General features: G+C 43.5%; 1 protein-coding gene across 7 annotated transcripts; it reads left to right on the top strand.

Annotated features, from left to right (window-relative positions):
* The first annotated feature begins 25,299 nt into the window (after positions 1-25,299).
* On the top strand, positions 25,300-69,130 carry ERCC4 (ERCC excision repair 4, endonuclease catalytic subunit). 7 transcript variants are annotated; one of them, XR_006816703.1, is made up of 13 exons: positions 25,300-25,506; positions 27,141-27,321; positions 32,989-33,184; positions 34,110-34,317; positions 37,285-37,465; positions 38,432-38,560; positions 39,504-39,614; positions 40,385-40,982; positions 43,265-43,357; positions 47,817-47,929; positions 50,379-51,316; positions 67,113-67,199; positions 69,060-69,130. XR_006816703.1 is itself a non-coding variant. In XM_045993535.1 (11 exons), exons 1-11 carry the CDS (start codon positions 25,300-25,302, stop codon positions 51,110-51,112), a joined length of 2,751 nt encoding a protein of 916 aa, XP_045849491.1. In that variant the 3' UTR covers positions 51,113-55,866. The 7 variants fall into 7 exon arrangements, 1 of the variants encoding a protein (XP_045849491.1); XR_006816700.1 differs by lacking the exons at positions 67,113-67,199; positions 69,060-69,130 and adding exons at positions 56,396-56,578; positions 57,539-60,114 and having other exon boundaries at positions 50,379-52,460; XR_006816699.1 differs by lacking the exons at positions 67,113-67,199; positions 69,060-69,130 and adding exons at positions 56,396-56,578; positions 57,417-60,114 and having other exon boundaries at positions 50,379-52,460.
* The last annotated feature ends 2,804 nt before the right edge of the window (positions 69,131-71,934 follow it).

The following is a 71,934-nucleotide window of genomic DNA, read 5'->3' as shown; positions in this document are numbered from 1 at the left end:
AGTGGCTTACCAAAAAAAAAAAAAAAAAAAAGGCATATCTTCGTGCACTCGTGGGTCTACAGATGGAATGTGGAATGTGTTTTGGAATGTGTTTTGGCCATCGCAGGTGCAATGCAGATGGCTCCATAGGTCCAAACCGAAGGGCTAGTGGTTTTGTGGCTGCTAAAATGCAAGAGAGGGGCCGCTGGGTGGCTCAGTCGGTTGGGCGTCTGCCTTCAGTTCAGGTCATGATCCTGGGGTCCTGGAACTGAGTCCCACATTGGGGGAGGGGAAGTCTCTGCTCGGTGGGGAGCCTGGTCTCCCTCTCCTGCTCCCCCTGCTTGTGCATCTGCTCCCTCTCTCTCTCTGCCAAATAAGTATAATCTTAAAAATAAAAATAAAATAAAATGCAAGAGAACAGGTCCGACTCTACAATCCCATTGCAAGCCTCAGCTCACACCACAAGCCCCAACATTCCCATTGGTCAAAGCAAATGATATGGCTGAACCCAAAGTCCAAAACTGGGGTCAGAGTGAAAAATGGGGACCAATAATGTAATCTACCACACTAGATACATCAGTGTTCCTCAATCTTATACTCATTGTCACCACGGCCTGCCCCGAGCAGCCCTTAAACTTAGCCACCCTGTAGAGAATGCAGGAGAAACACCTTACAAGAAGTTCTAGAAGCTTCTACAAGAAGTTCTAGAAGCTGAGTCCACTTATCCCTCTCCATCTAATGTTGTCCTCTGTGCTCACTTCCACGGCTTAGGGAAGAAGAAACCTGGCTGGGATACCTACAGTGTGAGTCTTCCCATCACATTTCATTCCCAGTTTCTCGTACATCTGTCTCTACTCAAGTGCCCTGTGGCCTCGTTCCCACATTGACACGCACCACTTCTGCGTAAAGAAATCATCTTATTTTATGCATGGAAACCTCTCCAATGCAGCGCGAGTGTTATTACCAGTTTCACCCACTTTGCACAGCCTCTCAAACAGCTAGCAAATCAGAGAGCCCTAATCTTGCAGCTGCCACCAAGTTCCTGGCGGCAACCGCACATGTCACTTCCCATTAAGGTAACAACAGTCTACAGCTATCCTCAGAGCATACCGTAATGCCTTATTGTTGATATTTCTAGCATAATGTTACAGTCTCACTCCCCCTCTAAATAAAAGACCGAAGTTTTTCACATTAATTACAGCAGTGATTAATATGCCTATAAGCACATCACACTCCTAAATGGCAAAAGATGTCTCTTACCAGTTAGGAATTGCATTCAGCAGCTTGTGACAAATCCCTAAAAGACGCGAGTGGCTTAAACAAATTCAGGATTGTTGTTGTTGTTTTCATACAAAGGGGAAGTCCAGAGATGCACAGACAAGGCTAGAAGTAAATATAGCTCCCGAAATTGAGCTTTTCCTTTCTTTCTACATGGTTATCCTTCACAGATGGCTTCCATCCTAGTGTTGCCTCATGGTCAAAAATGGCTGCCAGAGCTCCACATATCACACCCATAAACGAGGCAGAAAAAAATGAAAGAAAGGTGGAAGGGCAACGAGTGTGGCTGTCCATGATTCAACCGAGTTCATTTTTTTAAGTTACTTTTTTTAAGTTATTGATGTTATTTTATAATGCATAATGGTCACTCTTGAGTCAGCCTGCTTTGAAACTGCATAATGCATAATGGTCACTCTTGAGTCAGCCTTCTCTTCTCTTTGTTGCCATGTCCTTCATTCTCACCGAGACTGCCACCATGAGGCGTGCACGTGCTGGATTGTGACAGTCTTTACCGAAAACCTGGGTCAGTTGCAGAAAGAAACTTCAATATGAGAAGGGGAAGTTTCAAGTCCTCACTGCTAGGGCTTTCCTTTGAGTAGCAAAAGGAAGCCGTTTCTAAACACAGTGGCAAAATCCTTTAGGTGCCATCTTCCCTGCTCTTGATCTGGTTTGGCCAACCTCAGGTCTGGAATTCTCCCTGAAAACTTCTCCAAATATCTCTGTTCAACTCTTTATTACCTTTCTGGGACAGTGGGCAGAAGGAGAGCCACTATCTTCTTCCCTGGACACACCTCCCACTCCTGCTTACAAATGCCCTATGGCTGAGTCAGTCACAACTATAAAAAAGACTGCTGGTTGCCTTCCCATTTTTATTTCTTCTCTTCTCTGGCAAAAGAATCCTAATTTTATTTCATGTGGCAGAAGGAATGTTTCCTGACCTTTCTCACCACTGGAGTTAGTTAATATTATATAAGAATAACTTGTTGGTTGGAGTTTCCAGGGAGACTTCTTGAAGAAGGCTGATTCATCTAGGAGATTACTGTTTTTCTTTCTCCCTTGCTTCCTGCCTCTTGCGTGCAAAAGCTGGTGTGATGGCAGGAGTTCCAGCAGCTATTTTGAACCATGAGGCACTTTGCCTCTGAGGGCCTACATTTTAGTGAAGCAAAAAACAAACAAAACAAAACAAAACAAAAAACCAACAACAAAAAACAAAAAAAAAATACCAACTTTATCTGTAGATACAGATACAGATATAAATATAAGAAGTGTAGGTCCTTGATGGCTAAGAAGCCACACTATCAGTTCTAAACTCTTACCTCTGGATCTCTATATTAAAAAAAAAAAAGCATCTATCATATTTAAGCCACTGTTATTTTGGTTCTCTTATATGGGGCTGCTAAACATTATCTGAACTAATACAGCAATTCCTCACTTTAAAGATTTCATTCTGAGTGTGAGTGAGTTCACTAGTTCAGTGATTCAAACTTTGGCATGTACCTGACTCACTGGAGGGTTTGTTAAAACAGATGGCTGGGCCCCATCCCCAGAGTTCCTGATTTGGTCATTCTGAGGGAAAGTCTAAGAATCTGCATTGCTAACAAGTCCCAGGTGATGCTGATCCTGGTGCTCTGGGGATCACACTTTGAGAACACCTACACTAGCTCATTCTTAATTTATTTGGATGATTTTCTTTGTAGAGACTGTAAAGGAAACAAGCCACTGGGAACTGAGTCATTCTTGTTTTTCCCTTTCTGGCTTTTGGCTCATGAATTCCTTTCCCAGACATAGCAGACTGTACCTTTTGCCTGATTTTTTTTTTCTTTCTTGGCAGCAAGCCCTTCCATGTCTACCATTATAAGAACCGCTGTTAGCTTGCTAACACGGACTTCGGGTGCTGGCAGAGATCCACGTAATTAATGTAAATCCTCAATTTGTGAGTGCTTTATCTGGTACATGTTCCACATTCCCTTGATCTTTAATGCCAGAATTTTCATAAACTATAGTTCAAGATTGTGTGGCAAAAAAAAAAAAGTTTTTGTGTTTATGGCTTTCGGTTTTGCTGTTTTACTTTGCATCTGAAGCTTGTTGTATATATTTTGTCCTCTAAGATATTATATTGATTCATTATCTCTACGGCAGGTCAGTTCATGCCATAGCCAAATATGAATTTTTTCTTCAGATTTCTTTCCAGTGGACCCATACATTTTCCTCTTCTAGAAGACTCAAAGCAATGGCAATATATAACTGCACAATTTTTTTTTTTTTTTTTTTTTTACCAGCTAGCATCCATTCCCCTATAGTTTAGTGACAGCATCCTGGTTTCCATTTGAAAATTACCTCTCCCCTTTCTCAGTGCCCCCTCCACACAATGGAGCATATGACCCAGCCATAGGCAGTCAGAGCCCATATTCTCCTTGTTTTGGGCTGAATTATGTCTCCCCACCCACGAGCCTTCCCCCTCCCCAAATTCATACATTGGACTCCCAACCCCTAGGACTTCAGAATGTGACTGTATTTGGAGATAAGGTCTTTAAAGAGGTAATTAATTTAAAATGAGGTCATTAGGGTGGGCCCTAATCTAATATGATTGGCATCCTTGTAAGAAGAGGAGAACAGAGCTATCTACAAGCCCAGGAGAGAGGCCTCAAAAGAAACCAAGCTGACCTTGACCTCAGACTTCCAGCTTCCAGAATTACACGACTATAATTTTCTGTCGTTTGTTCTACTTGGTCTATGATTCTGTTATGACAGCCAGAGCAAACTAATACATCCCTGGCCTTGAGGTTGGCAAACTTTTCTGTAAATAGCCAGATAATAAACATTTTAGACTTCCTGGGCCCTATGGTCTCTGTGACAATCACGCAACTCTGCCACTGCAGCATCAAAGCAGCCATAGGCAACGCTCTAAATGAATGGACCTGGCTGTGTTCCAATAAAACTTTATTAACAAAAGTGGGCAGGCTGTCCTTCAACTGTGATTTACTGACTCCTGCCCCAGATGATTGGTTCAGGAGTTAGCACCTGACTGAGGCCTGGCCAGTCAACACTATTCTAGTCCTCCAACCAGAATGTTTCAATGTCCAATTAGGATGAGGTCCCAGAACTTGCTCCAAACTAGTAGGAAAAATGCTCTCTTTCCACTAGACTATATTTATGAGGATGTGAGAATGCAGCCACTGTGTTCAGAATCAAATCCAAAGTCCTTTCCATGACTTCAAGGAATCCTGAACTTCAGGCACACATCTGCCATCTTCTCTCTGTTTTTACAAGGCCCAGAATACAATAGATGCATAAAGAACAAATAAGCAGTAATTGACAACTTAATTATATATATATATATATATAATATATATATATTTTTATATATTTTATATTTTTATTTATATATATTTTATATACATATATAAAATATAAATAATACATATATCCAAACGGTCTTGGCTGCTTGCTTGAATCAAGTTAACAAGAAGAGTGTCGACTGCACTGTTTGAAAACAACCTTAAGTAATATATCATGCTACATTTACTTGGCACCTTATATAACAAGAATGTTAAAAGACTAACAAGACCCAGGAGAAAATGCAAGGGAGAAGATGTCCAGAGTCTCTGAGAATGTCCAGAGAAAAGCAGCTTTAAAAACAAATTTGGTCAGGGGCGCCTGGGTGGCTCAGTGGTTTAAGCTGCTGCCTTCGGCTCAGGTCATGATCTCAGGGTCCTGGGATCGAGTCCCACATCGGGCTCTCAGCTCAGCGGTGAGCCTGCTTCCCTCTCACTCTCTCTGTCTGCCTCTCTGCCTACTTATGATCTCTCTCTGTCAAATAAATAAATAAAATCTTTAAAAAAAAAAAAAAAAAAAAAAAAAAAAACAAATTTGGTCAGTAATAAAGGAGATAGATTCAAGGATGGCTGAATTTTTTTCCGCCAACTTATGTGATTTTAATTTAGATCATTAACAGAAGAATTCAACATGGCTTCCCAGTATGGCTCAGAGAAGAAAATATTGCAGTAAAAAAAAATTGGAGAATCATGTATTATTCTCTTTCCAGACTGATAGTTACTCTGTGTAGTAATTAAGAAAATTGGGTGCGAGTTTGCTTGCATCCAATGGCTCTTGGTGCTGGTGTCGGTTAGTTAGCAGACCAAGTTATGCTGCAGTAAGTAACAAGCAACACCAAAATCTCAGGGGCTTTACATGAGTTTATTTCTTGTTCCTGCAAAGCTCGAAGTCTGGGCAGCTTTCTGGGGAAACCGCCCTCCATGTGGTAGCTACTTCCACAGCATTTCCATTTCAGTAGATGCCTGACTCCAAGCACATGGAGAATCACACACTGACTCTTAAATGCTTTCAGCCAGGAGTGTCAGATGACCCTTCTACCTTCAACCCATTGGCCAGAACTGGTCACATGGCTTTGTTAGCCACAGAAGGCTGGGAAATGTAGTCTTTTCTGTATCTAGGAAGAGGGGAAGGATGGGAAATAGGAATTATCACAGTAAGATGCTTACAAGATGGGGGAGTGGGAGAGGCAACAGAATTCTTGCAAACCAATGGGGAGGAAGCAGAGAGGAATAGGGATGCAGATGAATGGAAGGGAGACACACTCAGGTGCAACACCGTGAAGTTGTTCTCAAAATACACCCTTGTACCAATGCCTGCTCACGACATTGTTCACTGAGCTGTGTAAAAGAGAAAAAAGAAAGAACATGTCATAAAACTGAATTGACAATATGGTCCTTTATTATTGCTAAGATTGACAATCATAAATAGCCGTTCTCCATATTTTTTCTTTTAAAATGACATTTCTTTGACGACTTGATAGTGATAATAGTTAGTAGTTGCTTATCTAATGCCCTAACGTGGCAAAATAAAAGGTGAGCAGCTGCCCATAACTTTCCCTATTTTTTAAAGTTACTGTGTCAATCTGTAAAATGAAATTCTGCGAGTCATTGACCTAGTTAATGGCTTTGCCTAGAGCCTGCTTTAGCTGTGTAAGGAAATTTACTTTTTTGAGCACCCGCTCTGCCCTGTTTAACACATTTCAAAGGAAGGTATCATTATCCCAAATTCATAAATAAGGCAACAGAGACTCAGAATAAGTGGTTCCTGGTTATAATTTCTCAGTTCTTCCAGTTTTCAGCCCTATAATAAGTCCCTGATTCCATCTTACTCCTTGTGGTTCTTCTTCTCTGACTGAACCCTTGCTGATACACACGGGGATCCACAGCTCAGGGTCTACTCCTGGAGAATCTGATTTAAGACAAATTGCTGAATAAATGATGCGCTATGTGACTTCCCAAGGCCACACTGTTAATGAAAGCAAGGGGCTGGACCTCAGTCCAGATGGACATGACTGAAGTCCACGTTCCGTCCCCAGAGCCTACCACCACTTTAGGTACCGAGCTACTCCAAAGCAGCAAATTAAGAGGAGCTTCTGGGTCACATTCACCAAGTGCACGTTGGCAGAAATTCCTCCAGATACAGAATAATAATATTTAATGCTAAGCCCATTAAGGAAGCATGCCTCGCCTGCACACTGGTAACAAGAAGGAGTTACCATTGTGGAGAGTCACACAGTAGGGTATCTGAGAGCAAAAACTGACTAATTCTCAGCACAGGTGCTCTTGTGGAATATTGATAGCTCTTCTGAAGACAAAGTAGAGTATCTTTGGCTCTTTTTACACCAGCCGGTGTTTCTCACTCCCAGAGCCCAAAATGTATGTGCCTCCTAAGGCTATAAAAATAGGCACCTCTCACATTTCTCTATAGGAACACTTAGAAACAAACAACATTTGGAAAACCGCATACATCTTATATGAATTTGTTCCACTTTTCCAAGGGGCTTGCTAAGTCTGAAAGATGAGCATAGATATTGGTATAGTCATAAATTTCTGGTGCTAAGGCACTTAAAATTCACTGTTCCTGAGAAAGGCATGATGAGGCAGAACGACTGTGAATAAGCATTGCTTTTTTGGAGATTTCTTCACTAAACAAATCTGTAAATATCCAAAGTGCTTTTATTATTATTAAAACCCTAAATCTTATAAATTCATATTAAATATATCAAACATTAATTTGGGTATTGGGAAAGCCTCCAATAAAACTTAATTTTTCTGACTTAATAGCTATTACCAACAAAACAAGACCATTTTTATACCAAATATTTTCCATCTATATAAATTTCTAATAATCCCTCTTATGTCTACACTTTCTTTTCAGTAGATGAAAATAAGTAGTTCTATAGATCATGAATTGTTTTAAAGCTACTTTTGTACCGGGACCTTAAAAAACACAGAGAATGTATTTTCTTTTAAGTGCTCTGCAACCTCGGACCTGTAATACATTGTCATAAAATATCACAGATCTTACTATCCATCAGAAATATTTAGGTGGAATAGTTAAAAAAATGAGGCAAAGATTTGCTTTCTTAAAATTATGGTTCCCATTTGAGGCTATAAAAAGATACTAAAGCATAAGGAAAACATTACCCTAAAGACTCAGAGGAAATACAGAACTTAACAATGATCTAAAAGAAATGGACAAATTAAAAAAAAAATACTTACTGGTAAATAGCAACTAATTTTATATCTATCAATTGATAGGTAGACAAATAGGAAGAAAATGAAGAGTTCTCTATGAAATACAAATATGTAGCTATAAGAATTGAAAGCAAAAATGTATTTTTGAAAAGCCAAATAAAATTTTAAAAGAATTCAAGGAAATATAAACCCTAACAGGATGATTAAAGTCAACATTAAAGATAGTTTAAAACAGAAAGAACATTGTAGAAAATTGTGGCACAGAGAACTTGGAAAACCCTCAAGAATACAGAGAAGGGGGGAGGGAGAAGCAATGAAAATCCATTTTTTAAAAGATGGAAGTACAAAAGGAGTAATCATAAAACAGAATATCAGATATAAGACTAAATGTGATGATATACACAATAGAATATTAGTCAGCCATTAAAAAGGATTAACTATCGCCATCTGTGACAACAGGGATGAACCTTGAGGGTATTATGCTAAGTGAAATAGTCATACAAAGACAAATATCATACGATTTCACTTACATGTGAAGATCTAAAATCTAAAGACAAATGGAAAAAAAAGACCAAGGAGCAGAATCAGATCTGTAAATATAGAAAACAAACTGATGGTTGCCAGAGGGAAGGCGGGGGTTGGAGGATAAGCAAAATGGTTGAAGGGGAGTTGGAGGCTTCCAATTATGTCATGACTAAGTCATGGTAATAAAAGGTATAGCATAGGAAATATAGCCAACAGTATTGTAATAGTATTGCATGGTAATAGGTGGTAACTACACTTGTGGTGAGAATAGCATACTGTATAAACTTGTTGAATCACTATGTTGTACACTGTACTCACAGTACTCAAATTAAAAAAAAAAAAAGACCAGACATGCTGATTATGCCAATAAATATAAATGGATTACATTTCCCTGTCAAATCGTTAGGAATTTCAAATAAGATTTTAAAAAATAAATCTCTATTTTGATTAAAACATATATACCAAAAATGAAGCTTAAAATAATAGAGGAAGATCAGACAAATGCAAATCAAAAAACGAGGCATGAATGAGAAGTAAAGTAAGTGAAAATTCAGTGTTTATGCACGTATGCATGGACAGTGTGTGCTGGAGGCATCTTGTACGGCTCACACAGATGACTGTACACATCTCTTTCCACCTTGACATTCGGCAACATCACAGTGCTTGTTTTGCAGAGAGCTGGTTGGTACCAGCATACCGCTGTATGTATTTCTTTCCTGAACTCCACTTCTCAGTGTTTCCCAGCATAATGGATATGATTTATCATCTTAGATCTTGGTTATCATTACTAAAGTACTTTTATTTACTGTGATGGCTAACTTTATGTGTCAAGTACACAGGACCATGGGGTACCCAGATATTTGGTGAAATATTATTATTATTGTGGGTGAAATATTATAATATTATTGTGGGTGTTTCTGCAAGGGTGACTTTGAACAAGATTAACATTTTAATCAATAGAGTAAAACAGATTGTCTTCCATAATGTCAGGGGGGCTAATCCAATCAATTGAAGCCTTAAATAGAACAAAAAGAATGACCTTCCCATGAGTAAGAGAAGAGTCTCCACGAGACTGCCTTTGGACCTCATCTACATTATCGACTCTACAGGATCCCGAGGCTGCCAGCCTTTGGACTGAAACTGTACCATAGGCTTTCCTGGATCTCTCTTGGATCTATAAACACACACAATAAACACATGCACACACCTTATTGGTTTCATTTATCTAGAGATGCCTGATATATATATATATATATATATATATATATATATATATATATATATATATATCATGCTTCTCTTTAAGGATTTTTAAAATATTTGCATTGCTTTATAGCTATACGAACAAGATTAATTTAGATTTAGTGCAAGCAGTTATTTTATACCATGAATTCTGTATTCTTAATTTCCGTAATTTGATTCATTTGTTAGTTGTCTGGAGTCTGATGGAAAAATACTTTCAGGAAGAGTATGTTAAAAGTATACATCTTGATCATGTCTGAGATTGTCTGTTGCATTCTCAATCTTAGCCTTATTTTTTTTCTTTGTAAGTTGTCTTTTTTTCCTGTCTGAATGCCCAGCATGTTCTTTTTCTTCTTAAAATTCAAACATTTCATGCAAATAGTCTGTTTGATTTGAAGATGAACGTTTTAGCACATGGTTCTGCCCTCTTGAGTTGGGGTCCACCTTACAGTCGCTGACCATATGGCGGTACTGTTGTAATTCTACAAACCCTTTCTACTGACACCTCTGAAAAAATCAAGCATAAAACCCTCTTAGCCTTGATGCTATGTGGGTTATACTCTTTGCTATTCTATTTTCATGAGTTTGTTGTGGCCTGTGCTCAGGAAACCATAAATTTAACATAGAAGTCCTTATTCAGCTAAAAGAAAAAGGGGGGGCATCTCTATTATTCCTTTGAATTATTTCTTCTCTATAAGCTGTTTGTTCTTTCTGAAATTTTTCTCATTCTTCTCTCTCTATTCTATGTTTCTTTTATCTTTCCTTAAGTCCTTAAGTCTGTGTTCATGACTTTGTCCTCTTCCTTTGAGTTTTGGGAGAAATTATTAAACATGCCTCCCATGGCGCTGGTTCCATTTTCTGCAGTAGACAACCCATAAATAGACAATTGGGTTCATTGTGGATTTTAGCTCATCCATTGTGTATTTTCTCTCTGCACAATCCTTCTGGTCTCCACCTCTTGCCTCTGTAAGACCACTCACAAATGTAATATTTCCAAATGTTGCTCCAAAGAATTGTGTTTAGATACAATTTAGAAAAATTCTAAAATTTGAGTATTTTCCCATCTCCTCCAACACCTCTAGTTTGCAAGGTGATTTTTGTTCAGATTGCTGAGTTTGATCCCACTCTTTTGAAATTGGCTATACTTTCATACGTCAGTTGGTTTCTTGTGTATTTGCTCATCTGTGGTGATAAGCAGTGATGCCAAAACCATTGTGTCTGGTCCTAGTGGTGTGTCTGTCAGAGCTTGAGCCAAAACATGATTCACTCCCCTCCTCAGTCAATTTTGGGCGGGCTTTCTCCCACTTCTTTCCTCTCTTCACCCTGTAAGGGAAATTCCTACCAAAGAATTAAACTGTCCAATCTTACTCTATTACAGGGGAAACCAGTTCCATTACGGACTTTGTCTACTCTATCCCTAACATGTATCATCTCTCTTCCTCCTACAATGCAAGTTTCCCCCTTCTTCTCCAACAAGCTACTTTGCCAGAGTGCAATCAACCAATCTGACTCAGTTGCATTTCTTTTTGAAGAATCTGTTACACAAATACATGCCTAGTCAGACCTTCATCAGTCATTCGTCCCACCAAGACAGAGAATATCCCAGGGGGATGTTTTGTTTTTCCTGAAATGATGTGAGATAATTAAGATGCTATTAACTAGTCTTGAATCATTTTGGAGTCTCTTAAATTCATTATCTAATGAGATTAGGGACTCGCTCTGATGTTATGGGAAGGTAATTTATTTCCTTCATCAAAATGAACAAGCAATTGCTCACATCCCAAAAAGATGGTAAACACCATCTATATTTGTGGAGTTATGTTCGAGAATAGGACATGAAAAGATGAAAAAGCCTATCTGACCTATTACTGATGCCATCAAGTGGAAATCTGCACTTACGCAAGTCAATTAGAATAAAAATAATAAAGCATGCTAAGTGTTACATGCACACAAATCAGATTAAGGTTTTGTAGTTACATTCATACATACTCTATGTGCTATGTATTGGCAAAGCACAAACTCACTGACCTATATATTGCTATAAATCAATACAATGCACATACATACATAAAATCTAGAATGCATCTATATTTTAACTGAATGGAATCTATACATTTATTCTTCAGTTCCTTCCCTTGGATTTATTGCTAACTCAGTATAAATTCACCCAAAAAGTTAATATTCAATTTCTACTTATCCATTACAGTCTTCTTTCTTTGGAACCATAGTAATTTTGCTGGGGAAAGACATGAGAAAAAAGTTTCATCTAAATATATTTTCTTTATTTAATTTTAATAATATAATTTAACGTAACGGGTGTCTGAAATAAAATGTGTGGTGAATAAAAAGTTAGGGACAGAAATGTGTCTTTTCTCAGGGTGCTGACAATTTGATATAAAGTACAGCTCTTTTTTTTTTTTTTAAGATTTCATTTGTTTATTTGACAGGCAGAGATCACAAGTAGGCAGAGAGGCAGGCAGAGAGAGAGGAGGAAGCAGGCTCCCTGCTGAGCAGAGAGCCCGATGCAGGGCTTGATCCCAGGACCCTGGGCTTTAACCCACTGAGCCACCCAGGCACCCCTAAAGTACAGTTCTTTAAAGCTGCAGCTCACCCTCAAAAAATTACCTCCACACTGTCTTTTGACATCTGTGGTTGCCAAATTTCTCTGTACTTTCAGGCATCCATCTCATTCAGAAATAGCTTTCCCCTAATATTTGCTGAGCTCTGACTGCGTCGTGTTAACTCAGCTCATCTTCAAAACATTCCCATGATTTACCTTTCATTTCTCTGCACTCATTTTACAAGCGATAAGTCTGAGGCTCCAAAACTTGCCTACAGCCATGAAATTCCTAAGATGCAGAAGCAGGGCTCCAAGACATGGCTCTCTGGTTGCAGAGCCCAGGCTTTTGCCGGTGTCACTGGGCTGAAACTCCTTGGAATGGAGCCTCTTTTGGCTACGGTGGTTACGCCCCATGGACTTTCCAAAGTGTTGTTAGCTACTTAACTAAAACACCTGTGGACATCAAGGATGGATTAATACTAGGAGATCTAAAATTCAACGTATTTCTTCAATAGATCAAAGAAAAAAATTGTGATTATATCAATAGATGCTGAAAAATATTTGATAAAAGCCAACGTCTGTTCCAGATTTGAAATGAACCCCTCAAAAGGAGAAATGATGTGTACGAAAACTACCCTAGACCAGCAGAAGCATATTAAAGTGGATATGATCAGGGGCGCCTGGGTGGCTCAGTGGGTTAAAGCCTCTGCCTTCAGCTCAGGTCATGGTCTCTGGGTCCTGGAATCCAGCCCCGCATCCGGCTCTGTGCTCAGCAGGGAGTCTGCTTCCTCCTCTCTCTCTGCCTGCCTCTCTGCCTACTTGTGATCTCTGTCTGTCAAATAAATAAATAAATAATAAAGTGGAATGATCACTTCCACTAGAACCAGAGGCAAGGCATGACCACTTTCTTCTGCAGCAACGTCCCAGCTGAGTCCCAGAGCTCTGGAAGGCAGACTTTGTGACCCCCCCCCCCCCCGCCACTGGTGGATTCTTCTCCCAAGAAACAAACGTGACCAAGAGGAAATATATAGAGAATGTGAAGCATGGAGATCCCTCAGTGAAGCCAAGTAGTCTGCAAGCCTCACCAACGCACACCGATAGCCAAGAAGCCAATGTGGCGCTCTGCCAACAACCGTTGTCCATTCTGGTTACACCTGGCGGGCCCCAGGAAGAAGTGGCACAAGTCTTAGAGACTAGGATGAGAGCTATTGATTCTCAACATTTCCAGAAGATGGGAGAATTAATGTTTCCATTTAAGGGGAGTGTGGGCAGCAGACCTCTAGCTGGGTGGCCCACCACGGTGACAGACCTCATATTCTGTGATGAAACTCATGGTTTTAAAAAAAAAAGAAAGAAAGAAAGAAAGAAAAATCAAAGATTTATCTGAAAGTGGCCTAGGAGGGGACAAGAAGAAAGAATGCTATTTACTTCCTTTTTTCCACATTGAGTAAAGAACCAACCTTGTGATTTGTCTTATAGAGTAATTCCCGTGAGTAAACTATTTCACAGCTTCATTTCTTCCACTGAAATGATATGTAAACTATCAAACTATTTCCTCCTTCTGTCGTTCCAAGCACTTGTCTTGACTTCTAAACATAATTCCTCACTCTAAATGTCAATGCTGTATATCGTATCTCCCTGTGCAGGTAAAAGCAGGCAACGATTAGATCTACATTAAATAATAATAAGTTCCACTTTTGAAATGAACCAACTTTGAATTTCCTGAACCTATTTTTTTTTTTAAACTGAGAAAGCACCTTCACCCCATGGCATTTCTTAGGAAAATATAAAAAGAGAATTCCAAATTAAGCCACCTCAGAGGTCAGGAAAAGACCAGGCTATGAAAAAATATTTTAATAGGTTATAATTTAATTTCATTTATTTAATGAATTGATGCTTTTATCCCCAAAATGCAGCACAATGTGTGTTTGATGTCTTATTTTTTATTGAATTCAATTTTTATTTATGTTAATTTTATTTAATTTCTAATACCAAGGGGTCCAAAATATCAAGTATAAGACAATGAACAATATCTCCCTCTTCTCCTCATTCCCGTCTGTCTAATTTCCTCCAGTAGAACACCAACAGTCTTACCTTCCTATATATCCTGCCAGATTTTCTTTCTGTATATTCAAGCATAAATATATACTGACAAAAATATCTTACACACCATTCTGTACTTTGCTCTTTTCACTTAACAAAATCAATTGCTTGTGATTAATGAGAAACCCCAGGGTTTGAGGGGACAGATTGCAATAAAATATTGGGATTTTTTGGTAATCATAATATTCTTGCATACATGCTTGGGATGATAACTAGCTATTACTTATAATTTGTAGATTTAATTCTGTATACATGTTCCACCCCCCATGACAAGTTTTTACAGGAACATGACAAGGTTTATTTTATTTTTAAGATTGTCATAGGTCAGTACAAGCAATGTGATCCAGTAATCAGTCCCAAATTTATTGTCTTCCATCTGATTCTTCCCCTGACTGTGCTTCTATGAGACTAGAGAAGACACTGGTGTTTGGAGAAAACACCAGAAGTCTGTGTGTAAGTCCCCTTGTGACAAGGTGCCAGGGAAATGCCATCCCCCCCATCACCACCCTACTTTCCCTTTTTTACAAGAAACACTAACTCCAAATCAGGCAAATGGATTACAACAGTGTCGATAGTGCCTAGTGACAAAGACAGACAGCTTTTTTTTTTTTAAGATTGTATTTGTTTATTAGTGAGAGAGAGAGAGAGAGAGAGAAAATGTAAGTGGGGGAGGGGCAGAGGGAAAGGGAAAAGCACACTTCCCTCTGAGCAGAGAGCCTGATGTGGGTCTCAATCCCAAGACCTCAGGATCATGACCTGAACCAAAGGCAGATGATTAACGGACTGAACCACCCAGGCACCCCATAGATGAATAGTTCTTAGAACATTGTCATTCACAAGGTCAAAGCTCTTTGTCAAGGCCATAGTCAGGGCTTGTGTAATCACTAGGACCCCATGGCCAAAAGGGCCCCAGGCTTGGTTGAACGCTCTGCTATTGCGTTCTTGAAATTCCCATTACATTTTTAACAGGATGCCCTGAATTTTCATTTGCACTGGGCCCCACAAATTATGTAGCTAGTCCTCTCTCCCTTTTCAGAATACATTGTAAGAGGGAAGATGCAGTAGGAGAAAAGGAATGTCTCTAAAAATAAGGGAAAACAGTTCACAAAGCTTGCCTGACCTAAGTATTTCTTCCCCCAGGGGGAGTCTCCCCCAGGCTCCTTGTAAATCCGTACAAAAGGTTAATTGCCTAATCCACAAGAACCGCTATCATTTTCAGATGTCCTTGCAAAGAGGAGCAGGTAATTGGTTTTCATGCTCAGATTCATTCTTACTTTTTTTTTTCCTTTGCCGTTAATGATGAATGGTTTGTCAAACAGTAAAAAAATATTTTTATTTTAATTACACAGTCATCAAAAGTCCTTATTTCCAAGAGAAGCGATTAGCTTAATGATTAAATTCCCTCTGCCTCTATGAGTAATCATTAGTTAACCAAATACAAGTCTTCTCTCAGTGGACTTACGATACAGTTTTAATACGCAGGTGACTCCATTTTCAGAGAATTAATGTAAGTGATCTGCAACAGTGGGTTCCCATGAACCTCAGGTCCCCAGCAAAATTCTGCAAGTATTACAAAGACTCCCTCCATCCTGTGTCTACCATCCCTTGCCTGCAGACAGAATCCTAACAGACCTCTCAAGGTCATATACTAAAAATTTTCAAATGCTTCTAGATGCTGTCGGGATTAATAATCCACAAATCTATTTGAAACTGTTGCTGAATTCATAGCAGCTTTTTAAAAGTATCGTTGCAGCCAACAGGCACAGAGCTCTGACTGTCATCATGAGGGATTGATCCAAGAGTGTTCTGAGTTTATGTTAAAGGGATGCATATGCATGGAAAGGAAGGGGACCATATGAGCCACATGTTCAAGTCTCAATGACTCAGGATGTCATTCGTGGGCTGCCGGTGGCCGGCATCTAAGGAGGCAGTTGCAGAAGGGTATCTACAGGTTTAGAAGTCAGGTAGACTGTGCTCCTTGCTCCAACTTAGTTGGGGCCCTTGGGCAAGCTACTTACCCTCTCTATGTCTTATTCTCACTTATAAAATAAGGAAAATAATAACACCTACCTTATCCTCTTAGTGGACATCACCTCATAATGCCCCCAGGACACCTTGATCTCCAAGGAAGATCACGGTGGTAGAGGGAACCCCCATCTCCATTTAGGGGGAGGAAAGAGCTGAACAGGGCAAGCTAGAGCCAGGACAGTGGTTAGCAACGTACCCGGCAGAACCATGGAAAAATCTAGCCGTCGTGTCTACACAGTGCAAACCTATGTTAGAAATACCCTGGGTAATGTTATCATGGTCAGGTCACTTGCCCACCTGTTTCTAGCTGAGTGGTTTTCCTAACCCACGTGATCATTAAAAGCACACTCCAGCTCTGCATTTCTCAGTTGTTTTGTTCATTGCCTTTAAAGACATTTTTTCCTCTAATTCTTCCTAATTGCCTTTCTAATGAAATATTAATGCAGCAGATGTATTGCAATTCTGTGTGTTATGATTAATTTCATGTGTCAACTTGGCTGGACCATGAGTTGCAAACCCCATCCCTAGGGTACAAACTTGGAAAGGAGATGTAGGCTCCCGATGGGGGGGTTCTTGGCCAAGCAAGATAGTGACACGTGGCTTCTGGGGACCCCTTGTCTCAGTGCTGTCTTTCCAGACTGTGGGCTGGACACCTTCCCTGAAAGCCGGTCCTAGGACTTCGGGCCCCACCTAGAAACCTCCTTGTTTGCTTCACTTCTGATACCCCCATCTTCCTTCAAGTTCTAGACCTGTACCCCCTTTACCCCTCCATGTAAAACTTCTGAAATTCTCTTTTCCTTTCATAATCATCTTTAAAGCATTTAAAAACTGGACCCCAAAGGTTAGCAACCACGGACTACTTTTCCCTTATCAGAGGGTAGGGATGATTCAGGCATCAAACACTCCTTGGCATTAAGAAAGAATGTTTGGTTTTAATCCTTTTGGGTCTATGTGCTTCAGGTCCTAGAATGAGTTGAATTGTTTTGAAACAGCTGTCATGAAGTTTCTGAGTGAAAATTGGTTGACTGCTGGGGTGCCTGGGTGGCTCAGTCGGTTAAACATCTGCTTTCGGCTCAGGTCATGATCCTAGGGTCCTGGGTTTGAGCACCAAATTAGGATCCCTGCTCAGGGGAGAGACTGCTTCTCCCTCTCCCTCTGCTGCTCCCCCCTGCTGTTCTCCTTCTCTTTCTCTCTGTCAAATAAATTTAAAAAAAAAAATTAACATCTTAAAAAAAAATAAAATTGGTCAAATATCACTGATGAATATGGATGCTAAGATTCTCAACAAGATCCTAGCAAACAGGATCCAGCAGCACATTAAAAAGATTATCCACCATGACCAGGTGGGATTCATCCCTGGGTTACAAGGATGATTCAACATTTGCAAATCAATCAATGTGATAGATCAAATCAATTAGAGAAGAGAGAAGAACCACATGGTCCTCTCAATTGATGCAGAAAAAGCATTTGACAAAATCCAGCATCCGTTCCTGATGAAAACGCTTCAAAGTATATGGATAGAGGGAACATTCCTGAACTTCATAAAATCTATCTATGAAAGACCCACAGCAAATATCATCCTCAATGGGAAAAAGCTTGCAGCCTTCCCGTTGAGATCAGGAACACGACAAGGATTCCCACTCTCACCACTCTTGTTCAACATAGTATTAGAAGTCCTAGCAACGGCAATCAGACAACAAAGAGAAATAAAACGTATCCAAATTGGCAATGAAGAAGTCAAACTCTCTCTCTTTGCAGATGACATGATTCTTTTTTTTTAAATATTTTATTTATTTATTTGACAGAGAGGTCACAAGTAGGCAGAGAGGCAGGCAGAGAGAGGGAGAAACAGGCTCCCCACTGAGCAGAGAGCCCAATGCGGGGCTCGATCCCAGGACCCTGAGATCATGACCTGAGCCGAAGGCAGAGGCTTAAACCACTGAGCCACCCAGGTGCCCCTGACATGATTCTTTATATGGAAAACCCCAAAGACTCCACCCCCAAACTACTAGAACTCATACAGCACTTCAGTAACGTGGCAGGATACAAAGTCAATGTACAGAAATCAGTGGCTTTCTTATACACTAACAATGAAAATACAGAAAGGCAAATTAGAGAATCGATTCCATTTACTATAGCACCAAGAACCATAAGATACCTGGGAATAAACCTAACCAAAGAGGTAAAGGATCTGTACTCGAGGAACTACAGAACACTCATGAAAGAAATTGAAGAAGACACAAAAAGATGGAAGACTGTTCCATGCTCTTGGATTGGAAGAATAAACATTGTTAAAATGTCTATACTGCCTAAAGCAATCTATACTTTTAATGCCATTCCGATCAAAATTCCACCGGTATTTTTCAAAGAGCTGGAGCAAATAATCCTAAAATTTGTATGGAATCAGAAGAGACCCCGAATTGCTAAGGAAATGTTGAAAAACAAAAACAAAACTGGCGGCATCACGTTACCTGATTTCAAGCTTTACTACAAAGCTGTGATCACAAAGACAGCGTGGTACTGGCATAAAAACAGACACATAGACCAGTGGAACAGAGTGGAGAACCCAGATATGGACCCTCAACTCTATGGTCAAATAATCTTCGACAAAACAGGAAAAAATATACAATGGAAAAAAGACAGTCTCTTCAATAAATGGTGCTGGGAAAACTGGACAACTATATGTAGAAGAATAAACTCGACCATTCTCTTACACCGTACACAAAGATAAACTCAAAATGGATAAAAGACCTCAACGTGAGACAGGAATCTCCTCTCCTAGAGGAGAACATAGGCAGTAACCTCTTCAATATCAGCCACAGCAACTTCTTTCAAGATATGTCTCCAAAGGCCAAGGAAACAAAAGCGAAAATGAACTTTTGGGACTTCATCAAGATCAAAAGCTTCTGCACAGCAAAGGAAACAGTCAACAAAACAAAAAGGAAACCCACGGAATGGGAGAAGATATTTGCAAATGACAGTAAAGACAAAAGGTTGATATCCAGGATCTATAAAGAACTCCTCAAACTCAACACACAAAAAACAGATAATCATATCAAAAAATGGGCAGAAGATATGAACAGACACTTCTCCAATGAGGACATACAAATGGCTATCAGACACATGAAAAAATGTTCATCATCACTAGCCATCAGGGAGATTCAAATTAAAACCTCATTGAGATATCACCTTACACCAGCTGGAATGGCCAAAATTAGCAAGACAGGAAACAACGTGTGTTGGAGAGGTTGTGGAGAAAGGGGAACCCTCTTACACTGTTGGTGGGAATGCAAGTTGGTGTAGCCACTTTGGAGAACAGTGTGGAAATTCCTCAAGAAATTAAAAATAGAGCTTCCCTATGACCCTGCAATTGCACTGCTGGGTATTTACCCCAAAGATACAGATGTAGAGAAAAGAAGAGCCATCTGTACCCCAATGTTTATAGCAGCAATGGCCACCATCGCCAAACTGTGGAAAGAACCAAGATGCCCTTCAACGGACGAATGGATAAGGAAGATGTGGTACATATACACGATGGAGTATTGTGCCTCCATCAGAAAGGATGAATACCCAACTTTTATAGCAACATGGACGGTACTGGAAGAGATGATGCTGAGCGAAATAAGTCAAGCAGAGAGAGTCAAGTATCATATGGTTTCACTTATTTGTGGAGCATAACAAAGAACATGGAGGACATGGGGAGATGGAGAGGAGAAGGGAGTTGTGTGAAATTAGAAGGGGAGGGGCGCCTGGGTGGCTCAGTGGGTTAAAGCCTCTGCCTTCGGCTCAGGTCATGATCTCCAGGTCCTGGGATCGAGCCCCGCATCGGGCTCTCTGCTCAGTGGGGAGCCTGCTTCCTCTTATCTCTCTGCCTGCCTCACTGCCTACTTGTGATCTCTCTCTGTCAAATAAATAAATAAAATCTTTAAAAAAAATTAGAAGAGGAGATGAACCATGAGAGACTATGGACTCTGAAAAACAACCTGAGGGTTTTGAAGGGGTGGGGGGTAGGAGGTTGGGGAACTAGGTGGAGGGTAATAGAGAGAGCACGTATTGCATGGAGCACTGGGTGTGGTGCAAAAACAATGAGTACTGTTATGCTGAAAATAAATAAATAAATTTAAAACAAACAAACAAACAAACTAAAATTGGTCGAATATTCATGACCTGCTATATTCTTCATCTCTCTAACAATCACATGAGGTAGGACCTATTACCAGCCCTGTGTTTTTTTAAAGATTTATTTATTTGCAAGAGAGAGACAGAGAGAACACTTGTGTGCCATTTGGGGGGTGGGGAGAGGGAGAGAGAGAATCCCAAGCAGATTCCGTGCTGAGCATGGAGCCCAAGTGGGGCTCCATCTCACAACCCCGAGATCATGACTGAGCCAAAACCATGAGTCAGTCACTCCACTGAGTTCACCACCCAAGCACCTCTGTCACCCTCATTTTAAAGATGAGGCAACTCAGGCACAGAGAGGTTAAGTAACTTGCCTGAGGTCACACAGCTGGTAGGTACCTAAGCTCAGATTCCAACTTGAAATCACCACAAGCTAACTCTAAGAGACTCACAGATATTCTGGCCCTAGGATAGAAGCTAAGCCTGGGAAGCATTCATTCTTTACCCATCTTCTGGATTTAGTAGGCACTTCACATAGGTATGTGAAAGACCGAAGTTGGGTTTTTTTTGTTTTCTTGTTTTTTAGATTTTATTTATTTGACAGAGATCACAAGTAGGCAGAGAGGCAGGCAGAGAGAGAGAGGAGGAAGCAGGCTACCTGCTGAGCAGAGAGCCTGATGCAGGACTCGATCCCAGGACCCTGGGATCATGACCTGAGCCGAAGGCAGAGGCTTAACCCACTGAGCTACCCAGGCACCCCAGAAAGATCGAGATTGTTAAGAGAAATTATAGGGCCAGTCAAGCTCAAGGTTAACCAAGGTGTGCTGGGTTCTAGCTCAGCTCAGAGGGGAAAATGATGCTGAATCTCATTCCCACACCAATGCAAAGGCCAAAGGTCAACTTCCTGGCTCATGGGCAAAAACCTGAAACTTACAAAGTGACCTGCCCAGGAGGGGCTATGGTGATCAGAACAGTCTAAAATATAAGCGGAGGTTCGCAGAATTATTGTGACGGAGGCACAAGAAAAGAGGAAGAAGAAGAAGAATTCCATCACCTTAAGTTGGAAACTTTTGCCTAGCGAAAAACTAAAATGTGAAGACAGGATCTGTGAGAGTTTATAAGTCCACTTCCCCAGGTACCAAATTTTGGCATTAAGCTTTGTCCACCAAATGCATATTAAATCTAGAATTCACAAGATAATAATTTTTAGGGCTGGTGAAGTATTTATATAGCAAGTGGGAATTGGTTTTGGTTTTATTATAAAAGCAATATAAGTTCATGGTAAGAAAAACCAACAGAAGGGGCGCCTGTGTGACTCAGTGGGTTAAAACCTCTGCCTTCGGCTCAGGTCATGATCCCGGGGTTCCGGGATCGAGCCCCACATCGGGCTCTCTGCTCTGCAGCGAGCCGGCTTCAACTCTCTCATTCTGCCTGCCTCTCTGCCTACTTGTCATCTCTCTGTCAAATAAATAAATAAAATCTTTAAAAAATAAAAATAAAGAAAAGAAAAACCAACAGAATAGAAGGGAATAAGATAAAATGTAAAGGTCTTCCTCCGATTCCAGTCACTCATTTCAACTCCCCAGAAGCAATTGCTTTTGTTAAGAGATTTAATTCCAGAGCTCTCCTATGCAGTCATGGGAAAATACTAGTTTTTTGCTCATGTTTTTAGAGAAAGGGGATGCCACTCTATATTAATGTCTTATAACTGTTCTTTTCAGTATATAATCACATGGATTGGGAGCTTGCCACATACTGCTTTTAATAGTTGGATGATATCCCACGTATTAGAGATGCATGAAGACACTTTAATTAGTCTCCCACTATTGGACATTTAGGTGAAATATCTGAGAAGTAATGGTAGTTCACAAAATGATTTGACAAACATCCTCGTATACAAGCTCCCGCTGGAACACAATTTCTTTGGTGGCAAAGATGTCACCCGCTTGGTTCACTGCTGAACTCCCAGCATTTAGTACATGGCCTGACAGACAGCAGGTACCCTATAAATGTTTATTGAGTGAATACATCTTCCTGCGTATGTGTGTCTATACAAGTATTTACATTTTGCACATACGTTGACCAGCCACCCTCCAAAATTATTGCTTCCCTGTATACTCCCATCTCGGTTTCCTTCTGTTTGGTTTTGGTCTACTGGGGACATCTTAAAGCTTAATGTAATAGAACTAGTGAATGATTGTATATGTTTCCCATTGCTGCTGTACCTAGTTAACATGAGTTTAGTGGCCTAACATGACACCAATTCATTATCTTCCAATTTGGGGGGTCAGAACTCCAAAGTGGGTGGGCTGGGCTGCGTGTTATTTCTGAAGCTTTCAGGGTAGAATTCATTTCCTTGCCTTTTCTGGCTTTTATGGTTTGTGTTCCTTGGCTCTTGGTCCCTCCTACATCACTCCCACCTCGGCTTCCGCTGCCACGTCTCTCTCTCTGACTCTAAGCCTCAGGAGGGTCATATAATAGGAGGTCATATAACAGGAGGTTATATGAACCCCTGTAATTTACACTGGGCCCCTGGATAACCCAAGATAATCTCCCTATCTTGAAATCACATCTGCAAAGTCCCATTTGCCACCGAAGGTGATATATTCACAGGTCCCAGAGATTAGGACAGGGACATCTTTGGAGAGCCATTATTCTGCCTACTACATTTTGGGAATCAGGTTTCAGCTTCATTGTCACTTAAACACACACACCCTACAGGTGTGTCACGTTCCTACTTACCGCATCCTCAGCAATATACTAACTGGCTCAGTGGTCTTGCCCAAGTTATATAACCTCCCTGGAGAAATTAATACTTATTTCCTAGGAAATGCGGCATGTAAAATATTGCAGGCAAACCTTTGCATTCGACCAGCATTCGGGAATTATTACATGCTGTTTTAATCTGGACAAAAGTAAGTAAAATCCTGGTTAAGCAGTAACGGGATAGAGAAACAAATCCGCTTGCATACTGCTGATGGGAATGTAAATTGGTGCAGGCTTTCTAGAGGGCAACGTAGCACTGTGAATGTAATGAAAAGACTTATGTTTGTTCTCTTTATCCCATTAATTATCTCTTCGAAGTGTATCTTAGGGGCATGGTTGAATTTATGTACTAAACTGTTCAGTGAAAAATTATTTATAGTGAGGGGAGGAGTGGAAACCAACTAGATGTCCACTAATAAGGGATTAGATTAATAAGTGTGGTACATTTCACGGCAGAAATCTCATCAGCCGTGTGAAAGGGTTTTGTAGAATACTCAATACCATGTTCAGAGGTTTGTCACATGTTAGCGACAAACTTGGAAACCTGCCTTATTGATTGCCTCAAATCAATAAGAGAATTGTGTGGTGAGAGAGTGTACGTATAAAGAAAAAGAAAAGATTGAAGGTGTACATTTCACGATGTTACAGTGGCTATTTCTAGGTCATGGGATAACAAGTGATTTTCATTTTCTAGCAAGGAAGGCTGGGGTTGGGGCGGGGAGGGGATTTCCATACAGAACAATTCCTCTGGTTGGGTTCTCAGAATGTCCTTGTACAGCACAAAAACTTCCGAAGGTGTCCCTCTAGTGGAAGAAAGGACGCCGTGGCTGCGGGGACACCTGGTGGACTCCAAGAAACGGAAGGAGGGTTTTAGAGGGGAGAGGGGCGGGGGGGGTTGGTTGGCCCCGTGATGGGAATTAAAGACACGCATTGGGGCGCCTGGGTGGCTCAGTGGTTTAAGCTGCTGCCTTCGGCTCAGGTCATGATCTCAGGGTCCTGGATCGAGTCCCACGTCCGGCTCTCTGCTCTGCAGGGAGCCTGCTTCCCTCTCACTCTCTCTGCCTGCCTCTTTGCCTACTTATGATCTCTCTCTGTCAAATAAATAAATAAAATCTTTAAAAAAAAATAAAGACACATATTGCACGGGACACTGAGTATTATAGTAAACAGTGAATCTTGGAACACGGCATCAAAAACGAATGATGTACTGTATGGTGACTAACATAACATAATTTAAAAAATAAAATAAAGCAGAGGATTCCTCTAAAAAAATAAAATAATTAAAAACTTAAAAATAGCTTATTGTAGGGGCGCCTGGGTGGCTCAGTGGGTTAAGGCCTCTGCCTTCGGCTCAGGTCATGATCCCAGGGTCCTGGGATCGAGCCCCGCATCGGGTTCTCTGCTCAGCAGGGAGCCTGTTTCTCCCTCTCTCTCTGCCTGCCTCTCTGCCTACTTGTGACCTCTCTCTGTCAAATAAATAAATAAAATCTTTAAAAAAAAATAGCTTATTGTATTCAAGACCTTTGGAAAGAAATAAGGGCCTGAAAGTGGTAAACTATTCTGGTTATCCCAAAAAATGTTAATAGGGACACAGAGGTCAGTTGCAAAAGTAAGAATCCAACCTTGCTGTAGGAAACGGGCTATTCATTCCAGGCGCCCTTGAAGACGGACAATTAGCTTGGATTAGTTCTCCTCTCCTTGCTTTAGGGTAGCTTTGGGCTCTAGTCGTTGATCCAGGCCGCCCCATTCTCAGACCGAAGGGACAAAGCAAGGTGGGTTCACTGAAGGCTCGGGGCTGGAGCCTGAGGCCTGAGGATGACACCTGTCAGCAGCTCCTGCGCCTTCTCCGGACTGTAGGGTTCTTCGGCCCCACTCGGCTCCCCTTCGGCTACGTTCGGCCCGCGCTCCTCCCGGCTTCAGCGCCTCTTGGGCTGAGCTCGGCGGGCTCTCACCCTGTCGGGTTCGGCTTCCTTCGACCGACGCTCGTCTGGCGCTCGGCTCTCCTCGGCGGAGCTCGGACCACGCTCGGCTCGCGCTCGGCTCTTCCCGGCTGAGCTCGGCCTCCGCTCGGCTCACGCTCGGCTCTCTTCGGATGCGCTCGGCCCACTCCGGACCCGGACTCGGCTCTCTTCGGCCGAACTCGGCCGCGGCCCCGGAAGGGCGCCCATGGAGCCGGGACTGCCGGCTCGGCCGACAGCTATGGCGCCACTCCTGGAGTATGAGCGGCAGCTGGTGCTGGAACTGCTGGACGCGGACGGGCTGGTAGTGTGCGCCCGCGGGCTCGGCGCGGACCGGCTCCTCTACCACTTCCTCCGGCTGCACTGCCACCCGGCGTGCCTGGTGCTGGTGCTCAACACTCAGCCGGCAGAGGAGGTGCGGCCGGCCGCGCGGGGGAGAGGGGACCCCGAGAGCGTTGGGGGCTCCTGAGCCGATGCCGGCCCTGGCGGCCCTGGCGCGGGTGCGAGGCCCTGGCGCTTCTGAGGGCGATGCCGGCCGGTGGCGGCGGAGGGAGGGGGCGCTGAACGGGGGTCTCTGGGCAGAGGGAGGTCCCTGACAGGGGCTCGAGGACACGGAGGGTGGGAGGGGTCCCGAGGAGGATGCAGGTCCCTGACACGGGTGCGGGGACGCTGAGAACGAGGAGAAGGGACCCGAAATGGATGAAGGTTTCTGACACGGGGTGGGGAGAGGACACAGAGGGTGCGAGGGGCCCCGCGGAGGATGCAGGTCCCTGGCAGGGGTGCACGGACGCAGAGGGTAGGAGGGGTCCCAAGGGGAAGGCAGGTCCCTGACACGGGAGAGGGGCTTTGAATAGGGGTTAGATGCAGGTCCCCTGACACAAGCTCGAGGACGCAGAGGGTAGCAAGGGTCCCGAGGCGGATGGAGGTCCCTGACACGTGTGGGAGGGCTTTGAACGGGGGCCCGAAAGGCAGTTGCCTGTCTCTGCCACGGGTGCAAGGACACCGAGAGGGATGGAGGGGCTCTGAGAGGAGTAGGCGAGTCGTTTGAGGAGACTGGGGGCGGAGAGAAGGATTGGAGGTCCCTGAAGAGGACAGGGATGTCTAGAGAAGGATACAGACACAGATACAGGGATGTGTAGGGAAAGCTACAGATAGGAGCCACGAGGAGTCCCAAAGCTGGATATCACGGGGCTTGCTGGGGTTGTAGGAGTGGGATCCGTGATGCGGACGGAGGAATCTCAGAGGGTAATGTGTGAGGCTGGGGAGAGCCCTGCAGGGAAGGGGTGCGCGGCAACTCGGTGGGGAGAGGGCCATTGGGTCAGAAGGAAAGGCAGCTGGAAGCTGAGGGTATTGGGGAAGGTTACCTGTGGTTAAGGACTGGAGGACGCTGAAGACAGAAGGTGGATTCTCCTGTGCTGAGATAGGGGCTTGGTATTGGAAGGTGGCACAGCCTGGTCTGACAAGTCTGATGAGCCTCTTGCTAGAGCGGGTGGCCAGGAGGAAGATGTCCACGGAGACTCCTTGACTGATGTGTCTAGGTATCCCCAGTACCAACACCAGAGCCTAGCACAACACAGGGTCCCCAGTAGAGGAAGCAGAGGTTCAACTGAAGATACAAAGGGCCAGGGTGCCACTGACATGAAATCCCCTCTGGGGTGGATCGGGACAGAGCTAAGAGTCTAAAACCCAGCCTGGGAAAAGCATTCCTTGTGAGGGGCTCGCATAGTCCGCTTGCCTGCAACCCTGGCTTTGGCGGAAACTATTTTGTAACTAGCAGCAGGCTTTTAACCGAGGGTTTAAAACGTCTTTTTTGTTGTTATTAAAGCGCTAAGAACAACTCAAGTGCAAGGATTCCTTAGTGCAAACCCAAAAATAAAAATAAAAGCCTAGTTAAAGGTGGATGATTGCAGGATCCATGTAAAGTCGCCACTTAGTTCGGACGTTCCTTGTCTTAAATTCAAAGTCTCTTGTCTTATATTCAAAGACCTGCAGCCTAATTAAAACCGCTCTGTATTCAACAGCCTACTAATCACCTCTGGTTTGCTTCAGGAGTACTTCATCAATCAGCTGAAGATTGAAGGAGTCGAGCACCTCCCTCGCCGCGTAACAAATGAAATCACCAGTAACAGTCGCTATGAGGTCTACACACAAGGAGGGGTAATATTTGCAACAAGTCGAATACTTGTGGTCGACTTCTTGACCGATAGAATACCTTCAGATTTAATTACCGGTAAGCATTTGAAACCTTATTATTTGTATATAAATGGGCACGTTTTTCTGTCTATCCCCTCTGCTGAACTAAACCAGGACCTCCTTATGCACACTCCTAGATGTTTTTGCTCAACACTGTGCTTCCAGGTGTTAGCACAATCCCAGACACATTCTAGGTGCTTAAAAAGTATCTGTGGCCCGAATAAGTAACTAAATTAGTGAGTTAAGTAAGAACAACTCTTCCTTGTTTCCTCAGCTCAAATCTGGTAAATACTTGGTGAGTGGCTGGCATTTGCTTTTAGAACCTAATCAGACTCAAAATGTTTACAAATATTCTTTATATATTTCCTGAAATACTTGGTTTTCCCTTGAAAGAGGTTTTTTCCCCTCCATGATTTGAAATTAAACCAAGTAGTGGCTTAATTATTTTGAGAAGTATGGTTTCATTTTCGTTAGAATGAATACAGAAGAGGAATTGTTTTTCATTATTATTCGTCCTTTTGGAACCCTTTTCTGGTTTTCCCCAAAGCTAACGTGAGGGCCTTACCTCCCTGCCCTCAGATTACGCTTTGCTTCTCCCCAGTCCTAGCACTAAAGAACACCATGTTATCTTTGCCTGTTTATTTGTCTGTCCCGCTCAAGATAACAAGCTTCTTAAGTACAAGGGACAACTTGTTCATCCGAGGCTAAGTAACTGGTACACACATTTGTTGGATAAAAGGATGCATGAGTATGCTGGGACCTTCAGTGAACTTCTGGAGGGCAGAGAAACTGCAATATTCATAATCGTACTTCCCACTGTGGCCCTGAATTTAGAAGACCCTCAAGAAATAGTTAATGAGTAAATGTATGAACGAATGCTTTATGTGGTTCATAGTAAACTGATTGAAGAACAGGGTTGTTACAGTTTTGTAACATTTATTCTATTTTATTTTACCTTATTTTGTTTTGTTTTTAAAGATTTTGTTTATTTGATAGAGGGAGACAGTGAGGACAGGAACACAGGCAGGGGGAGTTGGGGAGGGAGAAGCAGGCTTCCCGCCAAGCAGGGAGCCCAAGGCAGGGCTGGATCCCAGCACCCTGGGATCATGACCTGAGCTGAAGACAGACGCTTAATGACTGAGCCACCCAGGCGTCCCTAGTTTTGTAACATTTATAATTGCCATCAGCCAGGGCCCAGGCGGTGAGGTCTGACTCACCTGGCTTTGAATGAGGATGCCACGACTTACAAGCAAGTTACTTGATTTTTATAAGCCTCAAGTTATTTTTGTTTTTCTCATTTCTTTAAATTGAGAAAATAGCACTTCCCAAAGTTATCGTTAAGGATTAAGTGAGTGAAAATAAATGACGTTAGTATTGTGCCTGGGACATACTAAACAGTGGAGAATAGCAAAAAACAAAAAGTATTGGCTTTTCATCACCAGAAATTCTGATATATCGGAAAGTCTTTTACTGCTTGCTCCCTACTTCTCAGCCTGGTTTTGCATTTATTTTTTAAGTGGATAAAACGGGGAAGGAGGGAAATGTACTGGAACCACCACTAGATGTCAGTATTGCTCTGACTTTTAGTAACCGTTCCCCCCAATTAGGCGGAAAGCAATAATGAATCAAAGAAACATGCAGATCATAGCTTATAGGTAGCCCCTAATTAAAAGTGCAAAATTCCATATCCATTTCTGAACATGTCCCAACCCTTAATGAAGCTAGGGCTGCTGCTGCCGCTTGGCTGAATGGAATGCCCCTGAAGGCCAGAAGTGAATCCCTTCAGATTCTGCACGCTGGGGGCGCCTGGGTGGCTCAGTGGGTTAAAGCCTCCGCCTTCTGCTCAGGTCATGATCCCAGGGTCCTGGGATCGAGCTCGGCATGGGGCTCTTCGCTCAGCAGGGAGCCTGCTTCCTCCTCTCTCTCTGCCCGCCTCTCTGCCTAGTTGTGATTTCTTTCTGTCAAATAAATAAAATATTAAAAAAAAAAAAAAGATTCTGCACCCTGGAGGGATTGTCCCCCAGAGGCTCCCCGTGGCACTTTCCCCACGGCTCTCACAGACCAAACAGCAGCCCTTGAAGCATGTAAGTCTCCGGAAGGTTCTGAATGCCCCCTGCCCCAATTTGCCCCCTGTCACTACCTATGAAAATCACCACCGCATCCACGCAGGGGTCCCTGCCAACTACAGCATCTCAGCAGTGAGAGAAGTGTGTACACGGGTACCCTGATGGTACTTTCGAAAGACAGGACGGGAGGCTTTCATTATTAAAACGGCTCTAGAACCTCCAAACAGAACCAGGACACACTTTCCGTGACAAACTTGGGGGGAAAAAAAGTTACATGTTAGTTTTGTGCCCCCGGTGCTATAATTGAGTTTTATGTTCATTCAACAAACACTAAATTTACTAAGCGTTCCTTGTTTGGCAGGAATGTGGTAGGGGCTGATGGTAGAAAGATCAGTAGATGGTGTGGTGAGCGGTTTAGTGGAGGAGACAGATGGAGAGAGGTAATGATAGTTCAGTATGAGACAAAGCTGTCATGGGAGCATAAAATTGAAATGTAGAGGGCGCCTGGGTGGCTCAGTGGTTAAAGCCTCTGCCTTCAGCTCAGGTCCCCGCATCGGGCTCTCTGCTTGGCAGGGAGCCTGCTTCCCCTTCTCTCTCTCTGCCTGCCTCTCTGCCTACTTGTGATCTTTGTCAAATTAAAAAAAAAAAAAATCTTTAAAAAAAGAAAAATTGAAATATAGATAGGCTTTTGTGAGACTACAGTTGCCCCCCAAAATGCAGCCTGCTTGTGTTTTCTTTCTTCTTTTTTAAAGATTTTATTTATTTGAGGTGGGTTAAAGCCTCTGCCTTCGGCTCAGGTTGTGATCTCAGCGTCCTGGGATGGAGCCCTGAGTCAGGCTCTCTGCTTAGTAGGGAGCCTGCTTCCTCCTCTCTCTCTCTCTCTGCCTGCCTCTCTGCCTACTTGTGATCTCTCTCTATCAAATGAATAAATAAAATCTTAAAAAAAAAAAAAAAAGATTTTATTTCTTTGAGAGAGAGAGAACGAGTAGGGGCAGAGGAAGAGGGGGAAGCAGACTCCTCACTGAGCAGGGAGCCTGATCTGGGACTTGATCCCAGGACCCCACGATCGTGACCTGAGCTGAAGGCAGATGCTTAACCACCTGGGCCCCCCATGCACCCCTGCTTATGTTTTCATGTTGCTGGTTTTTAAAATGGTGGTGCGGGTGGGGGAGTGGGGAGGCGTCTACAGGTGATGTCACTTAGGAAAAACCAGACTTTGTCGTCAGACCCCCCCGGCCCGGTTTGGAACCTTTAGTCTCCCATTGCTTGTGGGATAACTTTGATCAACTTGTTGCCCTCTCCTGGTCTCATACTTATACGTATCTCGTAGAAGTCTCATGAGGATTAAATGAAAACAGTCCAGTAGAGTACCTAACCCCTGCACCTGGGATAGAATAGTTCCGTTCTTCCATTTCCTCCAAAATCCATTTCCTGGGTTCTCTAAAGAATGACAGTCTTTTCTTATTCTTTTTAAAGATTTTATTTATTTATTTGACAGAGAGATCACAAGTAGGCAGGGGGGTGGGGAAGCAGGCACCCTGCTGAGCAGAGAGCCCGATGCGGGGCTTGACCCCAGGACCCTGAGACCATGACCCAAGCCGAAGGCAGAGGCTTAACCCACTGAGCCACCCAGGTGCCTCAAGAATGACAGTCTTGGGGGCGCCTGGGTGGCTCAGTGGGTTAAGGCCTCTGCCTTCGGCTCAGGTCATGATCCCAGTGTCCTGGGATCGAGCCCCGCATCTGGCTCTCTGCTCAGCAGGGAGCCTGCTTCCTCCTCTCTCTCTCTCTGCCTGCCTCTCTGCCTACTTGAAATCTCTGTCTGTCAAATAAATAAATAAAATCTTAAAAAAAAAAAAAAAAAGAATGACAGTCTTGGAGCACTGCATTTCCTTAAATTGAGGTTCATCTTTCCTTTAGAAGTTTCCTTTCATTACTTTAACCTTATGTGATATTTCAATCTAGGCCAGCAAGCATAGTCCAGGAAAGTACTTGGAAAAGCCCAACGACTGGGCCCAGAAGCCTTGCTCAGTAGTAAATTTGTTACATGTACATATTGTAATTATTGAAAATCCTTTCTCTACAGATTCCTAAATAACACTATCAATTTCTACTATATCTGGAAAACCATTTGCTTAGCTAGAATACATTGTAGCTCCATGCACATCAATCCAGACCTTGAACACTGAAACAGTAGCATCTGAACTGGGCCCACTGAACCAGCAGGAGAAGGGGTCACAAATCACTGTCATGTCATTTCCCAGGCCGTAGGAGTGATGTGAATTGGTACAAAAACAAGCACATTTATGACAAATTTATATATCAGGTAATGGCTTGTTGTAGGTCTAGGAGACAGAATCATCGCGAATCATTGAGTTTTGGATTCAGAAATGACATCTGTGCGCTCTCATGCCATGTGTGTTCGTCATTATCACTCATCACACCACATCAAAGTGGCATATATACGTGTAATATTGTATGGACTTATTGTATTCACATATGAAAGATTATCTTGTCCAGTTTTCCTGTTTTTTTTAAAGATTTTATTTATTTATTTGACAGAGATCACAAGTAGTCAGAGAGGCAGGCAGAGAGGTGGGGGAAGCAGGTCCCCGCCGAGCAGAGAGCCCGATGTGGGGCTCGATCCCAGGACCCTGAGATCATGACCTGAGCTGAAGGCAGAGGCTTAAATCCACTGAGCCACTCAGGCACCCCGATTTTCTTGTTTTACAAATAAAGAAATGCAGTAATTGTCCTTGTTTTTGTTATCTCAGAGGTGTCAGTCAACCACCCCAAAACACAGGTATAGTAAATACATTCATAATGGTTTTTATTTTATTTTATTTTATTTATTTATTTATTTATGTTTAAAGATTTTATTTGTATATTTGACAGACAGAGAGATCACAAGTAGGCAGAGAGGGGGAGGGGGAAGCAGGCTCCCTGCCAAGCAGAGAGCCCAATGTAGGCTTCCATCCCAGGACCCTGGGATCATGACCTGAGCCGAAGGCAGAGGCTTTAACCCACTGAGCCACCCAGGCGCCCCCACGGTTTTTATTTTAATGGACTGATTTACCTCTCGGTTGAATATACTCCCATTCCACAGGGGAATTATTCTACTGGGTGAGGCAGATGTTGCCCAGACTTCTGAATTCCTGCTCTTTTATGTAGGCCACATCTGGTTCATCCATCAAAGGAGATTCAGGGAGCCACCATGCTCTCAGAAATTCTCCCACCATGCCAGACACCCCCCACCCCAAGGCCTTTGCTCTTACTGTCCCCTCAGCCTGGAGCTCTCTTGGTGCACGTGGTGGCAAGACTCACCTCCTCATTTCCATCTGGCCTTGGCTGCCACCCAGCAGCCCTCAGACATTCTCCCTCTCCTCCTCCTCTGGTTCATTTCTTCTCCCCCTAGCACTTTTCACTCTATAACCTAAGCGCTCCACGTGTTTGTACTGTGTGTTGTACGGACCATGAGGACAGGGATTTCCGTCTGTGTGCTCACTGCTGCATCCCCCCACCAAAACCAGTGCCTGCCCGTGCCCGAGCGGGGACACAGGATACACGTGGTGAATGAGCGAATGGATATGAGCATGAGGTTCTATGACTGTTCCGCCCTCTCAATTGTGATCTCCTCCCAGGCATCTTGGTGTACAGAGCTCACAGGATAATCGAGTCTTGTCAAGAAGCCTTCATCTTGCGCCTGTTCCGCCAGAAAAACAAGCGTGGCTTTATTAAGGCCTTCACAGACAACGCGGTCGCCTTCGATACTGGTTTTTGCCACGTGGAAAGAGTGATGAGGAATCTCTTCGTAGGGAAGCTCTACCTGTGGCCAAGGTAAACAGCGCCACGCCCCAACTTGCCATAACTGACCTGCGCGCTTTAACGTGACGTAAAGGGTACTGTCGTTGACCTGATACCTGATTGTCAGGTTCATAACAAGGGCGTCAAAGAGAAGCAGCTGGTCCCCATCCCCGTGGTTCTTTTACAAGGAGACAGAGCTTTGATAGTTACTTTCCCAGTAGCCCATCACATCTGTCCAAGGGCGGCCCCTTGTACTCCTTCTTGCTCCCGAGACCCCCCGGAAATCCAGAGGCTCACAGGTACAACCGCTTTAGCTGAACCGTAGATTTGTTGGCTAAGATTCCCACTTCACTTTGAAAATTACCCATCGGGGAATAGAACGGAAAGATTTTGGAAGAATTGATGCCAACGTCTAGGAAAAACCCTAAGGTTGCAGTGTTCTGACACCATACGCCTATGCTAATAGGTATTTTGGTTTTACTCTATGACATTTAAGAGCATTTGCCATGGTGTTTTACCTTTCTTGATTGTACCTTCTTGAAGGGATCGGCATACTTTTTCTGTGAAGGGCCAGATGATAACTCTTTGGGGTTTTGAGGCCACGTGATCCGTCACAATGACCCAGCTCTGCTGTTAGAGCAGCAAAGCAACCGTAGACAGTCCATAAACAGTGGGCGTGGCTGCGTTCCAGTAGAACTTGTTGGAAAACCAGGCGCTGGGTTGGGTCCAGACAATAATCCTGCTGACCCCCGCCTTATTTGAATAATAACGTCCATTCGTTGAGGTTAAAAGTATTCCCGAAGGCGTTGCCATTTTGCTTTCTATTTTGTGTCTTCATTCCATTTAGAAAAAAAAGAAAGAGAAAAAAAAAAAAGAACCATGAGAGTATTAAACCCAAACCAGAAATACACAGCTCTTGAAACTCGAGAAAATCTTTGAAAACTATTTGTCTCTGTAGGTTCCACGTAGCAGTAAACTCGTTTTTAGAACAGCACAAACCTGAAGTTGTAGAAATTCACGTTTCTATGACGCCTGCCATGCTCGCCATACAGACCGCCATACTGGACATTTTGAACGCGTGTCTGAAGGAGCTCAAATGCCATAACCCGTCCCTCGAAGTGGAAGATTTGTCTCTAGAAAATGCTATTGGAAAACCCTTTGACAAGGTACTCCGTTTCTTTTCCTCTTAAGCACAGTTTGTGATGTTGTAGTTTTAAAGAATCCAAGTTATTTTAGTGATTGCAGTGTCCTTAGTCGAAATTTGCTGTTATTTTAGAATTAATTTGGAGCTGATTCAAGGGTAGCTTCTTTGGTTTTCTGGAAAGTAATAATCTGTAGTAAAATACATGGGCCAATGTAAAAGCAGAATCCTGATTTTTGCAATTATGCAGTGATTATCTCATATTTTAAATATAATTTAGAAAGGGACAAATAACCTTTTTTGCTCTGCAGTGACTGCATTTGGATATCTACAGGTAGAAGAGTCTTACATAAGAATGCTTCATGATTTATGATCTTTTGTTTGCAATAAAAATAATTGGGATGAATTTTCATTACTGAGGAATGTGAACCTTGCTCTCTTAAAATTACATTTTGAATTGAGAAAATGGTAAGACTAAGGCTTTAGTTCAAGGAACTTTTCTTCTAACTGACTTGGGGGGGAATCGAGCGGGGTGTTTGGAGAGAGAGACCATGTCCACATGCGTTGGGAGGGGGAAGGACACAGGGAGGGAGAGAGAGAATCTCAAGCACACTTAACACTGAGCCTGGAGCCCAATGCAGGCCTCGATCTCACGACCTTGAGGTCATGACCTGAGCTGAAATCAAGAGTCAGAAGCTTAACCAACTGAGCCACCCAGGTGCCCTTCTAATTGATTTTTTTTTAAATCATAGATGAATTAATACAGTTATACGAATGTCGAAGATTGAACTGTAGATCCAGAAAATGCTGACTTTCAAAAAATTCTGGACAGTGTTTTTTTCTTTTCATATTTTGGTGGAACAAATTCCTATCTTTTAAACTCTGAATCAGTCTCTCACTGGAAATAATGTATAGTGATTATTAAGCAGGAAAAATTGAACTCATTTCTCCGATTCTTCCAAAAAGTCATTTTACTGTGAAATAATGATACACGAAACTAATTTCATGTGTTCTGTTCCTGTGTTCTTAAAGTTTAGTGCATGATCAAGCCACAAACAAAAACCATCAAAAACAAACCTTCATGTCCTTTTAATGGAATGTATATGTTCTTAGAAAAAAAAACAAAATAAAACCTGATATTTTTGTACTAAGTTTCTAACCATTCCCTGGCTAGTAAAAGTCAAAGTATTATTTTGGATATTCTTTTAGCCACCAAATGTAAATGCAGACATAACTTTGCATCTTGTTAGAAAATTTAACTTTTGGGGGCACCTGGGTGGCTCAGTCATTAAGTGTGTGCCTTCGGCTCAGGTCATAATCCCAGGGTCCTGAGACCAAGCCCCGCTTCGGGCTCCCTGCTCAGTGGGAAGCCTGCTTCCCCCTCTCCCACTCCCCCTGCTTCTGTTCCCTCCCTCACTGTGTCTCTCTCTGTCAAAAAAATACATAAAATCTTTTTTTTTTTAAAAAAAAAAAAAAGAAACCCCATAGCTTTAAAAAAAAAAAAAAAAAGAAAGAAAGAAAATTTAACTTTTGTAGACAATTTTACCGAGCAGGTATGCAGTTTTATGTTCCATTTGGTCTAGGACAGTTATAGTATCTACCTGTTCTCCTGGAATAATGATTAATAATATAATTTCATTTTCACAAGAGTCCCGTTTTGGACAATAAATTATAAAGCCATCCAAATATTACTCCTGCTGAGTATTAGTTTTGTTAGATAAGATGCTGCATAGTAATACAGCTTGTATAGCATGCTGTAAGTATTATCCTTTTTAGTTACAAAATCAGTTTGTGAAGGAGTGTGTGTGCGTGTGTACACACACATATATAGCTGTGTGTTTGTAGATATCTCTATAGTCTATACAAAAAGCTATTCTGTACTTTAGGCAACTTAAAAAAAGAAAGATTTATTTACTCTATTTGAGAGAGAGAAAGAGAGAGAGAGCAGGGGAAGGAGCAGTGGGGGGAAAGAGAATCTCCAGCAGAGTCTGCACTGAGCACAGAGCCCAATGCGGGGCTTGATCTCATCACCCTGAGATCATGACCTGAGCCAAAACCAAGATTGGGATATTTAACTGACTGAGCCACCCAGGCGTCCCTATTTTTTAGAGTCTTAAAAAATTCATGTTTAGTCTACTGTTAATTTAACAAGTATTTTCCCATCCATGAATCACATTTTAAAAAGAAAAGAAAAAAAAAAAACAAACAAAACCCAAGTAAATCTTTAACAGCACCAAATAAGTCACATTGTTATTTAATTTGTTACATGTAGTTTCCCTGGTATATGCCCTCTGCTCCCTTTCCAACTGGATGCCACATTTTTAATCTTTCTAGGACAGGGTCACAGCCAAACTTGGCAGAAATCAATACAGCTGTATAATTTATTGTCCACACTTTGACCCTTCATAGAAACAAATGACTGGGGGCATCTGGGTAGCTCAGTGGGTTAAGCCACTGCCTTCGGCTCAGGTCATGATCTCAGGGTCCTGGGATCGAGCCCTGCATCTGGCTCTCTGCTCAGCAGGGAGCCTGCTTCCCCCTCTCTCTCTCTCTCTGCCTGCTGCTCTGCCTACTTGTGGATCTCTCTCTCTCTCTCTGTGTCAAACAAATTAATTAATTAATTAATTAAAAAAACAAACAAATGACTGGTTATCTGATGTTTATCAGGCCTATTCTCCTAAAAAGGTGCATATGAATAACCATGAACTGACTCTCTGATCACAAAGATTCTACAAATAAGACACTCTGCTTTATCTTTGAAAATTTAAACACTGTTATTAGAATATTATGAACTGAAATTTTCTAACCACTTTCTTGGGAGATGCTGTTAGGAGTTTTTTTGTGTGTATGGTAAAATATACATAACATAAAACTCACCACCCTAACTGTCTTTGGGCATATGGTGATAATATTCATAGAAAGTATAATTGGTATTAATAATAGCTATATGGAACATATTTTTTAGGAATACTATGTTTTATTCTTGTTTTAGACAATACGCCATTATCTGGATCCTTTGTGGCACCAGCTTGGCGCCAAGACTAAGTCTTTGGTTCAGGACTTGAAGATATTACGAACTTTGCTGCAGTATCTCTCTCAGTATGATTGTATCACATTCCTTAACCTTCTGGAATCTCTGAGAGCCACAGAGAAGGCTTTTGGTCAGAATTCAGGTGGGAGATAAAAATACTGACATTCTGGGAGCTGATTTGAATAAAGTGTTGGATTTTGTTGGGGAATCAGATGTAGGGAGCGCTATATTCAACTACGTGGTATCCTGAGATTTCAAATTTCGTTTTATGTTCATAGCGCAAGGATGTAGGTTTTATTGATAGCTAATGTTTCCGCCTACTTAACTTCTGTTCTGTATAATAATAAATATTCATATCCATTCCAGGCGATTTTATTTCTAGAAAAGACTCTGTATATTACAGGCAGTCCCCAACTTAGAAATAGGTTGTGTTCTGGAAGTTTAGTTGTTAAGAACTTCAAATTTCATTTTCTCCAAAGAATTAGCAAGGGGGTTTAGGGTTTCATCAGGCAGACTGCTGAAGACTGAAGAGATTTGTTGGGAAACTACATATACAACTGGCCGCCATCTTGTTTTTCTACCAACCACATCTGCCTCAGCTATTTTGTCCTCTGTCACTATTGGACTAGACCACTGGTTTTCAAGTAGTCCATGGGCCCCTGAGGCCAAGATTTAATATAATAATGTCATCAGGGACACTCTTAAGTAATAAACTACAAATGCGTAGCAATGAAGAATACATTGACTGCTGGTCCGCTTTGGTTCCCCTGCCTTGAGTACACTCGGGCACCAGCAGTATTACCCAGCCGTGCTTTTGCACCATCATTGGGAATGTCAAAAAATTAAACAATGAGTCAGTATTCTTATGAGAATAGATTTGAGGTCCAGACCCCCTGAAAACATCCCAGTGACCCCCAGGGATCAGTAGGCCACACTTTGAAAACCACTGGTCTAACCAAGCAGTGATGGAGGCCACAGTAAGGGAGAAGGTGTAGTTCAGACAAGAACAAGATGGCGGACAGTTGTCCTTATAGGGCATGTGACCTTCAGAGACTTTAAAATTCATCCTAAATTGAAGGCTTTTTTTTTTTTTAATGTTTTGTATTAGGTTGGCTGTTTCTTGACTCCAGCACCTCAATGTTTGTAAATGCTCGAGCAAGGGTTTACCATCTTCCAGATGCCAAAATGAACAAAAAAGGCAAAATGTCTGAAAAAACAGAGATTAAAGAAGAACCAGGTATCTTGTAGGCTTGATCTTTAACTGTGTCCTTTATTTAAGTATTTTGTGTGGAAATTCTTATCAAGTCGGTGTATGAATCTAAATATCCTTCAACCGTGTGAAAGACCTGTGCCCGTATGTTCAATATACGTTATATGCAATTGTACGTTAGAAGTGTCCAGCAGAGCAAGTCTTGGAATCCATTGTCAGGGGGTTCCGAGTAACAAGTGCCAAGCCCCCGTGAAGAGTGTTCTCACCCTCCGTAAGAGCTACAGATTGATTTTCTTTTTTAAACTTCAGCGTAATAACTACTTTTGGCACCTTAAAGTCTTAACAGAATGTTTAACATTCCTTTTAGCTTTAAAAAAAAAATAAATATACTAGAATGTGGCAAGCATGGATTTTATTCCAAGCCTTATCTAGTAGATATAATAAATATCATCAGTTTTTTTAAAGGCGTGGGATAGGGTTGATGCTGACATTCTATCTCATTCAACGGTCTAGTTCAGAACTGAACCGTGTTAGTGATGTGTCTGAGGACTCCCAGAAACATTGGACTGCTGTCTACTTATAGCCCATCTTCAGGACCATGACTGTCACGGGGATTTTAGAAATAATAAATACCATGACTCTGTACTGATTCTTTCCTTTTAAGCAGCAGCTTCTATCTGGCATCGCTGTTGACAACAACACACAGTCTTCTCTAATTCGCGACCGTGCGTGTAACTTGCTCTCGGCACCGTGAGAGCTCTATCAACACTGGTCTGGAGTGTGTTTCATTTAGACCTTAATAAATAGATCTTTTTCAAGAAAGAAGATTGTATCTGGCCTCCAGAAAGAGCCTCAAAGGAAGGGGCTTTTGGAAGGATGATTATGTCATTTGTTGTTTTGAAAGGCTATGAAATGTTTTATGGGTAAATGTTACCATGTAGAATGAGGTTGAACTTTTATTTCTATACAGAAACAAAAAAGGAACTGGTCCTAGAAAGCAACCCCAAGTGGGAAGCATTAACCGAAGTGCTGAAAGAAATTGAGGCAGAAAATAAGGAGAGCGAAGCCCTTGGTGGTCCAGGTAGGGGAAATGAAATGGTGACATTTGCTTTCAACAAAGAGCAAATGACTCTTCTTTGTTCGTTCTTTAAAAATAACTTACTATGATTTTGTTTCTAAAATGTAAAAGAATGAATGCCAAAGAACACTGAAATCCTAGCGGCAGCCTCGTTTTCTGTTCGTTCGATGTGGCCCACTGAGCAGGGAGCCTGATGTGGGGCTCGATCCCAGGACTCTGGGATCATGACCTGAGCCGAAGGCAGATGCTTCATGACTGAGCCGCCCAGACACCCTTTGTCTTTAGCTTTCTTAATGCACGTTTGTTTAGATTATAGATGTCAGTCTTCTCTGAGATGTCTTCCATTGCTTTTCAGCAGAGAAACTCATCTCCATCCAAAGAGGTAGAGAACAGTCACCTTTTTTATGATTTAATATTTAACATTTGACTCTGTAATCCATTTGGAATTTATTTTGGTATATCAAATCCTCTGGAAAATTATTAATTAAAAAGAGCTTCCATAAAGCCTCCATTATACCAGGGTTCGCTTTCATAAGACTAAATGTTTCTGGCTTCAACTTTACTCAAAAGATTTAACTAATCCTGTCAGAGAGGGAAAGCATTAGATAAGCATCTGAGACCCTTTTAAGCAAATTGTGAATGTCGTATCCTTACTGCCAAGGGGTAAGATGTGTTTTCTTTGGGGGGAGTGGGGAAGAGGCGAGGGGCCAGGCAGGGAGGGAACAGGGGGACACGTGAGGTCATAGTAACATAACACCGTTTCGTAATTTTAGGTCAAGTACTCATTTGTGCAAGCGACGACCGCACATGTTCCCAGCTGAGAGAGTACATCACTATCGGAGCAGAGGCCTTCTTGCTAAGGCTATACAGGAAAACCTTCGAGAAAGATAGCAAAGCCGAAGAAGTGTGGATGAAATTTCGACATGAGGACAGCCCAAAGAGAATGGTGAAATCGAACAAAAGGCCTAAAGACCCCCAAAACAAACAGAGGGCTGCCACCAAAGAAAGGACTCTCAAAAAGAAAAAGCGAAGGTTAACCTTAACTCAGATGATGGGAAAGTCTGAGGAACCGGAAGAGGAAGGGGATGTCAAGGAAGGCGGTCCTAGAGACATAGGCAGTAGCCCAGAGAGCTCCTTAGAAGAAATTAAGCACGAGGAATTTGACTTGAACTTGTCCTCTGATGCCGCATATGGAATCCTGAAAGACCCGCTCACCATCCTCCATCCGCTCCTGGGCTGTAGTGACCCCTACGCTCTGACAAGGGTGCTCCATGAAGTGGAACCAAGATACGTGGTTCTGTATGACGCCGAGCTCACATTCGTTCGCCAGCTTGAGATTTACAGGGCGAGCAGGCCCGGAAAGCCTCTGAGGCAAGTTATAAAGAATATGAGCTGTTTCTTCTCTCTCTTTTTTTTTTTTTTTTTTGTATATACTTATACGTATATATATGTATATACACACACAGTTGACACATATTAAATTAGTTTCAGGTTTAACAACATCGTGATTCAGTCATTCTATATGCTACCGAATGCTTACCATGACAAGTGTATTACAATATTTTTGATCACATTCCCTATGTCGTTCTTTTCATCCGCGTGGCATATTTATTTTATGTTTGTACCTCTTCGCCCCCTTCACCCATTTTGCCCCTTCTCCCCACACCTACCCCACTTTGGTAACCATCATTGTGTTTTCTGTTTGAGTCTGTTTCTCTCTTGTTGTTGTTTGTTCTTTTTTTTTTTTTTTTAAGATACCACATACAAGTGAAATCATATGGTATTTATCAATTTCCATCTGGCTTATCTCACTTAGCATACTACCCTCTCTGTCCACCCATGTCGTGGCAAATGGCAAGATTTCATTCTTTTTTATTGCTCAGTAATACCCTATCGCACTGCTTCTTCTAAAGGTTTCAGTTTCATGGTTCGTTAGGCTTTACCACAGGGGGTCTACCAGTTACACGTGGATTTTCTTTAACATTCTGTTACAACGTAGGTCAAAACCATTCATGAATCCTTCTTTTGCTTCCTGGACAACCTGGGAAGTTGGCCTAGGAAGGATGTCAGATGTTGCAGTAAAACAACAAACCTAGGGAACTGTCCGTGTTCTGGTTACTTGCTGCTCTGTTGACTGTACGATTTCCTTTCCGCATTGGTCCTAGCTTTGGGGTGCTGTATCTGACCAAGTCTGGGAACTGTATACTATCCTAACTTGTACCAAAAAGTACTGTAACTATGACTCAGCTAAACGGCTTTGAACTTCTGAAATGTCGTCCTTATAAATTTCAAGAAAAGAAGTGACTTTAGGTTACATCCACATAAAACGCAGGTATTTGGAGGAATTGTTGTACTAAGTTTTCTTGCGTTTCAAGGAATAGCAGATAAAAAATCTACAGAAATATCAGATGAGAAAATGATGCCTCTCAAAGAATATAGTGTTCTGGGTCTCCAATTATCTGAAGGAAATAAACAGCAAAATTAATATCCTGAACTCAGGCTGAACCAAAAACAGAGCCAAAAGAAACCTTGCTAGCAGCTTAACTAATGCACCCTTTCCAGAACAGAGATGAACGGAGCAGGTAGGTCAGAAATAACACAGGATGAAGACATTAGATGAAGCTGGTCAAAGAATTCTAGGCAATTATAGGTAAATTTTTCAGACTTTGCTACTGATCAGCTTTGTAGATAGCTTGTGTGCTCCCAAGTTCTCGGTTGCCTGAGAACGGAATAGTGTGATATTTGGAAACAGAATGGCGGAGTCGGAAGAGACCCTAGAGTTCAACTGCTCCCTCCGTCGGTGGGAAACTGAGGCCCAGGAATAACGAATGACTTGCCCTTGACCACGTAACACTTGTGGGGAAGAGCTGGGGGGGTCTCCGGACTCATTGTCCAATGGTTTTTTTTTTTTCTCAGTCCACACTCCAAAGAACTATAACCTAGGAGCATGAAGTCCAGAAGAAAAGTCAAAGGCTAAAAAAGGAAAAACCTCTGATAGAAGGTGAGGAGGAGGGAGAGAAGAAGTGCTCAAGTCAGCCTCTGAGCAACAAATAAGCTAGAAAAGCAGTCCTCCCTAAGAGAAAATAATATATCATATTTTCTCGAGCTCGATACCATCCGTATGTCTTCTGCGTCTGTGTTTACATAACACGTGCCATGACTTGATTCTGTGAAGACATGGATAACACAGAGCCGAGGAAGAAGATAAAGGTCATATAGATTTCATTTGTTTATTTCTCACTAACATGAACTTTCACAAGCTGCGTTTTATAACCGCTCTCCAACTTTGCAAATGATTGTTTGGCAGAGGTGTAAAGAAAAAATTGAAAAAAGAGAAGCCGCTGAGATTTTGTGTTTTCTGATTTGTTTATAGTTATGAGGCAAGAATTATTCTATCCCTCTCGTTATATTTCAGTGTTTACCTAAACTCTGTTCCTCCTTTCGGTGCAGGGGGAAAATGTGGTAATGAGACTTTCATCAGGTGGGGTTTAGGCAGCTTAATTTTAGGTACATGATTAATGGAGCCTTTTATTCTTGGTCAAATATTTATTATTTGAGCAGTTTAGATTGCTGATTTCCAATGCTATGCTCTTCCGTTCAGGGATTAAAAATTATGTTTTTACAGCCTAAGAGAGTTCTGTTTTAACTGGCAGGGTCTACTTTCTGATATATGGAGGTTCAACCGAGGAACAGCGCTATCTCACTGCTTTGCGGAAAGAAAAAGAAGCTTTTGAGAAACTCATAAGGTAATAGATACAGGCCCTTCAAGATCTAGAGGCTCCCCTGGGTGGGGGCATATACGACTGCCCTCGGGAAGGATGGAGGGGGGGATGAATTTGGGAGCATCGCCTCCAGAGAAACCTGTGGTCTGATTCATCCCAGGGTATGTGCACATTTCTTGTCTCCTCCCTCTCTTTTCCACCTTCTCCAGTCGCCTCTCGGTGATTTAACAAGATATTGGAAACATGGCGAGAGCTGCTTTTCTGCTTGCAAAGATTTGTGACATAAAACACCAAAAATACACCTCCACCGCTGCTTTTCTGAGAAACATGTTCTTAGATCTCCCCCTCCCCACCCCCACACACGAGCTTTCTCCCTTCCGTTGAAATCATGATTTATTTTCTCCTGGTAAAATTTCCATTGTCTGTGGGTGGGTGACCGCCTTCCCACTTGCTGGGAAATGCTTTTACAACCCAGGCAGATCATGGCTTGGACTGACCAATCTTCCAAGCCACAGACATTGGTAGAGCATCAGTGGCAGTGAGAGGGCAGAAATCATTTTTAGTAGCTGTCAGCATGCCAGGGCTCTACACAGAATTTCAAAATGGACAACCTTCCTCCAGCCCTGACGGTGGGCTCTCAGTGACCACCTAGAATATCCCCGAAGCCTGGTTCATCCAGGGCGCCAACTAGACGTGTACAGAGTCTGGCTGCAAAGGTAAAGAACGGGGTGCGCTAGCGCAGGTCCGACCGGGCCCAGGGTGGTAACCCGGGTGCCTTCCTGGAAGAAGCGGTAGGTAAGCGATGCATCAGCAGTGTGCATTAGGTGCTGCCCTGACAGGGTGGGAAGGGGCTTCTGTGTGCGAAGGCTCCAGAGTCCCAGAGGCCCTGCTGAGGATTCAGAACGTCCGTGTCAAAGCAGTAAGACAGCACCGTAGCATCCTTGGTAGGAAGTCTGTTTTTAGAGGCTCTCGCTGGCCTCCAGTGGAGGACTGGATGGGGCGGGAAATGAGTCAGTGGAAGCCAAGATTAGGTTGACAGGGAGAAGGGAACAGACTGAAGAGAGATGTAGGAGATGGAATCAAAGAATTGGTACCGGGGCGCCTGGATGGCTCAATCCTTAAGTGTCTGCCTTCGGCTCAGGTCATGATCCCGGGGTCCTGGGATCAAGTCCCACGTCCGGCTCCCTGCTCAGCAGGGAGTCTGCTTCTCCCTCTCCCTTTGCCTACAGCTCCCCCTACTAGTGCTCTCTCTGTCAAATAAATAAATAAAATCTTTAAAAAAAAAAAAAAAAAGAATCAGTGCTAGAGGGTGTGGGTCAGTCTATCCTAACCAGCCGTTTCCTCTTTACAAAACCTCCTCTGCCAGACGCTGCACGGGTTAACCGTCCCCAAGTTAACAGATGACCACACAGAGCTTCAGAGTTTAATGTACTTTTATCTCCAGCCTGGCTTACTTCCCCAGCTGTCAGTGGTGACCGTCTACTTATTATAAGGTAGATCTTCCCATATTACACAGCAATCAGATAGTTTCACCATTCAGAATCTTCAGATGTTTACTTTCCCAGAAAAGGTGGGGAATTTGAGAAGTGTTTGTTTTGAAAAGAAAAATACGTGTGAGGTGCGGTGCCGAAAGAGCGTTTGCACCAAGCCTGTGCTTACAAATTTACCGCGAGAGTAAGACAAGGTGCTTTTGCCAGGACCTCCGTGGGTGATGTCGTCAGAATGAAAGCAGCGCTCCTATTGAAAATGCCCCAAAAGGAATGAATCTGGCAGACTGGCTGTGGAACGATGGCTTGTCTGGGCCAGATCAGTCAGTTACAGATGTCAAGAGATAGAAAGAGAGAGAAAAAAAATGAAACTCCTGAGTATCGATAATAAAATGCTCCCTAGGTAGAAAAATTGGCAGTAACATTCGGAGTATACATAGTTTTAGAGAGGTCACTGCTTTTCAAAGGTGGGGGTAAGGTTCTTTGGAATTTTAGTTAGAAAACGTGCTCACCAGGGCACCTGTCTGGCTCTGTCGGTGAAGCACACGACTCTTGATCTCGGGGTTGTGAGTTCAAGCCCCATGTTGGGTGTAGAGATTCCTTAAGAAATAAAAAATAAAATTAAATTAAAGAAAAAGTTGATCCCAAAATGAGTTAGTATGAGGGCCAGAATCCATTCCCTTTAAAGGAAGACTTCTAGTTCAGCGCCTCCTTCCTATATTATCATGTTGTACAAGCAATTCAGATATCATTAAAGATGTTGAAGCAAAAATCAGAAACCTCTGTACTGTAGATTAAGTAGAAATAGGAATTGCATTGATAATTATCATTTTGTGTCTGTCACACGGAGCGACTTGGGTAATTATGCTAAATGTCGAAAGCAAAGAGCTGAATATTTATTATGATGGCAAGTTTCTGTTATATTAGTTTGAATTGCCAGTTTGGGAGACTTACGATGTTCTCCACAATCCAGGCTTCATTTCAGGAATTTATTATTTCCCGCATTCAATTTGCAGTGAAGTTATAACATTTCATGGTAAACCAGCTGCTTTTACGTAACAATATTAATTGGAACCATTGTGGAATCATCTGAAAGCAAATCTTTGGTTTTTCAGCATTGCCACGGGTATTTAGGGAATAAGATTACCACGTTATTAGAAAAGTACAGTTTTAATAACAGCTAACATTTTATAATGCCTGTTATGTGCCAGGCACTGTCCTGAGTACCTTCCACAGTAGATAATCCTAACATGCCTCTTTTGAGGTCAGTTTTATTATTATGCCCATTTGACAGATGAAATTGAGGCACACAGCCATTAAACTGCTTGTCCCAGGCTCACGGCCGTCATTGGTTTCAGATCCACAGACTAGAGATTCATACTCTAACCCACTAGGCTGAGCAGCCACTCAACAGACTACAAATTAATCAGAAAATTGGGATGCCCCCATGTGTGGGATGTAGCTTAGCCATAAAGTAAGTGGAAACAGAGTAAAAGGATCCCGCATATTAATCCCAAATGTCAAAGAAAAAGAAATGGAGGAGCAATAATTTTTCAGTAGCTTGCCCTTTGTCCTCAACTCGAGACTACTAGGTGTCCCAGAGCAGTAACGAGTGGCTTTCCGGGCCACAGCCGTTGCAAAGACTATTCCAGCGGGCCACACTTGTCACTGGTACTGAGAATCATGAGGAAAAGACCTGGAACTGTGCCGCCCCCCTTGCGTGAGCTGTGTACAAAGTGCCGGGCTAATAATAACTTCGCATTTGTACATTGTTTGAAGGAGTATAGAATTTAAAGTGGTAATTTCTGTTCCTCAGTGGTATCTTGGAGTGGTACCCTGTTCTAAAACATTTATCCAGAGTTGTTGGGAAATCGGTCCACCCGGTTTTATTTCCTCTCACTGGACAGTCTTTGCTGTTTTAGCCCTTCCTGAAATGATTAGTGAGTACTGAGGACCCATTTCCCTTCTGCTTCATGGTCCCCTGGGCTCTGTTCCTGCCGTTGGTCAGTCCCACCTCTGTTTCGTGCCGGCTCGTGCTTCCCCAACTCAGTTTCCTGCCCTACGAGGGGAGAGAGCCAGGCTCACACATCCTTTGTCTCCCTCCTAGACCGCTGACTGGTTCATGGATTGATGATAACATACTTCCCTGGGTTTGAAACATAAGACCATGGCAAGCCTGGCCTCCTCTCTCTTTGGTTCTCGAGGATATTGTCGTGACTGTAGTCCCTGATGAGGAATCTGAGTTATGGTTGTACGGTCCTGTCAGCCTACCAGATGTGAGCTGCGCGCTTCCTAGAAGGCAGGAATTACTGCATAACCATATGTCGATCAGAACACCCAACACAGCAGGTGGGAACACTCCAGAAAGGTTTTTAAAACGAACGCAGGAGTGAGGGAATTCATGCTGCTCTATTGCCTAGCCGGAGATGTGGATATTTTGGTTTGTTTGTTTAAATCTCTGTTGGGAAATTTGTATGACTGGATCTTCCCTTTAAAATTAAAACTGTTTCTCGGGGCCTCCCACCTGGAGTTTTTTTAAATCGAAGTTATGTCATCTGCCCTGTGATTTTCTTGATCATTGATTTCTAACCATCCCTATCTGTGATTTACTCTGAAAGTATTGGAATGTAAATGATTTAAATTATTCTTAACGCTCAATAACACGTTAACATGTTTTTATAAAACGCCCCAATCTCTTGGTGGCATTTTTTTTTACCCGCTTATTTCGTGTCCCAAAGTGCTTAAAGGACACGGAGGAAGGAAAACGAACAGCAGCTCTTTCGCTCTGGAAGACGGTAGTAGCACCCAACCACGGACTCCTTTCTCCTTCCTTTTCCCGTCGCTCGTCTGTGTCGTTTCATTGTACTTATTTATCTAACATATTTCTCATCTTGACACTCCTGTGGCCATGCTCTAAGTTACCATCTATGAAAGATTAAAATCTGGAAATTTTGAAATTTCATTCAAAAAAAGGTTGAAACTATTTTCCGCTCCAGGGAGAAGGCCAGCATGGTGGTCCCTGAAGGGAGGGAAGGTCGGAACGAAGCAAATCTGGACCTGGTTCGAGGCCCCGCGGCTGCAGGCACTGCCGTGGACACCCGTAAAGCAGGTGAGTCCCACCCTGGGCCTCGCGCTCCAGTGCCCACCGCGGAGGCTGTCGGGGTTCTAGAGCTTTCCTGCAGAAGCGTGCTTTTTCTCAACGACCTTGTAAAAATGGGTGCTGCTCCCGTACCCAGGGCCAGCGCTGCCTTTCCCTAACCACGTGTCCCTCCCAGAGCCGTGAAATGAAGGGGCTGTGTTGTAGGCGCCCCAGCCTCAAAATCAGTCACGTTCCGGCATCGCTCGTAAACGTGGTTGGCTGGCTGATACACAGGACGTACTTCTGCAGAGAAACGTTGATAAGCGCCCATTAGGTTCTTATTTTGACCCGAAGGAATGGGCTTAGCTCAGACAGGCGTTGTCTGGAGCACCTCCCCACGTCTCTCCTCGCTCCCGTGTGTTGCTTCTTGCCACTTCTCCAGGTCCCAGGTGCGTGACGCTTTCATTGCGGGGCACCGTCTGAACCATGGCGTGCCAGCAAGTGCAGCGTGACCCGGATATAACCCCCTCCCCGCTCCCCGAATCCCCGTTTCCCCCATGGCAAGCAGCTGCTGTCAGCCACACGGCCTGAGGAACGCAATATGATCATATTAAAGGCGGGGCCTGGTTAGAGCCACGGGCCTCCCAAATCCAGTATGTCCAGGAATGGCCACAGAGGCTTGTTAAAAGTTGTGGATCCACAGGCCTCACTCCCTGGATCTGAAACAGGGTCGGCAGTTCAAGGTCGTCTGATGGGGGTGCCCCGGGACTGCGCTTTGGGAAACATGGCCTCAGAGCATCGAGGTCTGTCTTGAAGATTCTCAGTAAGTCAGATAGGTGCGTGATACTCCATGCAGAACATAGAACGAGTGAAGGAAGCTAGACTTGACCGTGCAGGTGCCACACAGAAAGCTATTTACGAAAGTCTGTCCTTCTGAGTTCAGGCCTTCCCGGCCCTGTAGGCACGTCTTGCAGCTGCTGTAACCACTTACCGCACGCTCGGTGGCTTGAAACAACCTACATTTCTTATCTTACAATTATTAAAATTCCAAAGTCCAGGTGCGTTTCACTGGGCTAAAACCGAGGTGTGAGCAGGGCTGTGCGCCTCCTAGAGGCTCTAGGGAAGGCTCCATCTCCCTGCCTTTCCCAGTTCCTAGAGGCACCTGCGCTCCTGGGCTCCTGGCCCCGTCTTCCTCCTTCAGAGCCAGCAGCTCTGACTCTGTCCTTCCCGCTTCTCTCTCTCACTTTTAAGGACCTTTGGGCCCACCTGAATAATCCAGGACAATCTCTTAATCTTGAGATCCTAAATTTAATCATATTTGCAGTGTCTCCTTTGCTATGTAAAGTCACATATTTACATTTTCCAGGGACTAGGACATGGGCATCGTAAAGGGACCGTTACTCTGCACACGGCCCATGCTGGTCCTCACTAGTGCTGTCCTTAAGCCAGCAGCCTTAGCGTTATCTGGGATGTTGTTAGAAATGCAGAGTCTGGGGTGCCTGGGTGGCTCAGGTCATGATCCCAGAGTCCTGGGATCAAGCCCCGCATCGGGCTCCCTGCCCAGCGGGAAGCCTACTTCTCCCTCTCCCACTCCCCCTGCTTGTGTTCCCTCTCTCGCTGTGTCACTCTGTGTCAGATACATAAATAAATAAATCTTTTTAAGAAAAGAAAAGAAATGCAGGGTCTTAGGCCTAAGACCACCCCAGACCTGCTGAGTACAGAACCACCTCTAACTTGCTCCCAGGCGGTTCTGGGCACATTCAAATGTGGGAAGTTCTGGTCCACTGGCTTCTTCCATCTTCCCACGTCCACACTCACTGGTACGAAGACTTAACGGCTCCAGAATTTTTCACGACAGCCTCGAAAGCAGTTGACCCAGCAAGCGTTTGTAAGTGTCCAGTACGCCCCTGACTCTGTCATAGGAACTGGGAATGCGGTGGTCAGTAGAAGGTGGGCAGTGGGACCATCTGGGACCAGAGGTCAAGGGCACTGCCGAGGGAAAGCGACAGCAGACGCTGCTGTTATGAATCATCAGGATTTTCCTCACAGCTCTATTTAGTTTAAGAGAAATCGCCTTTATTTACTCTATAAACAAACCTTTCTGAAAACACAGAAAAATGAGGAATAACAACATGGGGTGTTATGTTACCATGCATCACAGGTTGACAGCAGAAACACAGATTTTATTTTCTATGTTTTTAAAGATTTATTTGTTCATTTTAGAAAGAGAGTGCAGGCGGGGGCAGGGGCAGAGGGAGAGAGAAGGAGAGAAACAGGCTCCCTGCTGAGCGTGGAGCCCAACCTGGGGCTCCATCTCGCGAACCCCAAGATCATGACCTGAGCCAAAATCAAGTCCAACACTTAACCAGCTGAGCCACCCAGGTGCCCCTGAAACAGAGCTTTTAGACTTCTGTTCTGTTCTGTCTTTGGGAGTTCTTCCTCAGTGACATCACCTGCCATGCACACTTTTTGCTCCCAGGTGGCCAGGAACAGAACAGGACACAGCAAACCATAGTCGTGGATGTGCGGGAGTTCCGCAGTGAGCTCCCCTCCCTGATCCACCGTCGGGGCATCGACATCGAACCCGTGACGCTGGAGGTCGGAGACTACATTCTGACCCCGGAGATGTGCGTCGAGCGCAAGAGCATCAGCGACCTGATTGGCTCATTAAACAACGGCCGCCTGTACGGCCAGTGCATCTCCATGGCCCGCTACTACAAGCGCCCCGTGCTGCTGATCGAGTTTGACCCCGGGAAGCCCTTCTCCCTCACCTCCCGGGGCGCCCTCCATCAGGAGATCTCCAGCAACGACATCAGCTCCAAACTCACCCTCCTCACACTCCACTTCCCCAGACTCCGGATTCTCTGGTGCCCCTCGCCTCACGCCACCGCGGAGCTGTTCGAGGAGCTGAAACAGAACAAGCCACAGCCTGATGCAGCCACAGCCATGGCCGTCACTGCAGATACGGAGGCGCTGCCCGAGTCAGAAAAGTATAATCCCGGTCCCCAGGACTTCTTGTTAAAAATGCCAGGGGTGAACGCCAAAAACTGCCGCACCTTGATGCAGCATGTGAAGAACATCGCGGAACTGGCCAGCCTGTCGCAGGACAAGCTGGCGGGCATTCTGGGCAACGCCGGCAACGCCAAGCAGCTCTATGACTTCATTCACACCTCTTACGCAGAGGTCGTGTCCAAGGGAAAAATGAGAAAGTGAACAGTGACGTCTCTGTTCTTGTCACGTGACTGTGCTTTTCAGCTGCTCTCTGCCGGTATTCCTAGGCCCTGATTATTAGCTCAGAACTTCCCTGTCTTCCAGCACTTAATGGCTATGCCCTCTGCTTCCTGGCTCTGCGGATCAGAACCCAAGGCTCCTCTTGGAACCCCAGGCCAGAGTCTGCATGCTCTGCTCGTCACTGAGGTGGGTCTGGAGCAGGGGAGGTGTCTACGGGTGCTTCTAGAAGGCCATTCTTGAAACAGGCAGCAATTTATGTTTCTGACACAAACTGAAAGAACACACGATCGTATTCTTGCCCTCTTCAGAGACACCCCAGAACCCAGAGAAAGAAACCCCTCTGCCATCCCTCCCCAGTTCTCTCCACGTCGTCCTCAAACATATTCTTCGAACTTTCTGCCTCTAAGAGAAATTCCTGGGGACTTTGTACTGCGGGTGTGAGATAGCCTCCCCTACATCTCGCTGGTGCATTTCCTAATCCACTGAATGTGTGCAACATGTCCTGTGACTCGATTGTGGAAAGCCAGTAGTTTTTAGACAGGAAATGAATTCTCTCTTTCCAGAAATTGATGGTGCAAGGGAAAGAGCCCTTGGAATGCTCACTTTTTCAAATATTTAACCTCCTAACTCTGTGATCTCTAAGCCTGAATGGCCAATTAGAGTCTCTTAAGACTTCCTGGTTCCTGGGCCTCTCTTCCCACACCCTGAGACCACCAGCGCCAGAGCTTCTCCCCACGCAGTGTAAGCTCACCCTCCACTTCCCCCTTCTCTGTCCCTGTGCCGAGCACATGCTTGTATCTGTGTGAGGACTCTCACACAAGCAAATTGAGTGGCCTGCCAAGTCTTTAAGGTTTGGTTTTCCTTCCTGGAGTCAAGATAAAGAACTTAAAAAGTAAACGGAAGATCAGTGCATAGACTATCTTAAGAAATACATACCTACTTAAAAACTCACAAAAGCATCTTCTCAAGCCTTCTGACTGGGTTAAGTTAGCTTTTTACTGAAGTATACATATGGGGACATTCATAGCATCTTTGCGCCGTTTTTAAGCTTTTATATTTCACCATTATTAACTTGAGTCTTATTCTCCTATCTAGTAATGAATAGTGAATTTTCTACCTCAAGAACTGATGCAGATATAGACATCGGTGCCTCTAGCCGTATTGCACAGTTCCACATTTCCTCCGTGTCGCCCGTGTTTTTGTTCCTCACAGTGTTTGCGCTCAGAGTAGACACTGGACCATGTAACGCAAAATGGTCTTCACCTTCACAGAAGTTCTTTCAACCGACCTCTCCAAGCTGAACCTCTCATGTCAACTTCTTGCTCTCCTGGTATGTTAACCTACGTTAATACTGCTAAAGTCGATGTGGATTTCAAACTCGATACAGGGTGCCACAAGAATGAATTGAGGGGTATCAGGGAAGCATGTTGTTCTATGGAATTCTGTACAGTGATCTGAGGAACAGAGAAGAGGACAGGAAACAAAAGTTAAAGGTAGAATAAAGGATCAGGCTACTAAATGTTGTCCGAGGGCTAAAAAGCTACCCCAGAGACTAGAAAACAAGATGTCAGATACAGATGTTAATTTTCACTTCTGTATGTGTATATTTAAGAGTCCAGTCCGAGTGAAAAGTACATTAACATCGATACAGCGCCTCAAAAGGAGATGGTTATTACAATTTTTCTTCACCCTCGTCTAGCGCTTCTGCTTGTGGTGTAGAGTTCCTGGTTTTTCTTGTAGAATTCCACCTGGCTTATATTGTTCTTTCGCTACGTAAAAGGCAGACGGAACATAGCACATCTTTTGATATGGGTTTCTCTCCAGTTTAAGCTTTCAGAAATAAGCTCTGTTCTTAAAGCCACCATAAATAGCCCTTGTCGTCTAGTACAACGTGGAGAACACTCTTAGTTGTATTTAGAGGGCCGGCGTCTCTGGCTCTCAGATTCTGTTATTTGCTGTTGTACGTACTAGACATTTGAAGATGTGCACTGTCTCGTGTGTACTTGAATTATGAATGGTAGTTTCTAATGAACTCAAAAATGCTCGTTATAGATGCAAGGCTCTCACTACCACTTCCTCTTCCAACCAAATAAATATTATTTTAATGTATCTGTAGTTGTGGAAAGCCTTCAATACAACCCTCGTGTATTGACTTTTGCCACATCCTTTTACAACTTTTTATAATCTAAGAATCTTTGGCAAAGGAACTAATGCATGAATTTGCTGAATTAATGTATCATTTTATTGTCGAGCATCATATTGTTACCCTTGCCTTTTTTCTTTCAGAATAGTAAATATCCCAATTACTTATGAACTCATGCTTAGCTTTTTTAAAAACCTTTTTTTAAAAAACCTGATTTCAGCATTATTCTATTTTACCAAGCTTTTTGCTGATTTGTAAAAATCAGAGCGTGTGAAAGATAAAAGACATCATTTCCAACTTTGTTTAAATCATAGTGCCTCTTGATATTCTTTAAAAATTATACAATAAGAAATCATTTTGTATAGTAATAGTGGCCATAAATAATGTCCTTTTGGCAAGAAGTTGCCACTTTTTTCAGTTTGGGGCTCAGGAGACCGTATGTCTCTGTGTTTGAGTACATCCCAAGTGTAGTTTCCCAGCCCACGAGGGACTGAAAATAATTGTCTCATTCATCAACCCACTGGCACATAGAGGGTTAAGTCTAGGTTTGGTTGTGTTGAGATAACAGAATCTAGAATGAATGACTGGCCTTCAGCAGGAAAGTCTACCCGGAAGCAAATCCGAAGATGTGGGTGGGGGAGAGAGGCAGACATCATTAGTCTTTGCTTTTGTTTTTCAAGCGTAATTCAATTTTCCTTTGGCTCAGAAAACTTCTTTAGGGAAATTCTCTTCTCTTTTGTGTTCAGTTTAGCCTAGAAACGTCCGCTTAAAAACCAACAGTTTAGGAAAGTTCTTTTCTCAGTCTCGAATACATTAAAATGCATCCAGACTTCAACGTGCGTTGTCATTTTCCTTCAAAATTTTGCTTTCTGTTTTGGTTTATTGCTACTTCCTGTCCAATTCTGAACCCCAGTACTTCACTGTCTTTATCCACAGGTTTTTGGTAAGCCACCCTACTGCTGTTTTTTAATTTAAGGGCACGTAAGCCAAAATGTGGATGGGAGGGAGACGTAACTGATTTATATCAATTTGTAACAAGAATTGTATGTGAGTGTGTTTTTAATAAAATCTGTATTTATTCAGTATTTTCCTCAGCATTTTATGGACAAAGGAAACCTGTATTCCCAGCGCGTCGTATTTCCAACACGTTGGCAAATATAATTGAAAATGAAGAGACTATTTCATGTGTTTTTTTGTTGTGCAGAAGAAATGATGAAAGCCAAGCCACTCTTCCAACCCTCTGCTTTAGCATTTGACGTGCGTGATAAACCCACTTTCTAAGGCCTTAGCATGATTTTCTTTGGGTTATTTTTCCCTTACTGCTTTTTATTTTGTACATATGTCCTTAAGGAGAGGGAGAAAAAAGACTATTCTCCTTCTGAAAACACTCATTTGTTGACCTGTAATGAATGTGTGGCAAGCACAATGCTTGGAACATTTTAACTCAACAGAGATTAATTTCCTGCTGCCCCTGACTCATACCGTTTTTTGCTTTTTTTTGTTTTGTTTTGTTTTGTTTTGTTCTTCGGTTCCTTCCACGTCAAAGTTGAAAGTAATTTATCCTTTTGACACCTCTAGAATTTGCTGTAATCTCTTAGGTTTAATTATTATTTGATTAGTTTACTAATTGGCTCGCTTTGATGATTTAGGTATTTTGGTTTCTGCTTGGAAACGTAGAACCAATCCCTTTTTAACAAGGCATAAGACGGGTTATTTCTCAAAATGTTTTAATGTCAGAGTAAAGACTCTGGCAGAATAATTAACCCTTTCTTAGGAGACATGAAATAGCACATTTACTGAGCTCTCCTGCCTCATCTCCGTTAATCTTCATGACTATTATGTAAAAGCTTCTCTTGCTGTGGTGAAACTGAGTGACAGGTTAAGTCATTTGCCCAGGGTCACCCAGTAGTAGACGATAGAACCATGGTTTGAACCCAGGCAGTCTGACTCCAGTACCCATGATGAAACACTACTGACCAGTGGTGGGGGGAGAGGGGTTTGTGTCTACTTCCAAATACCTAATTACAGATATGTCACAGAAGAGGCAAATTGGCTTGTTTTCACACCTTTCTTAAATGTCGAAAGCAAGCATACGAAATTTGGAACTTGGTCAAAGAAAATACTGAGTACCCTGTATACAGTATCCAGCTGTATACAGCTGGATATTGTCAGGGTGCCTGGCTGGCTCAGTGAGTACGGCTTGGGACTCTCAATCTCGGGGTCATGAGTTCAAGCCCCACACTGGGTGCAGAGATTACTTATAACATAAAAAAGAGCTGGATGTCCTCTCCTAGCATATGCTACCTGGGGGGGGTCATCTAATCTCCAGGGCTCCTGATCTCTTACTGTTTCGCAACTTTTTGAGAATAGAGGTTAACTTGTAGAAACCCCAACAGCAATACAACTGATTCTTGTTCAGTAGCGTTGCAAGGTATTGCCTAGCAGGACACGAAATACTTCTGCATTTATTAGCAAAAATATTTCTGCATTCATTTGACCAGCTACAAATATCTGGGTTTTCATTTTCTTTTATTATTATTTTATTTATTTATGTATTTGACAGAGATCAAAAGTAGGCAGAGAGGCAGGCAGAGAGAGAGAAGGAAGCAGGCTCCCCACTGAGCGGAGAACCCGATGCGGGGCTCGATCCCAGGACCCTGAGATCATGACCTGAGCCAAAGGCAGAAACTTAACCCACTGAGCCACCCAGGTGCCCCAGTCTTTCATTTCCTTTTAAATCAGTCCTAACATCTTACTGGTTTCCTCATTAACTGACTCTAATAAAATCTTTGACTTCTGCTGTTTGGGTTTTGGTTTTTTCCATTTGTATGATAGTCATGTTTCTAATGTTGTGCAAAAATTATGCTTTGCAGTGGTGTTGCCAACATGAGCTCCCATATGACAATAATACTGTATTTCCTGCCTCATTCAACCTTAAATTAAATCTCATAAACTAGAAAATGGATACTCTACATAGACATATATATACATATATATTTAGGAACTGTACTTTGATACTAAGATGTTAATATTACAAACTATCAATTGGTCAAATATTTAAGAACTATAGACTCATTTTAAGATGCTGGCTCAGTGCACCCCCGTTTCTCTGTTTGCAAAAGCGCAGCTGAATATTTCATCCCAGTGCTGATTCTGCGTAGCCCCTGACTGTGAGTGTTAAGGAGAAACTCGTCCAAGAATGAGAAAGAAGAGGAATTTTAGATATTCCCAAGGATCCACTTGCCTGATGAAGATGTTTCTACATTAGAAGAACACTGACTGCTCCCCAAGGGCCTGAGAGTCAGGTAAACAAAATCAACTTGTGATTTCACCCAAGAGAGTTTCCTGGGATTCATGGAAATAGTAAATAGACCATGTGTAATGAAGATGATGATATTTGGGGATCTTTTCCAACAGAATTTGGTGTCGGCGCAAGCATGCCTTTCACTAAGAGATTTGCTCCTCCGTGCAACTTCATTCCTGGGAGGGGAGACGCCCAGCAGAAGCTTGGGGAAGCAGATAATTTAGTAGACTAAGGGAAGCATGACTGGGCAGGTTTGTTTTCAGCGTAAGGCATTTACTGCAGAGGGCTGTCTCTGGGCTTGATGCTGCAAAAGCCCCTGCCACCCAGGGACATTCAGCCTTACGATGAAAAGAAGTCAAAGAACATGAGCAAGTAAAATAACTAAAATGTCACAAGAGAGGTAGAAGTGTTCCGGAGGTTAGAGGAAGACCTCGTATCCAGCTGTAGGGATCCAAAATGGCCTCATAGAAAAGGTAGAGCTCGAGATGCTTACAGCAGGGGCACAATTTCATCAGGCAGACACAGGCAGCGTGTACAATGCACATCCACAGCATTAGCAAAGAAGGAGAAAGATGGTGGTGGTTAAAGAAGGCATCACCAACAGCAGATTTGGGGCAATTCACTGGGGCCCTATGGGAGGGTCTCTTCCGTGCCGGTCTTGAGAAGTGTGTTCTCATTTCAGCAGGAAAATGAATGAATAAGGGAAGGGTGTGATCCAAAAGTCTGTTTTACAGCTGCCGTCTGGCAGTAGTGAGTCTGAAATGGAAATATTAGTCGAGCACTTACAATGTACTGGATAATTTATGTTCCTTACCCCATTATGTCCTCACCCCCTGAAGTAGGGACCTTCCCCGCTTTGCTGATGAGGCAACGAAGACTGAGAGATTAAAAAATTCAAGTCATAATGGACACAAATGGCAGAGATGAGACTCAAACTCCAAAGCCGACTTTCTTTCTGCAGCACCTTGCTGCCTAGAAGGAAGGACCGGAGATGGAAAGACCATTCTGGAAGCTGTCGCAATAACCTGAGCCTTAGAGAATGATGGCCAGATCTAAGATTAGAGCTTTGGAAATGTAAAGAAGGCCAGATATTGACGAGGAATGTGGAAAAGAACACCAATGCCAAGGACGAATCTACATCATTATTGAGACTTTAAGCCGAGGCTCAGAAAATGATGATGCCATGAACAGGAACGCCCTGATCATTTTCTAAAGAAAGTGAAGTTCAGTTTTGAACAAGTTGATCTTGAAATGACCAACAGTGGGGCAGATTGTCTCAATTCTCAATTCCAGGTGTAGCTGATGGCTGCACTGAAGTGAGAACCGATGGGCCCTGGGTGGGTCAGTCAGTTAACCGTCCAATTCGTGATGTCCTCTTAGGTTGTAAGATCGAGCCACACGTGGGGCTCCTCACTTGGCCAGGAGTCTGCTTGAGATTCTCCCTCTCGCTCTGCCCGTTCTCACCCCTGACACGTTCTGTCCCTCTCTAAAATAAAGAAATATATCTTAAAAAGAAAAAAAAAAAGTGAGTACCGAGGATGTCAGATAAATGGTTGACACAGAAAAAATATGAAACTGAACATCAGAAAATGCCCAAATCTAGGAGGCAAGAACATAAGGGAGGCAGATCCAGGAGCTCCTGAATGTCTCACAGCCACCAGCATCGAACCAGACCAGGAATTTCACAGGAGTGACCTGTGCAGGGTGAAGACCTGAGCACGGGCCATGCCAGTGGACCCAGAAGGGGACAGGGATGACACCATAGAGAGCCCTCCCAGGAGCTGAGGGCACACACTAGACAGGGATCGGAGGAGGCCAGGGCGCAGTGGAGCTAGAAAAAGAACAGACGAGCAGCACTGTGAAGGCAGTCGTGTGTGTGGGTGATCAGAAGGAAGGAGCAGAGCCGGAGAAGATGCTAGAGAGAGCAGATCATTCATGGAACCCAAACCCACTGCTGGAGGGCCCAGGGGTGGAGGGAAACGAGAGTGATGTTGCTTTTCTTCCTTTCACACCCACAAAAAAAAAAAACCCCATTTTTGTATTGATTTGCCTCTTCTTAAAAACTAACATCTAGAGCACCGGGTACCCCCGCTTGGGGGGACTGGTAAGCCACGAGCAGTAACAATGAGCCCTTTTCCGAAGTTCTAACACGGCGCTGCTGTTTGGCGGCAGGGTGTGGCCATGTTTAAACTGGCCAGGGGAGTGGTCTCCAACCCCTCCATCTGTAACCTGGCTGTAGGGTCGCGTTATTCCTTAAAGCATCCCTTGCAGTGATTTATGAAACGCATCTCATGGGCCTGCGAATGTGGCCTGAAAACACAGCCGGCGCTGGGCAGCCCTCACCAGCCAACGCTGAGACTCAGTAAGGATTTTTATTTTGGTCGCACTGAGCCTGCTGTAACTGGGGCGGCCGAGTTGCTATGGGGATTTCTTCTCCAAACAGAGCACTTCTCTTCAATACGTTGAAACAGCAGATAAATCTACTTTATGTTGACTCAATCGTGACATTAACTCTCATCGAAACATTCCCCAGGCTCCCATCAGGACTTGGGTGTAGGAATTTTTCAATCGGGGCCAAGGAGGCATTGATGGAAAGAATCGAAAGGGAGGCCCTTTGAACCCCGGAGGCTTCACAGCTCATGCCTGCGGAAGCCCAGAGCCGGAGCCCGGAGGCGGGTTGCAGCTGGGAGAAGGTTCATCACTGAAGCAATGACGTGTTTAAGTGCTTTAGTGTGGGCCTAGGCTGAAAGCTGTGACTCACGCCCCGCTCTGTCACTAATAATTGGGGGGGGGGGGGAGATGTTGGGCAGGATGCACAGAAAACTCAGCTGTTCTTCCCATCCCTCTTGCAAATCTGTAAATTGCAAAGATCTGAGATGGCCCTGGAGTGTGGGAAAGAAGGCAGACCTCTTCCATTCTGGGCCGGGGCGGTCCCGGCCTCCACCAGCAGGGGTCCCCATTGAGTCACAGGTCCCAAACGGAGCCCCGCGGGAGTCGCCGGACACTTTAAGGATGACTGCACTTTGAATGGGGGTGTATCTGCCTCTGATTCTTGCCTAACCATGACAGGAGAGGGAAGAAAAGTAGCTGCCTGTTTCCAGCATGACTCATTATAAACAAACGGAGGACAGATTGACTGCGTCTTATCAGAGCCCGAGTATGTGCCCGGGGACGGAGGGTGAGTCAGACTGGAAGTCGCAAGGCTTTTGTTGGTCGAAGGGATTTTTGTTCCTTGCGGAAGAGGTGGATGGAGGGCGGGGGGAGTGCTATTGATTTCTTAAATACAATCAGTGACCCCACACAGGGAGCCCTGGGCTTCTAGGTGAGGTCAAATCCCCCACCACCACCCCCAACCAAAACGGGCTTCCAAACTGAAGATTAAAACTGGCCAGGACTCATGGAACCCATTTAGAGTTGATGGACGTGTTCTCAGTCTTGCTGTGAGCCTTTCACAGCTTCCACAACGGCCAATAATCATCAAGGTGTACGCTTTAAGTATGTGTGGTTGTATGTGAATTACCCCTCAAAGAGTTTTAAGAAGAAATACAGTTTCTTGGGGGAACTTAGTGGGGTGTGGGGGGGAGAGCCTGGCCAACCCACTTTTATTGTGATTTCTCAGGAAGCTATATGGACACCCCCCTCACTTCCCCACCTACCCCCTTCTGTTGCTCTGCATTTAGGTGCAAAAACAAGCAAAAGGCATGCACCTGGAGGGAGCCGGACCTGGTATCATCTCACGCTGAGAGGCTGAGCCTTGATCCCAGCTCTCAGAGTGTGTGTTGGGAGGTGGGTTATTTATGCCTGCAGAAGGAAGGCAGTAGTGACAGGTAAACGTAACAGATTCGGAGTGGGGTTAGATGCTGGCTAGCAAAGGACAAAGCAGCACCTTCTTGAGGTCCCCGCCCCTCACCGCCTCCCGGGCAGCCACAGGACTGTTTATGCCCCGGGTGCCTTCATAGTTGGGCGAATACAAGTCAGGTCAGGCCCACGGCGTGACTGCTCTCAGGAGCTCGGCTGGGATGGGCGGTGTCGACAGATCCTCGCACGTGACAGATCCTCGCACGTGAACGACTTAATACTTGGACGCCAGCGAGCGAGTGAAGTTAGGGGGAAGTGAACATGCGCGTGCCTGAGATAGTGAGCGAGTTAGCCGGGCAGGTGGAGTGCAGCAAAGCCCGGCAATGGGCGGAGAGTGGCCCAGATTTAAATGCCGAGGACCTCAATTAGGAAAAGAGAGACGTGTGTGTTTCTGGACTTGATAATGAGCTCCGTGGGCAGGAAGGGCCACTCGTCTTGCAAATACCTGCTTCTGACCGCTTACCTGTCTCATTCGTGTTTCCGTGTGTCTGTTCCCGCTGCTGTCTTCTGGTGAATGAAATCAAGGTTGTATATCAGAGTGGGGGGATTTGACTGTCACCTGTAACAAAAGGGTCATTAATGTAGGAGGGCTTTGTCTCGGTTCCCTGATCTCTCAGGCAGTCACCGTCCCTAAGTGTGCGTATGTGTGTGCGTGTCTGAGTGTGTAAGAAATGGAATATTTGAGTGTTGGGGGGGCGTGTGGGTGGCCAGTGGGTATGTGTGTGGGGGGGTGCTTTTTTCTGATTCCCTGGATTCTATGTCTCCTTCGAAGCTATGTCCACAGCGGCTGATCTCACACAAAACGGTCACATGTATCATTAATCCACGAATACAGAAGCAAATTTCAACTCTTCTTGCGATGTATCCCCATAAATACATTCATACCTTTCTAGATCATTCTTTGCTATATAAATATGACCTGTAGGAAGAATGTTTCACTCCACACACGATTCTCTTGGAATCCAGGGTCTCCCACGTTATTATTTGGAAAAACAAGTCTAGTTTACAACCGTGCATTCGTGAAGTGCCTACCGTGGGCCCAAAAGTAGAACCGGGCCCCTAGAACACAGTTACGGTCTATTCGTTCCAGTCTTAAGGGGTCCAAGAAGTAGAGCCAGGTTTTGTATTTGTAATAATGGAATTACAGGCAAGAGTTACTTATATTAAAAAACTAACAAACAGGGTGCCTTGGTGGCTCAGTGGGTTAAAACCTCTACCTTCAGCTCAGATCATGATCTCAGGGTCCTGGGATCAAGCCCCGCATGGTTGAGGGGGGGGTCTCTGCTCAGCAGGGAGCCTGCTTCCTCCTCTCTCTCTACCTGCCTGTCTGCTACTTGTGATCTCGGTCTGTCAAATAAATAAATAAAATCTTTAAAAAAAACTTTAAAAAACAAACACAGAAAACAAAACAAAACAAAAACACTCATTGCCTGGAAATGACCAAAGCTTCCGAGCACTGGGCTATCCATTACGGAGTCCTGGGGGGCGGTGAGCACAGGTTACAGAAGTGGTAAGAGTGTGTCATATTTAATTATGTCACATTTAATGCCTTGTAGGAATGAGATAACATGTGAGCCGAGGCTTTTGAGCAGACCAGAGAGTCTAATTGTCTTTAAAAAGCCACAGACCCCATGTCCTAGATGTTGGGATCTTTGGGCTGGTCCTTGGGACTCTGAGTGGTGCCACAGGGTACCTCTGAAATGGGAGAGAATTTTTATAAAAGGAAAGATGTTCTCCAGGTCGGTCTGTTCAACGTACTCCTTAGGCTGGTTTAGGAGACACCTTTTTATATCTGTGCCTTTCTGTCGGAGCTCCAAACCTGGGTCCTGGGTCCCTTCCGACGGCCTCTTCAATCTGTCATCCAAATTCAAGCTTCCTATGATTCCTCTAATTAATAATCTTGTTTCTCTCGCCACATTCTAAATTTTGCTTCACATAAGATGGTGTGTTTTTTTGTTTTGTTTCGTTTTGTTTTTCTTAACTGGACTGCCGGTACCCAGAATTAGAGAAGGCAGCGTCTTGGTTTTGAAACACACTCCCCTCTGATGTGTGCACGACCTGCTCTGATTTAGCTTGTTGGTTTTAAAAATGGAGAAAGTACTCCTGAAGCTAGCAGCCTCCGCAAAAAAGCTAGAACTTTGACCCTAAGATTATAACCTACAGCTAAGCCCGGGGGTCTGCCCTCCCACCCTCTTACCCCGCTCCTCTCAACCCAAAACGAACAGTCATCCTGATTTGAGTGTTCAGTACTCCCTTGCTTTGTGTAGCCTCATTGCTTCTTATATTTATGATGTGTGTTCCCAAAAGGGTGTATGTGTGTGTCTCTATATATATGTCTTTCTTGACTTGATAAGAAAGATGTCATCGTGTCATATATCCCTCCCGTTGTTGTAGGCAGCTGTCCTTCACTTGTCCCGGCTTCTCTATGATGTTCAGTTTCGATGAATATACCACAGTCCACCCACCAATCCTCATTCCTGGGCATTTGGATTGTGCACAGATCTGTGATTTTGTAAACGGTTCTTTCACAGATATTCTCGTACCTGGCCATATATGTGTGCAAATAGTTCTCTTGGGTATACACTTAGGAGTGACATTGCTGAGTTAGATGGTAGATGTGTGTCCCACGTTAGGGCACAATGCCAAACTGTGTCCTGAAGTAGGGATAATGATCAACACTCGCATCAGCCATGTGTGTGTGGAAATCGATCCAGACCTTCCCTGACACTTGAAATGATCAGACCTTCTTTGTGTCCCCTGATGGATTTGCGTAGAGCATAGAGCCTCATTATGGTCCTGGTTTGTTTGCATTGTTACCTGTCATGCTGAGGACTTCTTTGTATGTGACTGGCCAAATATGTCTCTTACCTCCTGAGAAATAGCCACGGTTTTTGCTCATTTTTCTACAACTATTTGTGCTTTTCTTCTTCTTTTTTTTTTTTTAAAGGTTATTTATTTATTTATTTGAGAGAGAGAGAGAGCTTGTGAGAGAGAAAGATCACAAGCAGGGGGAGTGGGAGAGGGAGAAGCAGGCTCCCTGCTAAGCAGGGAGCCCGATGCAGGACTCAATCCCAGGACCTGGGATCATGACCTGAGCTGAAGGCAGACGCTTAACCGACTGAGCCACCCAGGCGCCCTGTTTGTAGCTTTCTAACTAAAGGAGCACTTACTATACTCTCCTACCGATCCTCGGTACTTCTTTTCACTTTCCTTAAGGTATCTCTTGATAAGTAAAAGTTCTTAGTCAAGTAAATATATTAATCTTTTATAATCAATGCTTTTTATTTAAGAAATCTTTTAAGAAATTATTTAATAAAATCTTCTCCTACTGGAATATCTAAAAGCTATTTATCTATATTTTATACTAAAAGTGCAAAGGCTCTCTCTTCCGGCAGAAATTGAAAATACGGGTGGGAAGCTAGGAAGCAACAGGACCCAGGCACCATGACCTGTGGCGGGGGGCAGGTGAGATACCGGGGTGATGGGGCCAGACCCTGGGGGATTCATACCCATGATCGGCTCTTACCGTGTTTATTAGTTGTATCATTTTTTCCTCCAGTTAAAAAAGTCTCACCAACTTTGGACCATGGGAAAGAAAAAGACCATAATCCCATCACTGGGGGATTTTTCTGTCCATTTTCACATGCAAGTCTCTTGATACACAGCTCTCATTCTCCTCTTTATCCTGACACCAGTACCCTGACCTTAGCCATGGACACTTTGTAGCCATTACCTTCCGTGACCTAGGAGTAATTTCTACCAGTGTTGACCATTACCTTAAAAAATTAAAAAAAGGTACAATGAACTTCTGCTAAAGAAATTATACTGAGCCTGGGTGGCTCAGTCCATTAGGTGTCTGACTCTTGATTTTGGCTCAAGTTGTAGTCTCAGGGTTGTGAGATCGAGCCCCGCATTGGGTTCCATGCTGGGCGTGGAGCCTGTTTAAGATGCTCTCTCCCTCCTCCCCTCCCCAACACTCTCGAAAGAAGGAAGGAAGGAAAAAGAAAGAAGAAAGGATGAAAGAAAGGGAAAGAAAGAAAGAAGAGGAAGAAAGGAGGGAGGGAGGAAGGAAAGAAATTCCACTTAGAATCTTGTGCAGTTATTGGAAAATAAGGGTAGGCAAAACAGTATCTCATTTTACCAGCCAGGGTTATGATTTCTAGCATTTTGACAAGTATTCTAGACTTTTTTCTATCTTTCCTTACATATGTATTATATCCCATTTAAATGGAATCTTCCTATATATACTCTTTTGTAAGGTTGTTGGTTTTTTTTTTTTTTCCTAACACTGTACCCTGTTTTTCCAGTGTAAGAAACACTTTTCTACACCATGATCCGAGGGGTCCAGACTATCCCTTTGTGAGGGTGAAATCCAGAAGATTCACCCAGCGTGCCTCACAGACACCAACCACTCAGAAAGGACACTGGCTAGTAGTGTTTCTCATACCCTCAGTCAGCTTTGGGCTTTTTATTTTATATATATATATATATATATATATATATATATATATATATTAAGATTTTTATCCATTTATTCGACAGATAGTAATCACAAGTAGGCAGAAAGGCAGGCAGAATGAGGGGGGGAAGCATCCTTCCCGCTGAGCAGAGAGCCCAATGTGGGACTCGATCCCAGGACCCTGAGATCATGACCTGAGCCGAAGGCAGAGGCTTAACCCACTGAGCCACCCAGGCGCCCCAGCTTTGGGCTTTTTAAACCCAGTCCAGACTGTCGACCTTACATTTCCCATTGCTCCCTATTAGTAGCCACGAGGAAATGAACATATCTGAAGCTTTGTGCACATCTGTGATCACATTCTCAGGATAACTTGTGGTAAGTGGGAATTCCTAATCAAAGAGTAAGAAGATGTTTTCACTTTTTGATAGATGCAGCCGAACTGCTCTCCAAAAAAGGTCTTATCCATTTATATTCACACTAGCAGAATACAGGAGAGGCTACTCTCCCACACCCTCACTAAGAATAGAAATTGTTCCTTTTACCATCGGTATGCCAAGTTCAAGGGCTGGGTTTCCTAGTTTCTGGGATTCACTGTGAGGTTCAGGTTTTTCATGTTTTCTGGACTCTTGTTCTTGAGTCTGTGGTCTCCCCCTCCCTCTCTCTCTTTCTCACTCTCTCTGTGAATTGCCTGTTGGTATCAGTTCCCCTTTTACCCATGAAATGTTCTTTCTCTTATTTATCTGTGCGAATTTATATCTGGGGAGGGTTTTAGCAAGTCCCATAAACCTTGCAAATATCCTTCTAAATTTGTGTTTTGTCTCTTTGCCATGCATTTGCCTTTCTGGTTTTCAAAATGGTGTATGTTGTCAAAGCTTTCGGAGTTTTCAAAACTCCTTTTTCATTTAAGAATGCATAAAATCCACCCAAGTTTTCCTCTGGGATTCTTGTTTCCCATTTTTTATTTTTTTTTAAAGATTTTATTTATTTATTTGACACACAGAGAGAGATCACAACTAGGCAGAGAGGCAGGCAGAGAGAGAGGAGGAAGCAGGCTCCCCGCTGAGCAGAGAGACTGATGCGAGGCTCGATCCCAGGACCCTGAGACCATGACCTGAGCCAAAGGCAGAGGCTTAACCCACTGAGCCACCCAGGTACCCCTGTTTCCCGTTTTTTATGTGTAAATCTCTATTCCATTGAAAACGCATGTTGTCGGTTTGCGACTGAGCTCACGTGTTTCAAAACGGCCAGCCGGTTGCCCGGCACCATTTGCTAAAGAATATTTTCTTGGGGCGCCTGGGTGGCTCAGTGGGTTAAAGCCTCTGCCTTCAGCTCAGGTCATGATCCCAGTGTCCTGGGATCGAGCCCCACATCAGGCTCTCTGCTTGGCAGGGAGCCTGCTTCCTCCTCTCTCTCTCTCTCTGCCTGCCTCTCTGCCTACTTGTGATCTCCATCTGTCAAATAAATAAATAAAATCTTTAAAATAAATAAAATAAAATTATAAAAAAAAAGAATATTTTCTTTACTCGCTGATGTGAATTTGTACCTTTGTCTTATGCTGTATTTGTGTTTATACTTCAATATGTTTCTAGGCTTCCAATTCTGTTCCTGTCATGTAGCTCGTTCCCCTATCATATGAGTTTAATTATCGCTTTGTAATAAATTTTGATATTTTTTGGACAGATGCCTCCCTGTTATTATGCTCTTTGAAATTTTTATTGGCTGGCCAGCCTTAAGCATTTATTCTTTCAGATGAACATTTAAGACTCTTTTGGTCAAGTTTCCAACAAACGTTACGTTTTGATTTTTATTGGAATCCCATATTTATGTTCTTTTGGTGATAACAGACACCCTTACGATATGAGCGAAGTGGCAGGTTTTACTTGTGTTGAAGTCATTTGTCTGGTTCTTTGGTACGATTTTATAGTCTGAGTCATACACATCCTTGGCGCGTTTCTTGCCGAGTTAATTCAACGTTATCTGTTGCTATTGCGAACTGTGACGGTCCTCCCTTTCCTCCCCCAACCCCTCATTATTCTGCCGTCCTCGTTTTTATGGATTTTATAACTGATGAGCTCACGGAACTCTTATTCATTTTTATGGTCTTTCAGTTGATTCATTTGGAGAGTATAGGTAGGTTATCCCTTCATTCAACAGTAATACTGATACTTTCGTCCACTTTTCAATATTTCTATCTCTTTCTTGATTTCTTATCTTACAGCATGGGTTGGAGGACTCAGACGCCCACGGGCCCGGGCAAGTAACATCACTGGGACAGATGAGGCCTTTGGCAAACAGGAGAACACAGGTCTCGTCTGAACGGGGAATTCCATTCTTAATTCCAGCCAATTTCTGCTGTTTGGGGAATAGGCCTCATGTTGACAGATGGTCAGATCAAAAACAAAAAAAGGGTATACTAAAGATTTTTATTTTAAATAAGATACTTAGTTAAGTATCTCCAACATTGAAAATGAATTCAGATTCAAATTTTTTTAACATCAGACAAGTCAAATATAGACTGACAGGTTGGGCCCAGGCTCATAGCGTGCCCTATTTTGTCTGGAGCTTCTAGAATTTAAGAACGTATTGAATTGGAGGGGCACCTGGGTGGTTCACTTGGTTAAGTGTCCAACTCTTGGTTTCAGCTCAGGTCATGATCTCAAGGTCATAAGATAAAGCCTTACCTCTGGCTCTACAACTCAGCATGGAGTCTGCCCGAGATCCTTTCCCTCTCCCTCACCCCCATCCCCACTCTCTGTCTCAAGTAAATAAATAAAATCTTTTTTAAAAAAGAGAATAGATTGGGGCACGTGGGTGGCTCAGTCGTTAAGCATCTGCCTTTGGCTCAGGTCATGATCCCAGGGTCCTGGGATCGAGCCCCACATCGGGCTCCCTGCTTGGCGGAAAGCCTGCTTCTCCCTCTCCCACTCCCCCTGCTTGTGTTCCCTCTCTCACTGTGTCTCTCTGTCAAATAAATAAATAAAAACCTTTAAAAAAAAAGAGAGAGAGAATGGATTGAATTGGAAAACTAGGCATCCTTGCCTTATCTTTTCCTAAATGAGTAAAAATGCCCCCAATTATTTGACCAACGAGCCATTTTATAATCTCTTGGTTTATTATTTTTCATAGTTAGCCTCTGCCTCTCCAATTTGATAGGAGTATGGCAGGAAGAGAGAAGTTTGAATTCTGTTAGCTGACACGGTTTTCTTCTGTGCCTGTGTGATAAAGCCATACATTTTCTATTATCAAACCATCCCTGCATTTGTAATTGGTGGAATTAAACTATACTCAGTCATGGTATAGAATTCCTTTACATATAAATATATTATAATATATTATACTATAATATTATATTATAAATATAAATATAAATATACAGTTGTATTCAGTTTTCTATTTCATGTAATGAGATGGCATTGGAGGAAATAAGTTTTGGGGTTTTGGGTTTTTTTTAGAGAGAGAGTGGGCAAGCTAGTGGGGGAGGGGCAGATGGAGAGGGAGAGAGAGAATCTACTTAGTGTGGAGCCTGATGCAGGGCTCATTCTCACAATGCTGAGATCATGACCTGAGCCGAAATTGAAAGTCGGACACTTGACCAACTGAGCCACCCAGGCGCCCCTGGTTTGGGGTATTTTAGCAGAAAAATTCAACTATTGCTTCTCTGTCCATATTACCATCAGCCCCTCCTTAACTGATCATTTCTCGAAATATTTTTATTGAATCATAAAACCATCCAAGCTTTCTCTTTTCTCCAAGGAGTAGCTGGAGAGAGGGAGGCAGTGTGAGCATGTTGTAGGTAGGAGAGAGGGCCTGGGATAGAAAAGATCAAACACTCATTTCTCTCCTGGGGACTTGACTGTGCATCCAAAAAGCCAGCTGGGCAGATGATGCTACTAGAAGATTGCTTATAAGACTGTAGATAAGATTGCTTATCTACCAGTGCTTCCCACTGAATGCCAACTAGAAGGCCAAGGTGGTCTCTACTTGCTATAGAATGAATGTTCTGATCCCCTCAAAACTCACAGTTTGAAACCTAATCCCCAATGTGAGGGTATCTGGAGATGGGGATCTTTGGGAGGAGTTTGGATCATGAAGGCAGAACCCTCATGAATGGGATTCGTGCAACTTTGTAAAGGGACCCCAGAGAGCTCTCTTATCCCTTCTGCAGAGGGAGGACCCAGAGAAGACGGGCATATATAAACCAGGAAGGCATCCCTCCCCCGACACCAAATCTGCCAGCACCCTGACCTTGGACTTCTAGCCTCCAGAACTATGAGCAATAAATTCCCATTGTTTATAAACCATGGTCTGTGATACTCAGTTGTAACAGCCTGAACAGACGAAGACTCTAGTCACGGCCCGGGCTTCATCTACAGCAGTTGATACTGTAATGTGACCCTTTAAACTTTATCCCAGAGGGTTCAAGGCCTCTTGGAATGAGTTTTGTCTTATCTGGGGAATCCTGGGGCCTTGGCGATCCTTGTTTGGAGCTGCACCAGCCAGCAGGAAAATGCTATGGCCATCCATGACAGACAGCTACATGTGCTGTGTTCTTAGATCCTAGGATAAGAGCCTTCTCGGACCCCAACCCTAACTTCCCTAATATTCTCTCCTCTTCTCCTGGCTCATGAAGGAGCTGTGAGATCAAGACAAAAGGGAGCCTGAGGAGAGGGTGGATTGAAAATATGAATTGCCATTGTCAGCATAGCTTTGAGGACAGGGGCACAGCGGGGAGTGAAACACACTTTCCAGCCAGACCAGGTTACGCCTGCTTGTGAGGCGCAGTGGCTGGGCTCCCTGGAAACTCAGCAGAGGACAGCAGTGGTCTGGTGCTGGGACACTTGCCCCGATTCCTGGTCCCTAAGTGGAACTTGGTGCAGGACCTTGTAAGTATCTTCTGGGCTTTTGCAGGGGCTGGTCAACAGAGAGGAAATACAAAGTCTGGGGTTGGAAAAATGGGGGTCTCTGCCAGGCCCCGACTCCTAAACCACCCCCTTTTTTTTTTTTTCCAAGATTTTATTTGTGTGAGAGAGAGAGCACAAACAGGGGGAGCGGCCGGCAGAGGGAGAAGCAGGTTCCCCACTGATCAGGGAGCCTGATGCAGGACTCTTGGGATCATGACCTGAGCCAAAGGCAGATGCTCAACTGACTGAGCCACCCGGACATCCCCCAAACTCCCTTTGTCACTGGATCTAGATCCACTCCTCATCAGTTATTGCAAAGTCTCAGTCCTAGAATTTCTCTCTTAAAATAATGAATTATAACAAATGTCTATTGAGCTCTCCCTATGTGCCAGATAACATGCTTAGTGGTTTGTTTGTTTGTTTGTTTGTTTTAACTGCTTTATTGGGATAGAATTTATACACCATAAGATGGACCTGTTGTGAGTGTACAGCTCATTGATTTTCAGAAAATTTATAGGGTTGCGCAATCATCACAATCCGGTTCTGGAACATTCCCTCACTTTCTAATATTACCTCAAACCTCTTCGCAGTTAATCTCCACTCTCCCTCTCAGCCCCAGGCAACCACTGAACAGCTTTTTGTCTCTACAAAATTGTCTTTTCTGCACATTTCAGAAAAACTGATTCATTCAATCTATGATCTTGCATCGGGCTTTTTTTTTTTCACTCAGTATGTTTTTGAGGTTTGTCTGCGTGGTAGCCTGTATCAGCATTTTGTCCCATTTCTTGCTGAGTGGTGTGCCGTGGCATGGACAGACAGTATATTGTGTGTCTCTGTGCCAGAGCACGGACACTTGGAGTGCTCCACGTTGGTAGCTATCGCGAATAACGCTGCCATGAACATTCAGCCGACGAGTCTGGATGTGGACATATCTTTCCATTTCTTTCCAGCAGATACTTTGGTAAATTGCTGGGTCGTAAATGGAACTCGTGTTTAACTTCTTATGAAACTGTCAAACTGTTTCCCAAAGTGACTGTGCCATTTCACATTCCTGCCAGCAGTCTAGAAGGGACCTGGTTTCTCCACGTCTTTGCAAAGCTTTGCCATCGTCCGTCTTCTTGATTACAGACATTCCCCTGGGTACAGAGCAAAAGTTGTGTATTGTGCTTTTAAGATATAACCCTCCCTCCCACAAACACCTTATTAGTCAGGTTATGGGTAGGAGAAGCTGCGGTAAGAGACAAACCCCAAACCTCATTGGCTTGAAACAACAAAGGTTTATTTCTCACTCATGCTACATGCCCAGTGATGGATAGAAAGAGTGATGCTCATCGAAGACACCCAGGGCCCAGGCTGCTGGAACTCCTGAATGACTTTTCACAGATACTAAAAGGAACATATTACCATTAGCGTTTTATCAAACTAAAAACTGCGAGCTTAAGGGCCTTGGTGGGGGATATGTAGCTAATAAATGGAACCAAGGCAATCCGACTCCCAAGCCTGCATTCAAGCTACTGCTGTAGATTCCATTGAGATATTGTTAATTATGGATAGATTTTTCTGAGACATCCCCTTTGGAAGAGCAGGTGACAAACTTTGGCACCAGCTTTGCTTGAGCTCATGGTAGGATCCGTCACAGGTCTAGAGACCTCCGTATCATGGTCACCAACTTCTACTGGGTATTGGTTACTGCCTTGGGCTGGGGTCCATGTGATCCCATCTTGAAAGGTAGAGAAGACCCATATCCTGTCATTACCTTCGTAACCACAAATCATATCCTTCTGTCCTGCCCCCACCCCAAGCAAGAACCACGTTCTGTTCTCAAAAAACTCAAGACCCGAGTCCTGTGTGATTAGATGCAATCACATAAACATCTTGGAAACCAACTGGAAACCAACAAAAATGCTGAGAGAGGGTCCATTGTAGTGAGTGGGGTGTAGCGGCAGGTAACTCCCTACAGACTTGGTGCCCCCAAAGGGAGGGGCACTGTGGGGTTCTAGGTACCATGTGCTGAGAGGCCTGTGGTGGTGAGGGGTGTGGGTTCCGGGCTCAGACCTGGTTTGGGAACCTGGCTCTGTTGGCTGGCCGTGAAACCTGGTGCCGCGTGCTCCCAGACTCAGTTTCCTCCTGTGAAAACAG

This window comes from Meles meles, chromosome 21 (genome assembly GCF_922984935.1).
Source record: "Meles meles chromosome 21, mMelMel3.1 paternal haplotype, whole genome shotgun sequence".
NCBI lineage: Eukaryota > Metazoa > Chordata > Mammalia > Carnivora > Mustelidae > Meles > Meles meles.
Note: the sequence above shows the minus strand (reverse complement) of the source record. Positions and strands in the feature narration are given on the sequence as shown.

Excerpts from the sequence above, each read along its gene's own strand:
- ERCC4 (XM_045993535.1), top strand. The coding sequence starts at position 25,300 with ATGGAGCCGGGACTGCCGGCTCGGCCGACAGCTATGGCGCCACTCCTG. Across the intron at positions 39,615-40,384 it reads CGAAGCCCTTGGTGGTCCAG|GTCAAGTACTCATTTGTGCA; the intron begins GTAGGGGAAATG and ends TCGTAATTTTAG. Across the intron at positions 40,983-43,264 it reads AGGCCCGGAAAGCCTCTGAG|GGTCTACTTTCTGATATATG; the intron begins GCAAGTTATAAA and ends TTTAACTGGCAG.